Here is a 72,089-nt window from a genome sequence, read left to right on the forward strand (position 1 = left end):
CCTGGTCACTGCTTTCAGCCATTGGGGTTCAGAGTGATGAGAAAATCATCACAGCACAGAGATGGGAGGAAGGAACAGACCTTATGTTATGCCTAACATAGTGTTGGCCTTCAGGAAGATAACAGTGAGATGTGGGGATGCTATACTCATTGATTAGGAGCATTTTTTGTGCTGTACCTGTTTCTCTTGCACACTCACGCTAATACAGCTTTGGGGATTGGAATAATAGCAAGAAAAAAAAGCAAAAAAAAATCCAATGACTTTCCTATACTGAAAAGAGAACTTGTGGTGAAATTTTTTATCTGGTCTCTCCTAATTGTTTATATTGTGTATATCTCTTCACCTGACGCAATTACTTAACCCTAACCCCACCCCAATTACAATTAACTACAAGAATTTATTCTCTGAAAGAGTGGCCAGGCATTGGAATGGGCCACCCAAGGAGGCAGTTGAGCCACCATCCCTGGATGGGTTCAAGAACTGTGGAGATGTAGGGACACATTTCAGTGAGGAGATGTTAGGGACACATTTTAGTGGGCAGTTTGATGGTAGGTGGACGGCTGGACTAAACGGTCTTTGGGATCTTTTTCAACTTAATGATTACAACTGTAACTGCAGTTCTCAGCACTAACAGGTCATTGCTCAGACTGCCTAACCAGGACACCAGGAGGACTGGCTGTACCAGCCCCCCAACCGTGTGCTGTGCTTACAGGAGCCCACCTCTTACACAACAGCAAAGCACTGTTGCCAATTGCCTCAGCTTTGGGCCCAAGTCATTGTTGGAGAATCCTGAAATGCTCTACCACAAACCATCTGCCCCAGGAACAGATGTGACATATTGTGGCTTCTGTTGAAGCACTGCCATTGTAGCAGTCCCCTCTCCTGTGCCATACAGAGAGAATCTGCATGTCATCCTCCTAGCCTGAGACCAATGTGTTGCAACATCAAGAAAAACAGAACTAAGTCTAAGAAAGGAGAGATTCCAGATGTCATTCAGTCACAACCAATGCTCGCTATTACCGAAGTGTGTTTCTGCCAACAGAAAGTTCCCCCCAGCTCTGTCCCTGTTTAGTGAGGCCAAGGAAGAGGCATTGATGGCGCTCTGATCACAAGCAGCAGCAGTCAGGGTTCAGACGAAAAAAGGTTACTGCCTCCTCCTGTCATGGGCCTGGGCATGAGTGGGGTGTGGGAGGACAGTGCCAACGCGTGAGAACAACTTTGCAGTATTTTTTTTAGCAAGGGAAGGCTGTCGGGAAAAGCAACAATTCATTCCTCAGCCTCCCAACACAGGCAACTGAAAATAATACATATTATACAGCCATCAGTTTGCATGGCTTGGATTTATTGGGAACGTTTTCATAAACTGGAAATTAGCTGCTAATAAACCGTGCTGGAGGCTGAAATCCGTACGTATTTCTGCTGAGGCAATGCACAGAAAACAAGTGCAACTCTCTGGGTGGATGCACGAGCCATAAATCCCCACACCAGGGATTGTGGGCGGCACTGAATACAGGTCCAGAAAACACTTCCGAAGGTCATTTCTTCAGAATATTTTGGTGGCTTGCAGGAGTGATTCAGTCAGATGGTAACAATGCATCTGACTCCATTTCAGCTGTAACACACAGACACACAAAAAGAGTACCAAGTTTGCTCCCTTTCACCCAGCTCGGAGGAACTGTCAGTCACCACCATGAATCACACAGAATCAAACCTGCTGGTGCAAGGATTGTTCCCCAGGAGAGGAGGAACACCTGGCTACACAACACAGCACGGATATGCCACCTGCCTCAGTGCTACACCTGGCACAGCTCTGTGTGCACAGACCACACGCAGCCTTCCCAGCAGCTCTGCTTGGCACTGCCACTGTGCAGCCACGATCCTTTCCCAAACACGAGTTTGGATTCACAGCAAGCACCCAGGTGCCAGCTCTGAGCCGTAGCTACCGGAGATCGCCTCTCTGCAAGTCTGAGCATCGCTCTGTTCATCCCTACGAGCACACTGAGCTGGAGATAACCCCGGTAGGGCCAAAGCAGTACCCAAACAACAACAAAAATTGGGATAGACGGTACCTGTTGTAACTCCACCTGCTGTAAGACATGGTCCTGTTGCTGCCGACTCCATCCATCTCCGGCTCGCTACGGCACGCCCAGCATCCCCGGCCTCCCGCGGGCACCGGGCAGGGCTCCGCGCTGCTGGGAGGGAGGCAGGCCGGGTGCCGCCGGCCTTGCGCAGTGGGGCCAAAATCCAGCGCCTGCTTCGCGTTGAGTTGTGCGTGCACGGAGCAAACCACTGCCGCGCAGAGGAGGGACGCAGGTAGGAGCGGGGAGCTCCCGGGGACGGACCCCGTCCCACGATGCTCTCGGCCGCCTGCAGGCAGGAGGGCCCCAGGTAACGAACTGGAGCGGCGGTGCTAAGCGGCTTAAGAGATATTCGGCGGAGCTGCGCTTGCGAGCGGCGGCTTGCACGTCTCCTGCTCCGGCACACGCTTCTTTTTTTTCTTTTTTTTTATTTATTTATTCTGGTTGCCACAGCTACGGGCCCATCGCGCTGACATCAGCCATCTCCCAGCCCGCTGCCGTCCCTGGGTCTTTCCAGCAGGATCCTTCAGGCAGACAGCAATCAGCCTTTTCTCACTCGCCACAGCTCCCGCAGGAAGAAGCCCCCAACCCTGGGGCTGGCTGTGTGAGACGCAACGCGTGGCCCTCTCCTATGCTCATCCCCAGCTGCCTGGGTTGTCTTTTTTTTATGTGCGATTTTCTCAGAATCGGATCAAGTATTTCCATCCATTTTAACTACTCCGTGCTGATATCAGGGCAAACCGCTCTAGTGTCTGACCTATCACAGAATGGCCAGGGTTGGAAGGGACCTCAAGGATCATGAATCTCCAACCTCCCTGCCACATGCAGGGCCACCAACCTCCACATTTAATACTAGACCCGGCTGCCCAGGGCCCCATCTAATCTGGCCTTGAACATCTCCAGGGACGGACCTAGTGGGTGGCAACCCTGCCCACAGCATGGGGTTGGAACTAAATGATCGTTGAGGTCCCTTCCAACACAAGCCATTCTGTGATTGCATGTGGTCAGGATGCCATCATTTTGCATCCCACTATTATAGTTTTGCAGCACCAGAGATAAAGGGGAATGCTCCCCGAGTGTCCCAAACAGCCAGGTCCAGAATGCTTTTCCTTCAAAGCTGTGTGGAGGGCAGCAGACTGAAAGGAATGGCCACAGCACCATGGAACCTGTTTCAAGCTGAAAGGCATTCATAGACATAGGATACACACTTAGTCATTCACTGTTCAGTTCACTGAGTTCATGTTAAACCCTCTTTCTCCTTAAATTTGCCACAAGTATTTTTATTTCCAGTTTTTATTTTGAGAAGGTGGATGGGTTGAGCCCTTAGCTCTTTCCTGGCAGGCTAATAGAACCAGTCTAAGAGCATTTTCATGCTCCATATCAAACCTTCACTGAGTATTCTTTGACAGCCAACAGTGAGAGGCTTCTCATTTCATCAGCTCCCCACTGGGGCTCACTGCCACTGCACTCTCAGACAGAGCAAGTACTACACTGAGCAAGAACACTGCCTTGAGACACTGAAATTACCACAGGCATTAAACAGGCAACAGAGCTGAGGCAGACAGACTGTGTCCCTGACCTTCCGTGCCGGTGTATGCCATGCTGCAAAGGAGTGGAAAACTACCTGCTGAGTCACTGGATGATGCTGAACATCTTCAACAAGTCAAAAAACCCAGCAGAGAACAGCTTCAGGTTGGGTGTTCTTGAAGTAATATGAGGTGGAAGCACGTATTTGGGGCACAGAAAATTTCCCAGCAAAACACTGTGCCCATGACCAACCACCTCTCAGAGGAGATGCGTCTCCCTGCAGCTGCAGGTGGTGCTCTTTGTACTGCACAGCCAGCAGGTGAGCTCTGAAGGACAGACAGACCTCTGTGTCTGTCTAACAGGAAAGGGAGCTGAGACAAACCCAAAACTTGGGTTGGTGTGCCCAGTGGAGGGCTGGGGCTGTGCTCCCCAACACAGGGTTCCAGGCTCTGTCATTCCACACTGCTCTGACTGCTTTCCATCCACAGACAAAGCAGTTCCTCAATAAGATTATGACTCCCTCCACCGCTAATTCGTGGTGACGCAAAGGGATTTGTCTATGCCCTCAGGGCTGCTGTCTGGATGGGACAATGCTCAGCAGGTAGACAGTCTAGAGCTACTCAGTCTCCCTTCTGGCACATGTAGGAATTGAGAGCCTCAGTCATTTGTATGCACCATTTCTTGCTTCTGCAGCTAGCAGTGCTTGACCTCGAGCAACACAAGGTGCCGTGTGTCAGCAGTGACAGCCAAGAGGACACCTCTGTACCCATCTGCTATCTTAAAATGAGCGAGAGACACCTGAGAAGAAATGCTACACCGTTCTTGGGGGGCTGCAAGGTACACTGTATCCTTACCTAGCCATAAGGAGGCAACACACCACAGGGATGGGCAGAGGAGGCTCCAGAAACCTCACATCTACGTCAGGGGCGCCACAAAGCAGTGCCCTAGATAGTATAATACTTTCCATTGGGGAATTAAGGAAGGAGGGGTGCTGCTGTTTGGTTTTTCACATGCCAAAACAAAAGCTCATCAAATTGGGCTTAACGATTTTATCTGAAAAATTGAGCATTTAGAGTGTTAAGAGCCTCAAACCATTGTATCCAGCATATTTCTGTATTTAATCTTTCTTTCAAAGGCTAAAAGTGCTTCTAAAGATTCCTTATTATAATCATTACAATTTCAGTTTCTTTCCAATATAATAAACAACTTCATCCCACAGTCCCAAAGCACCTTACAGAGGAGTCAGCATCATTAAATCTTACAGAAAGGAAGTTGCAGTACTATGACTTTCCCAACAGCCACCAAGAAACAATGGGCAGATGTGTATATACACTGCCTGTCAGTGTCCCACAGAGGACTGCATGCTGCTTTTATCCATTTATACAGTCCTAATTGCTACAGCAGCCCTGTACTGGCTTGTTAGCTTTTTTCATCCCCTGCTCATCCTGACAGTATCTCAATGTGGGAAATGGCATACAAAAACTCGAGGCTGTGCTGATGGACTGCTATAGAGACCTTCAGCAATATGTGGAAAAAAAAAAGAAGGTTGATTCCAGTCTCCATCTGCTGGTTCTGTTTTTGTACTGCATTCTTTCCTCAGGACTGGTATCTCAGTTATCCAAAAAATTACACCACAAAGTGACCCCTCTGCTGCAACCAACCTCCAAAAGGGATGGCCAAGTGTCTGCAGCACCACACAGCAGCAGTGAGGTTCTACCCAAGGGATGTTCCCAGCCCTCAGCACCGCCTGGCTGAGCACTGTGAAATGCTGAAAGTTCAGACGCTCCTCCAATTCCAGTAGGAATGACGGCATCGGTCCCAGCACAGAGCTTACAGCCAGAAGGTATTTCAAATCTCCACCCTGTGTTATATGTGTCATTCCCTGTGCTGCTCCTCCAGGGCTCCTCCTGCCTTCATGATTCAGAAGCAAACAACTGCTAATACTTCCTTTGGCTGTGTTTTCGCATGCAACCACTGACACCCTTGCAGATTTATCTTATTACAGACAGCAAACAAATGAGACAGCAAGGCAGACCTGTCTGCAGAGCAGCGTGGTAACAAGAACCCTCTCTGGCTACCATGGCAAAACTAGGAAATGGTGGACTGCTCTCTGCTTGCCCTCCAAAGACATTAGAAGCAATAAGGTTACAACAGGGCAGCTCACTGCAGAACAAGAGATCAGCAGCGAGAGCCCAGCTCTCAGGACTTGACAGTGATGGATGTCTTGCCAGACATCTTACAAAACCAACCAAGTGTGGAATTAGATGTGGATAGCACTGTGCTGCTAGCTGTCATAATGGGGAATCTGATGATCTGAAGTTGGTTAAAATAAACAAGATAGGTCTATCTTCCTTTTCATTTTATAGAAGGAGAGCAAGCATAAAACGACTTCAGAGACAGCTGGTCTAGAGAGGTGAGCACCTTCAGCGTGCAACTTGCACACTAGCAATCTGCAAGAGAAAGATGTGCCAAAACAGACAGAACACAAGATATTCTCAATTCCCTTTCCCTTCCAGGAAATAAAAAGGAATTACAGGAGATTTCAAAAGTGGTGCTAGAAAAGAAGAGAAAGTTATATAAGGAAGTAGTGCTTTTGAAAACATAGTTCTCAAAATGACTCAAAGCTTTTCAAACGAGAGGGATGAGCTTGTAAGTAGAAGCTATCAGTTCACGTTGTCAACATACTACTCCCTAAGTGCATTACAGCACTTCATTATTTTGTAGATACAAAAAAATCATCTTGAGACACAGGCTCCCAAGAGAACAGAGAGGGATGAATACCCTTTACAATGAGACCAAAAACCAGCAGTTGAGGAACATGACATTCCGTGAAGCGATGAGAGATAGGCAGGCTGTACGAGATATTAAAGCACACACGTGGACTTGCTGTGAAAACACAAAGTCTGGAAGCAGGAAGGAAAGAAGCATTCAAATTTTGTTCCACTGTCAATGGTTGGTACTGCGTTCAGATTTCTCTATTCAAGAGAATGTCAGAACTGGCACCTAGACAATGTGACTGCATTTACTTCCCACTAACAGCAATCCTCCTTTAGATCCCTCACTTATGCACAGCCTCCCACTGCTCAGATAACTTTCTGGATGCAAACCACACGTGTGGCTGATGACAGTCAAACATTACCAGCTCTGTTTTGCTCCTGCATTCCCAACACAACCGAACTCTGGCAGACTATATAGAAATTAAGACATTGTACTTTAACGTGCATTTAGTGCTTTAGATTGCAAACATCCTACCTTCTTTTCATACACTTTTCTTCAGAACTATTTATAAACACTTCTTTCCCCTAGCCATTCAGACTTCACAGCGTTCACAGAACAAAAAACTCTGAGGTGGCACTGACACATGGCCCTCTTTCATTAGTGCTCTACCGCTTTGTTATGCTTCCTGTATTCCATTCCCATCTTGCCTGCAAACACAGTAACTCCACACAAAGGGCTCCATGAGGACATGGCCCCCTCAAGCCCCACGCGTGCCTACGGGTGACACCGTGTGGCTGCCAGAGGAAAGCTGCCCATGTGTTCTCACCTTGCCTTGTTTCAGTAGCAGGCTGGATGCAGTCCCACATAGGTCTTGAAGGCCAACTTTACCAAAGACTTTAAGGAACATAAGACATTCACATCACTGGTGTAAGTTGATTCATTTTCATTCGTCACAAGGAACGTGGGATGCATTCAGACCATTCACTCTTCAGCAGCCAGGTTCAACCGAAATTAAAACTTGCTGTAATATGGGTTAATTAATGTCTAGGACTCAGAGGTGAGGAGCCAAGAGGTTTTAATATGGCCTCTGCTAGAATTTTCGGTGCCTGGACTTTGCAGCGTTAACTTCTCCCTCTCTAAAAAACTTTGTAAGAAGCATTTTTAAAGAAAAATAATGAAGTACTGTCAAACACTGATTAATGAGCACCAAATCCTCTATGTACCCCACTTCAGTTCACCTGATCCAGTTTAAGAAGTAACTGTACAGATTAGAACTTGCATTCCAGCAATAAGAAGATGCATTCAGTTCTGCATGCTGCTTGCGGGCTGTCTCAGGAATACCACTAATTATATTACACACATTAATCCAGTCTAGCTGTGGTGTGGGACATCATCTACTCTTCAGTTCCATCCACAAAAACTCTCCAAAATAGCTGTGGTCTCACTGTAAAAGCCCAGCACAGCTACACAAAGTAAGCACAGCACACATTCGCGATGCCATCTCAAGGATTTATGCTCTCCTTGTAATTTAGTCTGCTGTCTTTTCAAAATCCGCTGCTTCTCATTTAAAGCACTTTGTCTTCCCAGCAAAAGGTCACTAAGGCAGTCCTACCTTCCCACACCTGCACCTGATGTGCTGCATGCCTGCACTCAGGCTAGAGCATGGGAAAGTAACAAGGCTACCAACATCTATGCCTAAATCAAGCGAACAAATACTGAGCAAGGAAGGAAATGCTTAGCAGATTCCTGAGCTTCTCCAGACACCAAACTTCTAAATAAGTCCGGGTAACTTCAGGCGGTGCTCAGCCTGTAGTGACTGACTTCAGAAATCTTCTGTTTGAAACGAGCTCATTACAGCATCAGGACAAGACAAGGGGGAAACCCCACTCAGCAATGGCTGCAGTCCTGGGGCTTTTATTTCAGCCTCCTGCTTGACAGTCTAACCATGGAGCACGGCTACACAGCCAACAGTAACAATCAGTGTCATCATGGAGAGGAACAGCAGTTTTCCCTTTTTTTTTTTTTTTTTTGTGCAGGAAGAGGGAGGGCATTGCCTATGTACTTTGCACTGCAGGACAGAGCAAATTTTTATCAATGAAAAAAGACAAAAAAGCAGAACAACTTCGTCCACTTCATATTCCTACACAGCTTTGCAATTTTGCTGTACTGGATTAGCTTTAACCTGCAACAGTGACAGGCTGGTTGCATGGAGACGGTCCATGCAGACACCCAGTGCAGTGAGCTGGAAACAGACTAAGCCAGTCATTATTTTTATTTTTCTCTTTCCTGTGCAATCAAGGTAATTTTCTAATTATAATCAGTACCAGCAGTTCTACTTCACCACAACAGGCTGTACCACAAAAAGCAGCAGATTTAAGAGGAGGTAATGCAGTACCTCTGGAAATCCACCTCTTCACTTGTGCACGTTAGCTAGTACAGGAGTACTGACGCAGAGCACTGAAGTCAGAGAAAGTAAATCCATTAATCAAAGCAGGGATACAGAACTAAAACTTTCTTACAGGGAAGTGCTCTTCCCCAGTTATGGCTGACCAACATATAAAACTTCACTAATCTTATAAAAAGGCTTTTACCTATAAGCAAGTCACTCCTAGCCCTCCAGGCAAGCAGCAGTCTCAGGAGTTGCAGATTCTGAAACAAGGCGAGTTATTTTGTGCTTTGAAAAACAAAGACCCAGACCTTCTTCCCTGTGCCCTAGCAGGAGTAGGTCATCCATGAATATATTTTAAGCACCCCGAACTCATCAAGCATGAACTTCCATGATTTATAGATGTGGAAACAACTACAAAAGAAAGCGACAACTTTAAGCATTTCTTCTGCCAGGTGAAGGCTGAAAAAGCTCTCCTTTATGTTGCCAGCTGAAATGCTATCCTACAGGTGGCAATGTCAATTCACAAATAATCAAGGCGCACAGGTTGGAGCTACTGCTGTCAGCTCTACTGTCAGAAGGCCAACAAGGTCCCCACTGTACTGTGCAAGTTCACACTGGGGACTGAAGCAGCATTTTCCTTCATCACCTTTGAATACAATGACCAGTCACAGCTAACTGCTACCAAGTAGGAATGGCAGGTAAGAAAAGCAGGATCAACTACCACATTGCCTCAAACTCTCAGAGCAAGTTTCCATTTCCACTTCTGATTAGCTTGTGGAAGTTTACCGTGTTTACAGGAGCAGGCTGCTTAGCATCAACCACCTCAAAGCAATTTTGTTTTACATACGAGGAAATGCAAGGGTGTGGTGCTCTCCACTTTCTCTGTGAATTAGTTACATACTGGAAGACTTATATATGCAGCAGGTTTAAGATCAATCTCTCATTGACTGATTGATTGAGCTGCCAAAAAAAAATGAAAGAGATGAAACTTAATAACCATACTCGCACCTCACAGCTTTAGCCTCAATGTGCAAGCTGCAATTTTTTGTCTTAACTCATTCTAACATATACAGTTAGTGACTTGACTCCAGAGAGCTTTTCATATTAGAGACGATAAAACACACAGCCTTTGCTACAGGCTGTAATTCCTTACATTTGACTTGAAAAATGTAATCCATCTCCCAAAAGTACTTTCACCATAACTCCTGCTTTGAATTTTTTACACATTATTCATAAGCAGACTTTCGCTGCCCAGGAACAACTCAAGGGAGGAAGGAAGAGCTGCTCACTTTCTCAGGCTCAGAATTACACAGCCTGACTGTCTCTGAATTCCTCTGCTCTGCATGGTTCTAGCGTTGCTTCGAGGTCTAATGCTTGGCTGCAGGAAAGGTAAGCAGACCTTGTTTCAACACTGCTTTCTCAGCAGACATTGCAGATTTATGGCAGAGCACCTGATAGCACAGCTGGAAGCACAGTGGAATTCTTGAGCAGACCACCGATCACACGTTTTAAGTCAAAATAAATACCAGCTTTTACCATCTATCACAGTTAAGATGACTTCACTTTCAAGCTTGAAGAAAGTCGTGTGGATGGGCATGCTGATCTCCTAATTAGATTCCATCACCTCCTTCGTTCCCCCACCCTCCAAAAAGAACCAGGCTTTAGAAGAGTCAGAAAGAGGCAATATGCTTACCCCCTGATAATGGTTAGATCATCTTTAATTCTAGCACCTGAAGTTATACAAGGGTTTGCTTAATAATCAAGTTTCAAAGAACTGTTGGACACATTCAGTAAGGTGACAACTGTGCAATACCACTCAGTATTTCAATATCAGGGAACATACTCTTGAATTGTTTAAACACAATCCACAGAACTGAAAATTAAACAACCATCCACGGTTTAACTAAACAATCAGTTAAAAGTCTTACAGTTTAATAGTTCACATAATGGTCAGTCTTTAGTAAAGGGTACTGAAATCGATTAAAACAACACTAGATTTTACTCTATGGGTGCGTTGGGCAGGCACATAATTGGCCATTCTTGGGTATAACCAGGAGAGTAAGGAGAAGTTTACCACAGTTTGGCAAATCCCACATTTTGTCAGTTAAAAGTGAACTGTGAGAATTAAATACTCATCTTTACATATACACAAGTTATGCTGTGAAAGCATATTTGCTTACAAACATATAAAAATACTTGTTAACTAGTTTGATAAGAAAATAATGTATAAAAGTATATAGCAAAAACATTTAATCATCTCTGACAATGGAAAGATCAAATTCATTTTTATATCACATGAAAAAAAAAAACAGCTACAATTTTAGTTTTCCTTAATCCCTTACCCAGAAATACAAAGGAAGACAATTTTCTTTTAATCCCCCCCCAAACAATGATGTGAAATTTCATAAGAAGCTGAAATGCCTCAATCCAGAATGAGCTCAGGTATTTGGCCATATTTTAATAGTAGCAGTAATCCTCCCGTAGCTGTTCTGGATTCAGAAAATAAATACAGTAGACTGTTTTGGCCACTGAAATAAAACTGCAGCATAAATAAGAGATGAAAAATTTTGCTGACAATGAAATTCAGTGTAGGTTTCTTAAGGCTAGCTGAATACTCAAGTCTAATTTAACTGAGGGCAAAAAAGCCAATCCACCCACATTTTTTAAAAGTATTCTCTGTAATTCAATATAGGTCTTTGTAATAGCTAACGAAACATCAGAAGTAAAAATAAATTAATTCACAAGAGACAACTTATGCGTGACTTCAACACCTTGTCCTACACGGTTTTGTTTCATCTCCTTTGCGAATAAAACTCCACAAGGTGCAAGCTCTTAAAGGGAGAGAAGGAAGGAACTGTGGTATTAAAGAAGCAGCCTTAGTGTTTTGTTGTGAAGTCTGCCCCAAGATGACCGAGTCTTCAAGAACTATTCTGCCAGCTTCTTGGACTAAGGCTATTCTGGTGACCACTTTTAGGACATGCACATATAAGGCTAGACCAATACCAGAAGTGATGTAAAATGATGGAAAGAAAAAAAATAATAATCTGGCAGTTGATAGCTTCGTTCTTGGGATTCTCAGAAAATTACACAATGGCAGCCTTTTTTGTCTTTCTCTTTCCGTGTTGGCTCTGGTGAAGGAGGGCACTCTTGTTCTTGAAATTTCCTAGAAAAAGACGTTTCAAAGTTAAACTCGCAGAACCATTTTCAGTTAAATAAACATAGAAACTGTATTTAAATTCTGTGATTTTACATTTGCGTAGGGGATGAACTTAAATAATTTTGAGCACCAGGAGTGAGTGATAGTACTTTGGTTTTGCTCTTTACAGAAGGCCAGTATTCACATTTATGTTACAGGTTGGCTTCCTGGGTACTCAGTAAAATCTGAAAGATTACAGTCCAGAATGCTTTCCTTCTCTTTCAAATACACATAATACTCACGTAGATATTTCTACCATTACACAGGAAAATTCTAGAACACAGAATACTGGCTTAAGTTCACAGCAGGCAGAATTTTTTCAGCCATCTCCTGCTACATTTCAATGCATTTGCTCAAGCTATCCATTAATGAAGGGACACTAATTATTTGGACTTAAGTTATCATACCTTATAACTCTGACAAGTTCATGAAAAGCTTGGTCTACATTCAATCTGATCTTTGCTGAGGCTTCCATGTATGTTACTTTAAGTTGTCGTGCTAGCTGCTGACCTTCCTCTTGTGTCACCTGTAAGAGAAATCGATCATTAAGTTAAACCTTGTGCTGGCACAGCTGTGTCAGTAGGCACTGCAAACACAGTTTAAGGGTCTACTTCCCTCAAACAATAATGCTTATCTGACCACAGATCTGATTTCTACATTGCCCATGTAATACAACTGGAAAACAAGTTCTTGTAATACATCTTTTCACATTCAAGTGAAGTCTTTTTATAAACAAAGACCAAACCTACAAGGAATTTCCTCCACTGCAGCTGCCTCCCATTCACTTCATTTCTGTGTAACAAGACCAAGTTTCCCTTCCTAAGCACACAAGAACCCACCAAAGCAACTGCCTGAGTCAAGATTTCTGGGGTTACTACAAGAGCTTGGAATGCTGAACTCAACTCTCCCTGGCCCACATAAATCTAGAGGAAAAAATAAAATTACAACTTAAAAAAAAAAAAGACGTGGGTTAGCTTCTGAATCATTATAAATCTATTTATGACTCATCAAAATATTAAGACAACCAGTTATAAGTGGCTTAAATCACAGGAGGTCTAGATATACATAAGTCTCCCCACTTAAGAGATATTAATGAAACTGTCTGCCCCTTGTCTTCTTGGGAGGAGGAAAGGGAGATCAAGAGGAAATGGTGAGCGTCATAAAGAGCTGGAATAACACTTGAAATGGTGGAGCAGAAGGCAGTAAGCAAGGAGACTTCAATACAGAAAGGAATAAGTTGGTCACAGTGCAAAAGCAACAGAGATGGCTACATGTTTTTGGATGAAGTCAAAAGCAGTGAGGACAGATGACAAAAATGACTGCAAGAAGTGCAAAACATTGAAAAAGCCTTCAACAGGAAGTTGCCCCCAGAACAGGGAGGAAAGGACAGCTTTCAGTGATAAAAGGAAGCACAACAGATCTTGCCAAGGCAGCAGCTAGTGGTAGAAGTGTCAAAGATTATATACTGCTTTCACAGAAATATGTCAAACCAGCACGCATAGGCCTGATATAATGAGAACAAAGACCCTGAAGGTTTATTTTTAGTTTGCTTCTGAAAAGACAGTCAGATGCATGCTGAGATCAAGGAACCACACACAAGCAGAAAGAGATGGAAACAGGAGAACATCATTGTGAGCACCCAGCACAGTGCAAGATGCAGGAGTGCTTTGTAACATGCAGAATACTTTCCTACAGCTACATGCAAGGCCTGAGAGCCCTCTCTCACAGCATCTCAGCACATCTGACTCCTCTGTCACTGACACCCCACTTGCGCTGCAACACAACCAACATCATCTATTGTACCTGCACTTTTAACAGCGGGGCACAAAGAATGAATGACTGGGATCTTTCCATTCTCCATTACTACCTGAAAACCAAATGATACTCAAGATTTTTGCTCCATTTTCCTCTCCTCCCACAGCCCCAAATTGTTGAAATGTCCTTATTTCAAAGCCGCATTTTGAGAAACTCTCTCAGCTATCTTCTGGCAGGTCAATGACATTGCAGAATCCCCCAAAATTTGTATGGAGACTTTCAGAAACTTTAATGCTTCTTTGTCTCATTCATCAGACAAAAATAAGCTCAAGTACCAACACAACAGTTGCAAAAACTGTTTACTTCTACTTCACTTTTCCTCATTCCTGCACAGCCTACTGTAGCCCCAGGAAGATTAAAATAAAATTAAACTCAATAGCTATAAAAGAAAGCAGGTCCTGAAGAGAAATTGAACCTTGTCTTTAAACCAATGTAATCACTATTCTCTTCGTTATTGTATCGAAAGCACATTAGAGATACTGAACAAACGTAGCTGTAAGAAACTAATCTAATAAAGTGAAACTACACTTTCCCAAAAGTCTGCATATACAACATTACAGATGCAACATAAGAGCCCTTGTTGTTTTTGCTAGAACATCTGTAACTGCTTAATTTCAAAATAATCTTATTGTCATTTCATCTAATTTTACCGGAATGCTGTGAAGCAGCTTGCAGTCAATGCAAGTGACCTCAACAAAATCAATTTAGATTTGCGTTTGTTTGCTTTGGGCACGCTATGGAAGCATTTGCAGTGCTCAAGCAGTAAATTAGAGGCCAGAGCATACAGGATCTGCTTTCAAAGCTGAGGAAATTGCTGGAAAAGCAAACATAGAAATTGTAGAAATCAAAAATATGAGTTTACACTCTCACGTTCTCCATACTCCCTGCTTAGACATAACAACCATGATAGACTTTTCAGTAAGGAAGATAAGAGAGATTAAAGGACACTAGGAAAATCAAAATTACTTTTTTTTTTTTTTTTTTTGTCAAGGAACACTCAAATTTATGTTCCCAGAACAGAATTTCTGATAGACTGGGTGTGTTGGTTCTGCATTGACAATCTTTGTGTCAATAAGCTTAATCGTGAATATGAATGGCATCCCCTGCAGTGCTTATCCTTTGTTTTAGGTATTTTACTATTTGCTTTCAGATACTGTTGGTAGAAGTTATTCAAATTAAATACTATAATAGATGTAAACAAGCAAGTCAGACATGGAAAAGCGTATCCCCCAACTCCCTACGTAACAGCATTCTTACTGAATCAGTTTCCATTTCAACACGTGCACGAGCCCTGTGAACGGATCTCAGGCTGCTCTCCCTCTACATTATTGTATCTGAGAACTGTTAGAAATAGAGTCCTTTCTGACATTTCTACTCTTTCCTCCACCTAAAGAACTTCTACGATGCTGCCTGACTTAGCACTGCCTGCATACCTTCTCCCTATACTTGCAAAGACTAAGGGCTACGTTGGACTGGTGCCAGAACATGACAGCGATTCCTCTCCCAAGAGAGACCCCAAGAAACCCTTTAGCACATACGATCTGGTTATAAAGCAATGACACCTAATCAAAGACCAGCTTGCTGTATTCAACTACTGCATCAGATGGCTGATTGCTTGGTATTTATAGAGGTCAAAAAGCAAGCAAGCCATGGCAAAATCTGAAGGTACAATCCTTCTGTGAGATCAGAGAAATCACTGCACCTAGCCACTGATAGATATCTCAGGCTAAGCTCATGCAACAGCAAAAGCAAGCTATGAACTACTGTTTGCTAGTATCCAGGCTCATGCAGAGAAAGGTCCAACCACAGGACTACCTGCCAGGCACCACTGGCTTTGCTGATCATCTGTCTAGGCACAGAATAAAGACAAGACAACCTCTCCTTAAAGTCTTGCTTTAAATGGACTCAGCAATATAGGTAAGCTAACACCAGCTCATTGTATTACAGCAGTAACAATGTAAAATCTGAAACAAGTATCGAATGAAACTCAAGCGTTTTCCTGTTGCAACTTGGATTTTCCTTGAAACCCTGCCATCTGGGCAATGAGCAGACTTGACCCAATTTAAGCCAGCAGTTATCTTCAAAAAGTCACACACACTGCACTGACAAGCCTGCTCCCCTGTTGGCAGCACTTATTGTTATATAGACGCTCTGCTGAACTGCCTTACCACAGGAGCATCCAGTGCTGTCTGTGGTGTGCAGAATTAACCCATTTAAGATAGAGTACTACATGGCATTGACTTCAAAGGGAAGAGCAGAGATGTGTCTCTAACCCATGACTGATGAGGGAATCTGGAAATACTGATGATTTTATTCTCATCGTACAAAGAAATTGTAAAGATTAATGCTTGCTCTTCCTCTAATAAATCAGCTTTCTTTGTCAGCCAAATGGGTGGATATCCAGGACTTCACCTCCTGTGCTACACAGGAGACAAAACAAGTCCTCTTAATTCCATTCAGTTACAGCTATTACTGTAGTAAACTATTGTTTCAAACTTCCTATTTCATTTATTATCTTACAAGAACACTTGAGTCAACCTACTTCTATTACAGCTGCTATCTTAAGCTACACCTTCAGCATGCCACGAAGGTTGCATCAAGATCATACTAGAGCTGTGCACTTCTGCAGTACCGTGCAATTCACATATTTCCTGAGCAGCAGTCAGCACTCCATCAGGATTGTTAGTTATTTGCTCCCTATATTATGGTATCATGATGATAGCACTCTGTCTGAACTACACAATTCACCTCCATGCATGGGGGTGTGGTCAGACCCTTGAGACATCCTAAACGTTTTCCATACACATTTAACTCTCTCCAGATGCAGAAAAATATTTGTTAATTGCAATAAGCACCAGGGGTTGACCAAAAAACAAGCTGAATGACTTCCTTTAACTTAGTTTTACATTCGCAGAGCGCACTTTGTTAGCTCACTACCTTGTCTTCTGTCTTCAAGAAAAAGGTAGATGATGATCACAAACAGTCTGATTCTAAAAATTCATCTTTCTGAATCTCTAAAAGCACTACTGGCAGAAGGCCAGCACTTCTCTGCATGCCCACAAGCTACAGCACAGAGCAACCTCCCACACCACAGGGCTCAAGAGTGGGGGGAGAACTCTGCCTTGGCTCCCACCTCTCCCTCATGCTGCCTGTGTAGCCAGCCTGCAGCAGGCTGGAGTTCTCCATACTTGGGAAGATGTAGTGGCAGGACTTGCTTTCAGCCAGGTCAGCAAGCTGAGCCAGTGCACTGAATAGATGCTGGCAGCCTGAGCTCACGTGATGGAGCAGAGGCTCTGGCTGCTGTTTAACATCCAGCTGATAACATCTCACTGCTAACTGCTGCCAAAAGGCGAGGTCTCACTTTCTTTCCCCCACCCCAACTCCTCCCTGCTCTGCTAAGAGCCGCAGTCCCACCCCTTCCCATGCTTCAAGCTCTGGCACTCACTCCATCTCTCCATGAGCTGATTTCACTTGCACACGTATCAGAGCCCTTCCAGCTTGTCTGTTTTTCTCCCTGTCTAAAGAGATGATTCAGCTTGCACAGTGCCTCGGGTGAGTGTTAACAACAACACAGGAAAGAGCACAAATGTCAAGTCAAGAAGGAGGGAAGCCTCTCCCTTCTGAGGAACTATTATGTCACCTCAGCATCCCCACATCATTCCTCTGGGCTGACCTAAGGGCAGAGCCCCATCACATGACAGAGAAAGGGGCATAGAAGAGTTAAAAACACCCCACTAGTTGTTTCAGCAAACCTGCAAGTGCTACAGATTAATGAAGATTAAGTCCTGACCTAGGACAAAAGTGACAAACCTACCAATTTGCATGTAAATGATGTGCATGGCAGTACCGGGAGTTATGCTTCCCAGCATCTAAGACCAGTTAATGAAGCCACGAAAACAACAATAAAAATGCTTCTGGTGATACATGCTTTTGTGTTCAGATGTAGGAAGAGAACTGCAAAGTTGGGCACTGTGGAAGCAGCTGCTTTGAACTGCTTTCTGTAAAAGAAACTAGTCATCAAGTATGGAGGGACCAGCAGGGGAAAAGAGAGGGCACCTTTTTTAAAGGAGAAGCTGATAAGTTACAGGCTGTGTAGTAACATTAGGAGGATAGAGGAGATCAAAGTATTTCTAGGAATGATCTCCAGGATTACTATTTACATTTGCAGGTATCCTCTGAAATTGTGGGTTGACAGATGATGTTATTTCCCTCTCAAATTATTTAGAAGTCTGTCATTCAGCTGTTACAGTTTTCAAAAGAGCTCAGTTCTACCTACACAGTTTAATGCACAGCTGTTGTCGTGAAGTATCTCATATTCCAGGACATGCAAGGTTAAATCCAATCCAGCAATTCTGATGGGGGTATGATGGTAATTGAAGTGGGAACACATTCCACTTCTGTCTCAGGGACAGGGGCTACACAGCTTTGTGCATGTGTGCACATGTGAAGTTACTCCTGATGAGTCTGCACAGAGCTTCTGTTAAAAGTTCTTTCACGACAGGACATCCCATTTTGGAAGGGATACACAAGGACCAGTGTCCAACTCCGACTTTTGAGACCCCATCTTTCAGCATCAGTCTTAACTTCTGTAATGACCTTCCTACACTCAGGTCCTGGATGGAGAGGGTGTGACAATCAAAGGAGGGTATTTAACAGGAACTTCTTTTTGAACTCCATGGCTTCAGGTGCTCTTCAAGAAAAATCTTTCAACAATTGTGTTTAATACACCTCTAAAATACTAACGTGTTTCAAGTCAAATGTTTCCATGCTCAAGCCACTGGTTCTTAACACAGGCAATATTTTATTTAGCAAAGAATAATATTTACGTAAACACTCACAGACAGACTAAAGACAGGTAAACAAATCTGAGAATCTTAGCATTTAAGTTGTTCTCTCCTTGTTAAGCTTTTAAAATAGGGAAATCTCAGTAGCTTTTAGTTTACTTTCAGGTAAAAATCAATCACGTTTGCTACCAAAGCTTTAGGAGTCATCTCACTGTCTCAGGAGAAAATACAACTTCTGAAATAAGTTGAATGACAGAAGTTTGACACCTGCTCCTTTCCTGCTGGTTTAGTACAATTATTTCCATTTCAGTTCAAACCATCAATTTGATTTATGAAAACCAAGAGTAAATAAAGAAAATCCATCTAATCCATTTAATCAAATCTTTTAGCAACTCTTACAACTAGAAGCGAGATTGAAATCCAAAATTTCAAGGTACTCAAATAGGAGGACACTGTATTACTATAGTTTTATCTTCTAAAGCTTTGAGTCAGTTGTGCAGAAGACAGGTGGTCAAATGGAAAGAGATGAATGGCTACTCATTCATACGAAGCACAGCAGTGAGCAATAACAGCAACGGCAGTGCTGGAATGTGCTCTGCTTGGCACAGTGCACAGTGGTGAGTAACAGATAGGAAGAATGACATACATTCATGCCTGAGCCATGACAGAGCTCTCAACCTCTGTATGTGAATAGATTTGGTCTAACATCACGCATGAGTCAGACAGATCTGCTGCATGTGGAACGCCATCCTACTTCAAAGATTCAAGTACAGTTCCTGAGTACAGTTGTTTCTTGCATTGCAGTTAGCTAATACGGTATCTTTTTTTTTTCCCCATTTGTTTCTTGTTCCCACTCTATTATCATGAGAGAAAATAGTGAAATTTCCCTAAGAGAGCTAGCAGTAACTAGTAAGAAATTAATTACCTGTCTTTGGTGGTCCAGATCTGCTTTGTTACCAACTAGAATCATAGGAAACTCATCACGATCTTTCACTCTAAGAATCTGTCGTTGAAACTTATAGATTTCTTCAAAACTGTAAAAGAAAAATAGAGCATCAGTGTACGAATTCACAGATTCTCAGGCTCTGTGCAAGTTCAGGAATGGTGAATCACCTACTGGGACTTGCCCTGCCATGCCACACGAGCACAGACAGCTGCAGGCGCTCCATCAAACAGTCCACTGTCACAGCATGACAGGTCAGAGAATCATGCAGTACTCAAACTAAAAAAATCCTGACTCAAGCTGGCAGCAGAGGGGAACGGACTTCATTTGGGCCACAGGTTAAGCAAAACACTTTCCCACTTTAGAGGGACCAGGATGCCACCCAGTTGAAGAGAATCAGCTCAATCTACAAATGCGGATTTTGGAGTCCAACTCTACCTATTCAAAACGCAGCCTGGAAACACCTGTGATCAATATTTCATCTAGCAACCTCCACAGCTACATCCAGGAATTTGGTAGGGAGACTGGGAGGGAAGGAAAAAATTATATCTTGAAGGGAAAAACGGGAAGGCTAAGTGAACACTTCCAAAGTCACTAAGTGTGTCTTATTTGGTAGTAATGCTTTTTAGATAGAAGTATTCCAGTGAAGCAATATATTAATGCAGCTAATTCTGGCCTAAACATTGATTTATGGAGAGAAAAAAAATACACCATTTTCAGTAAAAACAGTTAAAGCTTCATCATTTGCACACAGAGCTTCAGCACTGATGCTGGTAAACAGTCAAGTTTTCTTTAGCTCAGAGACATCCCAACCACTATAATTAGGTATATAGTCTGAAGCCATTTACAATTACATTTTGGTAGAAAATTTACATAGGCAGATATGACAGTACAGTACACCTCAGCCTTTTAAAGCCATTATGAGAGGAAACATGAAGCAGAAAGAATGCCACTAGGCATACTTGGACCACCATTGTTAATACTCCACTTAGATGCCTGTAGCAATTGGACGAAACTGGTGAAAGTTACCAACTAATTCACAGACTTCATGGTTCAGAATGTCTCATTCACACTAAACAGACACCTCTAGCAGATGCTTCACAGACTGGCAAGGCAAGTCTTGAATGAAATGGATATCAGAACAAAAACAAGAACTCTGTTCCTCATCAGTCTCACAAGGATTTTAGAGGGGAAAGTAATACGCAGGTTTAACATGACAAGATCTGCTTAAGATCAAGGCACATCCTTAGCCAAAAGAACAAACAAGAACTTAAGATTTCCAGACAAGCCAAGGAGTTCACATGGTGATTTTAGAAGTGCACAGTCCCCTGCTACAAAAATATTTATGTTAAGACAAGTGTTCAGTATGTCTTAAAACCAGACAAGTATCTCTGACAGGAGAGTAAAGTCTCTACTGACAGTACATCAAAATGAATCTGAACTTCTGCAGCACTCATAAGGGAAATGTGTACGTTCCAAAGAATACTTATTTTAATTCTTATTATAGAGAGATTTTTTCTGGTATAATCAGAAGTTATTAGGGTCCATATTGAATCTGTAAGGAAAATAATATTGCAAAGAATTTTTCCCCCTCATTTTATTACTCTTCTGTTACAACCCAAAGCAAAAGTTATAGCTCCCTGCCCACTTCTCCTTTACCTCTACAATATCTAGCTAGCTCCATGGAAGATTATCATAGTGAAAACAGAGACTGCTTATACACAGCAGTTTCCTACTCTTACAACTACAGGAAGCTACCTGACCAAGCTCTCAGCTGCCAAAAAACTTGTATTTCATCTCAGCTCTACAGGTGTGCAGGTTCCAGTCAATTCATGGGAGTAGGCAGTGAGCACCTGCCTGCAGAAGGACAGAGACACAGCCTCAGCTGGATTTCTCTGCCCAGAAACCCACAGAGCCAGCCACTGGATGTCAACAAGTACATAGCAAGGAGATATTTCCTAGGAACTGGGATGTAATAGCATGTTGCCCTTACTGCAAGTCAGTCACCTGCAAGAAACTAGTACACTGGGCTATAATGGAACATTTGAACAGAGCTGGCTGTGCTTCCTTATGCTCAAGTCACCTACTCTAAGGGACAGACCCTTTCAGTTCATCAATTTGCTTCAAAGGGTTTTCAGTGCAGAGAGCATTGTACACTGCAGAACATTAGAGGTTTGTTTGTTTGTTTTCCCAGTGAAGGATGAGGAGCAGCAATTTAAGACTAGTCACAGAGATAAAGATGGAACATTTTTTGTGGGTTTAACTTGATTGACATCAGGCTTACCTTCCTCTATCAGTGACTGAGAAAACCAGGAGAAAACCCTCTCCTGTCCTCATGTACTGTTCACGCATGGCTCCAAATTCTTCTTGTCCGGCTGTATCCAGAACTGAACATAAGCAACACATTAATTACTAGAGTTCAAGTTCTAAGAACATAAACCAAAAGTAAAAATCCTCCTTGACAGGATACTACAAGAGTCTCTCACAAATAGCTAAGCAGAAATTACTTCTACACAGGTTCTATCGGATTTTTACTAAGGTTCACAACACATCCTGGGACTTATTGAACAATTCAAGACCAAACTAAAAGACAGAGTCCAATGAACTTTCACTAATTTGGGTCCAGCTGATGCAGCTGTAAAACATACAGAGAGACAGGAGGGTGATGTTGGGAGGGGTGCTGTTTTGTCCTTGAAGAAATCACTGACAAGGGGGAACTGAAACTTTTGAAACAAAATAAATAGATGGCATGTGGAAGAGATAGCACATGACAGCCAAGTGTGATGCAGTTTTTATTCTACTACTTACTGTCCAAGCGCGCAGCTCTTTCATCTATCACACATTGTTTGGTGTAGGAGTCTTCGATTGTAGGGTCATAATCCGTAACAAAATAGGACTGTGAGGGGGAAAAAAGAAAAAAAAGTGTAAGAAATATATGGAGGACACTAAGATCTTGAAGCCCCATGGTTTAGTGAAGGAGAACAGATTAATATCCACATACAATAGTTTGTACTCAAAAACACAGCCTATTTTTCATGAATTATAGAAATTACTAGCAGAGTTATCAAATCTGATGGATTACTACAGGAATTCTGCCTTCTGGTAATAATGCCTTGTATTTCCCAGCAGGAATTCCTAGAAGTCAAAAGTCTCTCGGGACTTTTTGAGCCTCCAGGAACTGCCGTGTCTCTCTGAATGTGTGACAGCATTCAGACATTTCTGGCACCTCCTGTACATTTCCAGGATTCTGCCTCCCCAGTCTCTAAGCAATTTCTAGGAAGCACTAGGATTTTCCCAGTAATTTCTAGAATCCTTTACCGTTTTTGTAACTATTTCTAGCAGTGACTCCACGCAGAACAAGTGGCTGAACACCATCAAATTCCTCCCCCTCAATACCACCACTGGTGATGTGCACTGCCCCGACTGCTCAGACACCTGGATGAGCATTACAGCAACTGGAGAAGCACTGTTTACGCATGTTATTCACTTCTGTAAGCCAGGAAGGAAATAGAAGTGCTTTAAAGCCACACATTGGCTATTATGAGGAAGGGAAAAAAAGGTGGGGGGGGCTGTCCTTGCATGAATAAGGTATCACAAAAAATAAGGTATATGCCTTGTTTATTTCAACATCAGAAGTTTGCAGAAGCATCTTCCCCATCACATAAATTCAAGGATACCCACAAGAAACTATTGCACTCAGCATCCGTGCCCTAAACTTAATGAAGTTTGCAAATGGCACAGTCAGAAAATAGGAAAAAAAAAAAAACCAACTAAAATAACTGTACTTTACAGCACCAGCCCACCAACCTTCTTCAGACACATCTCCATCAGCACAGAATATGGTTAAAACTCTCCTGTGACACTGAGCTGCTGCTGCCCTACATGGGAGGGACACCTCATTTCTTGTGATGCGCTTTCCCAGCTGTGTATATTCTATGCACTGCAGCCTGGCCATCTTACACTTGGCTACAGGAAGAGTGCATACAGGCTACTGCAGAGCTATATTCATTTGCAGAGCATTCATTCATATTATGCTCTGGCACCATGCTGAAAGCTGCTGATCCCCAGACCGGAGACATTAAACAACTCCACGCATCTCCCTTGCATTTGATAAAGCATCAGTAATCTGTCCTCCATTTTTGCACCTTTCCCATTCCCTTCCTTCTTTTCAGCTTCCCTTTTTTTAATAAGAAAACCACAAAGTGCAAGTGTCAGACTAACCACGCCTACATGGAATGCTGCTCCACCTTCAGCTGGGGAATAAATTGTCCCAGTCCAATATCAGTCTCATCTCAAATTCAGATGGAGTCTGGCATGTGCTCACCCATTTAGCAAGCCTCATATGGGCAACTTCTTCCCACATTGGGAGATGCACTGCTAAGTCTGCTGTCACAGCCACTCTAGGTGAGGCTTGCAAAGCAGTGCCATGGTTTACCTGCAGGCAATGGACAAAGCTAACGTGCCTTAAATAGCTACTGGTTTTGAAGGAGTCTTCCTAAATTGCACTGGGAGTAGTTGCCACAGGGAACATTAATCACAGCTCACAGCCTTGTTCAGTCAGGACTGTTTTAAGAATGTTAGGCATAGCAGACACAGCATGCATCAACCTGAGCAGAAATGGACCTTACTGTTGCCACTCATCCAGCATTTAAAGAACTAAGAGATGGCACAGCACAGCCTGAAGTACTCCAAGAGGTGGCACCCTTACCTCTGAAGGCTGCTCTGCACTAGCATATCCAAAGAGCCCAAGACTTGAGTGTTTTTGTAGAAGTAGTCATAGAGTTTGCTATAGAAGTGCTTAAAGGACTAACAGCAGCACCAACAGATGTAAACAACCACCAGCCTATGGGTTTTGTACTAATGCTGAGTCCAGGTAGATTTACTCAGCAATGCTGTGCCATGCCAGGCTTACCTACTGAATGAAAGCTGTACATATAAGCCCTCATGCTCCACAACAGCTTCTCTGCTAAACTATAAGACACCAGAGCTAGAGTGTCCTGGATGCTTGCTGGTACAAACCATGCAGGATTATTCTCTTGTGGTACTGCAACTGGTCACCCTACAGGAACAAATTTGCCATATCTCCCCTCTCAAAAGTAATAGTTTTTCCATGATGAACTTGAGGAGCTGAGCCTCATTCAATTAATTTCACTCTGGTTGGTCACTGGCAGTAAATAATTAGAAGAAACTTTGTGAAGATAGTAAGCAAACACAGTCTTCTGTTACACCGCTCCTTTCATCACTAATGAAATCAAGGCTTCTTCCATCCGCTTCCTAGAAAGGAAATGAGAAGCCAAGCCCAGCTGTTTCATCAACCATACAGTTTACCCAAAATATTACACAAGAAATTTTCTAGATTTCCTCTTTCTAAGACTGCTGAGGCAATCCTACTCCAAGATGAGAAAACCTACCAAGTATACAAGCCTTTTTACAAAGAAAAAAAAAGTAATCTCTAGGACAGCTACAGGTTGGATATTAGGAGATACGTCTCCCAGAGCTGTCAGGAGCCGGAACAAGCTGCCCAGGGAGATGTCCCTGGAAGTGTTCAAGAAACATTTAGACATTGTACTGAGAGACATGTTTTAATGAGAAATATTAGTGGTAGGTGGACAGTTGGACTGAATGATCTTAAAAGTCTTTCCTAACTTAGTGATTCTATGATCCCTTGCAATGGGGCAACTCACCCCCACCTATACACACACTCACCATCACCATCCTAAAACGTGTTCCAAACACACAGAACTGTAGGGTTTGAAAGGGATCTCTGGAGATTATTGAGTACAATCCCCTGCTAAAGCAGGTTCCCTACAACAGGTCACATAGGAAAGCATCCTTCTCTGCAGAGCTCCTCTCCAGCAGGTCAGCCCCTAACCTGTACTGAATCATGCAGTTATTCCTCCCCTGGTGTGGGACTTGCTCTTGTTGAACCTCACCAGGTCACTCTGCTCAGCTCTCCAGTCTGTCCAGATCTTGCTGAATGGCAGCACAGCATTCTGGTGTGTCAGGCACTCCTTCCAGCTTTGCATCACCAGCAAACTTGCTGAGGGTTAACTTCACCCTTTCCATCCTGAACAAGACCAGACCCAGTACCAGTGCTTGGGGAACACGGCTATTTACAGGCCTCCAACTGGACTCTGTGCTGCTGGTTACAACCCCATGATTTCCTGACCTTCCCAGGAGTTTCTCCTTGTAGCATTCTGGCACAATGACATCACCAAGCTGACTGTGACCGTTCATTCCAACAGTTGTTCTCCTTTTAAAGATAAGAGTAACTCCTAACACATTGTCTCAGTCACCCAAGTTTTCTGGCAAGGAGGATGTGTGAAAATCTGCCTTCAGTTTATCTCTCCCCTCAGTTCATTATGCTGCCTTTAGTATACAAAGGGGAATTCCTCCATTAGCTGGACTCACTCATTCCCAGGACTCCCTCTCTATAAATTAATAATAACAATTATCAAAAAAAATAAAAATAAAAATCATTTTTACATGTAAAGGCACAGACCCATTGTCAAGTTGCTTTTTTTTTTTGTGAGGTTTTTTAATTAATCCTCATTGGGCCATCAACAGCCTGCAAGCTGAAAAGCCACTGGATTCCATCCTTTGGCACCACGAGGTAAGTTGTAAAACATAGAAAGGGCAAAGCACACTGCTGTGACTAAGCTGAAGGAGCAGTACATGCCAAAATACATTTTCATCCTCGCTGTGTCTATAATCTGTTGTATTTACTAAATATATGCTTAATGTTTCTAAAGAAATAAAGTTGCTTATTTAAATTTTTTCCACATGTTTAAATGTTTAGTTTCAATCCAGTGAAAGCAAGGAAATAGAAGGGTTTCCACCCTCCAGCTGAAGTTACAGGCCATCTCTAGATTTAAATAACATCCACAATTTCAGTATTGCAAATATCCCCCAAATCCTTCCCAGATGTAATTGCTAAGTCAGGACTGAAAACAAACATGCTGATGAATGCAATGCACTGAGCACTCAGCCTGAGCTTGGAACACGTCCCAGCAACCTGAAGCACAGCACTGCTTGGGCTCCCCAGCATCTGTCCTTCTTCTGCACTCCGGAAGCATCACCAACAGGTGAAGCATAGTGCAAGTCCTGACTTTAAGGCCAGAACTACAGCACGCTCCTATGGCCAGTCCATAGGAACACATTTTGAGGCCCTTGGCTATGCCAAAGCAGCTTTTTCAAGCTCTGCATAACTAAAGAAGCATTCTGCTGCTGCAGACTGGGGAGAACAAGTGACAAAAGGTCTAGAATGATGCTGATGAAAACTAAGCTGCAGAGACTACTATCAAAATACTGGATTATGCTACAGAAGGGCAGGTATGTCCTTCTAACTATCCCATACTCATATACTGCAAGTTATTTTCTTTTACTTCTAGAAACAATAAGAGCACCTGTTCCTTTCTTCATGAAAAATATCAACTGACATGCAGCCAGTGCTTCAAAGCCATCAGGGATGCTTCCCTCCATCTACAGCACTTCCCGCTGTTTTAATGCGTCCTGCCAGCACTGTTATGACTACCCAGGGAAACAGAGGCAATTTGTAACTGCAATTACCGCAATTATCAAGTGATGTGAAACACCTGATAATTTCAGCAATGAAAACTGAGAGGCAACAGCAGAAGGTTAAACTGAAGTGACAGTGAGAGGGCATGAGCCACACACAAAGCAACCCCTTTGCAGGGGGACTACTACAACCTAAGCACAGCTTTGCTTCTTGCTGCCCCCCCACCTTGGTATTTGGTAAAAAAACAAGGCTGCTTTTATCAAATAGAGAAGTTTTTATCTGCTCCTGAAGAACAAGCATTGCGTGTACATAAAATAGTGATATATATGATTAAGGTCACACCTGCAAAAGTCTCAGAGAAGGCAAAGTTCTCACATCGCCCACAAAGGTCTAAGAGCAGTCCCACCACACTACTCCCATCATTTGTAGTCTGTGAAGTACAAGTCTTAAATCCTAAACAAGACTTTGTGGGATACAAAACAAACATCTGGCTTAGTTAAGTATATACTAGAGAGAGGAGTGCGAGTTATATCTATGGATCTCTAATACATTGTCAAGAAACTGCTTTGCTTGGAAGCACCGAAGAATCAATCCCATTGCCCAGTCATACATTCTTGTGCCTCTCCCTTCTCCACGCCATATATAGGGAACAACCACATCAGAAAGAAATATTAAATAATTGTTTGGTACACAGGCATTTATTGTACATAGCCATATAATACAGCTCTCCTCCATGGGCTTTGCAGCAGTCCCTACCCAAAGTACTTAAAAGCAAAGCCAACTCAGCTTCTCCCAAAGGTGCTGGGAAACAGAGGTTGGGAGGGAACGAGGGGATACAGGAGGAAGCATCTCCATTTTGAAGACCAGCCCATATATCTGAATCCTTTCTAAGCACTTTTCATTTCTGCATTGAAGTGACTTGAACTTCCCCATTCACAAACACGTTCACTTCTGCTCCCATTTTTGCCCTGTAGCAACTATAAAGAATGGCTTGGGCTCAGCAGGAACTGGAGAGCTTCTGACTTCTGAGCAGATAAATACAGGATTCTGGGAAGAAAAAAAAAAAAAAACTTGAGGATCCGTGAAGAAGTGGCATATTGTCTCAGAGAAAAGGCATCTGACACATAACCAAGGCAGCCTGACAAATTGTGTGTGCTCCTATCACACAGGCTCACAGAATAAATATGGCAAATGCTTTATTGGAAAAGATGGCACGTCTTCTCGCTAACTTCCTGCCAGGCTTAAACAAACTGTCAGGAGAACTCTTGTGAAGTGTTAATGCAACCTCAGCATTTGAGTTATGGACAGAGCGGATAGTGCTTACATGCATGTAACATCAACACCAATGAAAGGGTTTTTAACTCATGTATTTTGTCACAGGAAGGAGCAGCCTTTGGCTCAGTTAAGAACTGTATGTGAACACCTTTAAAAAAAAAAAAAACTTGGAAAAATATTTTTAAAACAGTCTTCAGATTTAAATTCAATCCAAGCCAGTGCTGTGCTTACATTTCTCCCATTGCTAGCTGACAGCTCCCCATGCTGCACATAGCTCAGCAGTGGGAGCTATGCAGCCTGCAAGCGCTTGCTTCTGGTTTACAGCTATCCTACTGAGCGCCAAGTGCCCTCCCAGACATGCTGTAAGATACACGGACCTTAAACTCTGGACTCTGGCTGCTTATGGCAATACAGCCCTCAGCACTCAGGATCAGAGAAAAGTTCACGTTCCCTGTCTTTTAAGACTTCTCTGTACAGCCTTGAATTAATGCCCTTTAATGGCAGTAAGCGCCAGCAATGTTCTTTGAAGGAGGCAATGCAATTTCTCAAGTTTAAACATGTCTGATTAGAAAACACGCTCTATCCTGCAAGCACAGATGAATCTTGATTTCATTTTTGCTTCACAACAGATATATGCAAGAGCCATTTGCAACTCGAGAAACATTTAAGTATTCTGTACATCCTATCTTCTCATCTGTAAGACTTTATTAGGCTCAGACATATGCATACAAACTCCTTAGGATCATCTGAGTTCCCACCTCAAGAAGCCCACATCTTTTTACACTTATAATCTGACTTTAGGAAAGGTGTATAACCAGATAATAGGACTACAGCTGTAGGTGGAAAAAATTTTCCCAGTGAAGTCCCCCTGAGGGTAGGGGGCTGGAGCTTACTTGTTCTAATGATGTTATATATGATCCAGCTGCGTAACAAGAGGTTTTGATTCATAAATTTAAGTACTGTAATGAGGTACGGTTAGAATCAATTTATATAGCTCATCAGTTCATAGTTCTGAGACCTATTTAAAACAGTCAGCAAGAGACCTCAGGTTAGAGGCTACAAAGCTATGTTCAGGGCATTCACAACCTTATGAAGCCACTTTGCAGTCCCTTTAGATCCTTTAGATCCATCCTTTAGATGCACAGAAAGTGCTCAAGTACAGATTGAAAACTTTGACTCCACAGCAAAGATAAACCCTGGAGGAGAGTCTGAGCATTTACCTTAAATCACAACTGTTAGAATTTGCAGCGAGCAAATTGCTTGTTAACTAGACTTCTCAGATTGTCTGGCCCCAGCTATGGACATCTGGACCCATAGTATTACTTTAATGCACACCTTCTAGCCCAAATAAGTGAGTAAAACCTGCCAAACAGGCTGAACCAAAAGAGTGGGAGCTCCCAGCAGTTTTCGCTATATGCCATTTGATCCGTTAATGAAAGAAAAATGGCAAAGAATCATTAGCATGTAATTAAAAGTGAAGATGATTTTCCAAGCCCGCACCACACCTCACTTACTCTGTGAGGTCACTGCAGTCAGAGATAGCAATGCATTAGGTTCCACCCCTTTTTTTTCCCCCGTTACCACAGTAAGCCCCACGGAATTCTTGAACACCAGCTTGGACAACATCCAACACGAAAACGTTCCGCTTCATTAGCGAGGCACAGAGTACTTTATTTTCCAAAATTTATTAGCTGATCATTAGAAGCTAATTATTTAGGAAGAGCTATAAAATAGTACTTAAATCTACTAAGAACTATTGTGTTGGACAAGCATGATTCTGATGGCTTTATTTGTCCAAATCGTGTATTTATTTAACTCCAACCTTTTGGCCTTAGACAAGAATGTCTAGACTCATTTCATAGACTACAGACAATTACTGTAATCTTTAAGTTTTGAAAGTGTCATAACCAGAAGTGCCAAGAATGCTGAAGTGGCAGCCGAGTTATTTAGCCATCCATTTTCATTAGCAAGGCCAGTAATTAGCAGCTTTCCTCCCAAATCCTCGTCCAGCTAAAACCCACAAAGCAGTTAACCTCAAGTCCTGAAAAATCTTAAATGCCAATGATGGAAGTGGTTGTCTACCTATGAAGTCATCAGCTTCTTGGAAGTGTGTTAATCCTTTAGGTGTGCCAATATCCAAAGCTAAATAACGTATGTTACCACGGTAGTGCATGTAGCAAAATAATTTCAAATGAAAACATCTGAGACAGCTTTCCCTTATGAAAAGGGTATCTGAATCGCTGGCAGGTGGCAAGCTGGTAGACAAAAAGTTCATACTGAGAAGCTACTATAGTGATAACGTATTAAATGCACGCTTTTAACAAGGCACTTTAAGTTTCCTTCACACCACAGCAGACGCAGCTTGAAAGCAGCAGCAGATGAGATCCTATGCCTCAACACATACGAACCCCATGCTACAGCACTGCCAACATCCCCAGAACTGCTGTTCTGGCACATCCCTATCAGTTGTCGTTCTGCAGTCCAAGATGAAAATGTGCTTTTTTTTTTTTTTTTTTTTTTTTGCCTTATGAAACAGATTCTCTGAAGTCCATGGCCAAGTAAAACCTCAAATAGAAAGAAGATTTATCCTGGTCACCAAATATTATCTGGCAGGCTCCTAAAGCAAGCAGGAATGTGAAAAAAGCACAGCATCTACATGCCAATCACTCCAAAGTCCAGCACTAAGCTCCATAACCTTAGCATACTTTCCACAAGATGTTTTTTCAAGGGACTGACGCTACAATGCTGTTTTCTTAACCCAGATAGGAAAACAAGAAGTATTTATACCCTTAGCTTGGGATTTAGAGCCAAACAAGACTTAGGAGCATTTTCTACCTCATCCTTAAGGCAAGGTGTCAAGTTAACCTACCGACTGTGAAAAAGAGAGAACTTGGCCAGGTAGAAGAGGAGCAGAAAGCCTTTTAGCAGCAGCAACAGCACAGTTCTGGCTCCCAACACACAAGCGTCCCTTTGTTTGGTCTGTCAACCTGAACACAGCACTTGAGCAATCAGGGGAAAAGACTGAACCTGACCATTGTCAGCCAAACAGAGCAGAGCAATGTGATAGCCACCGCACCACTGAACATGCAACTCTGTACGACGGAGAAATTCTACCCCTGCTCACTAGAGAGATCTGGCATGGATTTCAGAGAGATTAACCTGAAATCACAATGAGGCACGATGCCTGTGGAAAAGCACAGGTCCATTAAACAGAGGCAGTTCCCACAGATGTCGACACTACTGCTTCAAAAGAAGCAGCTCCAGCTAACACCACTATTTTTGGAAGCACTAAGTTTCCATAAAACAAATGATTGTAAATCTAATATAAGGCGTTAAAGGAACCCACAGTTTGGACTTGAAAGAAAGCTTCAGCTGGACAAATGTCTTTGAAAAATAGCAAGCACTTTCCAGGCACCAGTGCAGTACAGCGCTTTTCTTTCCAGCCTAACCAGTGCTTGCACTGAAGTTAAAACTCTTTATGCCCCTGGAAAAACTCCTATAATGACTGTGAAGACTTATTCCACTTACTACAATCAGTAGCAGACTTCCAGATCAAAGGCAACTTCTTTACATCTGACAGCGTCATTCAGACTGCTTTTCTCATCAGTGTTAGGCTACAGGACAGAAGGAAGAGGTAATGTGGGAAATTTTATCCTCAATGCTCAGAAGGAAAAAGTAAAAATAAAAAACCAGACTGATAGTTGTGAAATATGGGAAGTTGCTGTTCCATGTCTGGTGTCATTCCCACAAGTCCAGATGAGCACAGGCTCCTGCAATAGCTCCAGCCCTTGCATTTATCTTCTTTTGATGTCACACACTTGTGCTACACTTCAGTCCATACCACAGTGACACAAGCTTGCTCAGAATCAGCAAATTCACTTTTATCAGCAAACGTGCAGAGTGACATTTACAGTTTATATACAAGTGTTTACTGTGCTTTCCCAGAGACAGTGCTCACTGCCCACTCACCACAGGCCCCACCAAACAGCACCACTCACACAGGGAAAGTACAACATGAACAAGGCTTACTTATGGGTAAGTGTGAACAGACCCCAATTCCAGGAACCAGAGCTATCAAGCAATTTTATAGTCGCTACTTCTGATGTGTGAGCAAGTTTTGGTGCTGCAGAACTGGTCACAGGTGCTGCCTTGCTCAGTGCAGCCTGGTTGCTGGTCTGGAGGGAAAAGGAAGAGATCCTGAAGCTCCAGTGAGCACCAGAGCTTTTAGCCACAGAAACTTCAGGTTTTAAAGAGTATTGAAGGGAAACACACTCATGTCCTCAAATTTTATGTTCAAAAAGCTTGTCTCCTGCATTCAGTCTATGCGTTTAAGCAGGCATTATTTCCATCTAAAAACAAGCCTATTTATGAGCAAAATATTTGCTTATACTAAAACTAACTATAGCATCTCTTCCCCTTAGTCTCTGCACCTGCAGGGTAGTGCCACTCTCAGTGCCACCCAAACCACAATGCAGGTTCAGGGGGAGCTCGCTTCTTGCTTGGTGTTAACACAGACACTGTGTGGAATGGGAACACAGATATTAAGTATTTCTGGCTCTAACAAGATGAATATTTTACATGACTCTTGAGCTAGAGGGCCTATGCAGTTGTGTGTTAATACCATCTTCAATGCCTTTGGAGAGCTCATGATCTCAACAGCAAGGGCTGCTTCGCCCAGCTACCTCCCAGCCAGCTGGTGTTATAACTGAGGCAGAGAAATAACCACCTCCTGCAACACACCATGAGCTGAGCATTAGCAGGCTCATTCTCATGCTCATGTCTGCTTCGCACCACGCAATGCCACAAAGTACAGCCTCGTGTGCAAATATCTATTTTCGCATTACAAAAAGCCACATCTATTATGAACCACATCAAGACACTGCAAGTAAACATTCAGCTGCAGTGCTGCATGCTCCGCCACCACAAGCAGTCAACAAGGTTTTTTATTTTTCTTTTAATTTTTTTTTTTTTTTTTTTTTTTTTTTAACAGTATGGCCATGTATGGTAGCAGCAAAGAAAGCACATGCATGGTGACAGCAGCCCCACACTGAGCAGCATCACCTCTGTGATGCAGCCAGCTGTAGCAAGCCAACGCATGCACTGAGTTCTGCATACAGGTCTCCCCTCACCACTCAGGGACTTGCTTCTCTTGGAGCCAGGAGCATGTGCTGGAGCCATGCAGACCTTAGATCACTGGGAAACAAGGCTTCGTGTTTTCTCCCCCAGCATTCAGATATACAGGATGTTAAAGCAGGTCCCAAAATAGTTCTTCACACACCACTACAGCAGCAGACAAACACCACTAAAAGGAAATAGCACTTTGTTCAGCCATTATTTCTCTGAAGGGCTGGATGCTGGGGCAAAACCCATTCTCCCCACTGAAGAGCCTTTCTCAGGAAACTACAGGTGCAGAATTTCATCTTTCAAAGTACAGCGCTTCAAACACGAGCCTAGCAAGAGATGCTGCGATAGTGCAGACCAAGACAGCTGTCCCCTTCTAGTACTACCATCTAAAGCTCATGGATGCAGTTCTGCTTCAGCAGTTAGCAAATTAATAATGCAAACAAGGCTTAAGATCAAAATGCATCCAATATAGTGGTGGACTCCCTGTAAACCAGCAGAACTTATGACCACCAAGAGAACTACAGATTCTACCATCCTCCTTTTTACATCCTTCCCCAGCGCACTGTTAAACCCTCACTAGCAACAGGATAAGAGGAAACAGCCTGAAGTTGTGCCAAGGAGGTTCAGGTTGGATATCGGAATCATTTAACGGCTTGGATTGGAAGAGACCATCATCAAGTTCCAACTCCCCTGCCTCAGGCAGGACCACAAACCTCCAGATCTTATGCTAGATCAGGCTGCCCAGGGCTGCATCCAACCTGATCTTGAACACCTCCAGGGACAGGACATCCACAGCCTCTCTAGGCAGCCTGTTCCAGCACCTCACCATTCTCTCAGTAAAGAGCTTCCCCCTGACATCCAATCAGGAATAATCTCATCTTAGAGAGAGTGGGGTAGCATTGGAGCAGGCTGCCCAGGGAAGTGGTGGAGTCATCATCCCTGCGCGTGTTTGATAAAAGGACTGATGTGGTACTTAGGGACACAGGTTTGTGGGCATGAGGAGGATGGGTTGGCAGTTGGACTAGGTGATCTTAGTGGTCTCTTTCAACCCTTAACAATTCTATGAACCTCAGGGGAAACATCAGCATGGCAGAGATGTGAAAATTTTCCAAGGAGGGCACTTCTAGTATTGCTTTCATAAAGGCTCTAAAGCCCACCCCCTACATAAAGGCCTTTTCTTTCTGCTGACTGCAAATTACTCTTCTGCATGCTTCATTTTAGTAATTGCCTCAGCCCAGACAGAACATGGGAAGGCACCACTAGTTTACCTAGGACAGACCTTAGATGAATTCTAGCATCATTAAGTACTTTTTCTATTCATCCCTCTGCAAAAATCAAAGCTTTGTGTACTTAGACACTCCTGAATCCTTTTTCCTAGTGGCTTTCCTTAATAAAAGGCAGGCAACAAATACTACAGAGTCACAGGCACATTTGCACCAAACTGCAAGGACAACTCTTTACCAGATATCCTTTGAATAGATTTTATTATTTTTCCTAGCACAACTTTGTATTTAAGCAGGCTAACTAGATTTCAAGTTCTACAGGAAAATAAGAGATGCACATCACCAAAAAAAGTTTAGCATTTAGCTTTCTCACACATTGTATTCATGTTGACAATTGCATTATCTGACATGTAAGATCGTGGGCTTTTGGATATTTAGGCTCATAAAAAGCATAGACGTTTAAAAATGAAGGATTCAAACACATATTCAGATACTTCAGTTTTACAGCACTACACGGTTAGTCAAAATTTGTTCTGGGGGGTTTCCAGCACGGTGGTTTCCCTTCTGTCCCCTCACACTCTCATTCTGACAAAAATTTACATAAGTTCTCAAATAAACTTGTTTTCTAAACTTACGAACTGCCCTCGGCCTGAGCAGAGCAGGCAGGGCACATGATTCACTCATTTGCATCGGAGGATACACACTGAGTTCTCTGTATCACATTCCTTTAGAGGCAGCAGTGAAGGAGAAAAGCTAAGTGGAAAACACAGGTGTGAGCACAGGTCACGAAAAGTTTTGGTAAACATATTAGCTAAGCCATGAAGACAATATTCACAACAAGAAAAGGAAGGCAGGACAAGTGCTTGTTAAAGATAAACTTGATCATGCTTGTCATATTTCTTTGCTTAAGACAAATCGCTTCTGCTACCTGCTGTTCTGAATTTTCTGTCTCTGATTTTATGTCTACTAACTCGTAATCAAACCTGAATAAAACAAAGTACCTTCTTCAGGATAGATTCTGTGAGCAGACACTGCCAAAAAGAAAACACAGTGATTTGTTCTTAACCAAGATATTTTTCCTTTAAGAAAATATTACTTAAACCTATACACCATAACTCAGTATCAGAGCAGACAGCAAGCTTGGGAAAAAAGATACTGGTATGAATCCAGCACAGAAAGATTTCTATAGAGGCTAGTAATGACTTACAAAGAAGATCCTTTTTGCTCATTATCTTAAGATGACAAACTTACACTGTTGTGTGCTGCAGTCAGCTCCATTACACTGGTTCAGCCTCCCAGCTCGGCAGGTCCCACTAGTTTTTCCAGGAGGGAAGCTCCTGCTTTTAAAGCATAACCTCTTTCGAGTTGCTTTTCAGCCCCCTTCAAAGCAATTCACACGTTCCCCACTCCACTTCTGCGTGCCACAGTCCAAGCAGCAGTTGGTGCTGCAGAAAGCACAGCAAGAGAATTTGCTACCCTAAGGTGTAAGACCACAATCCAGGACATTCTGTAGTAAAACCATTTGAAACAAAGCAAGTTCAGTCATCCATCTGGAGAATGTTCATATTCACAGAAACTAAGCTAAATTACTCCAGCTCCACTCCTACCATGTGCAGAAGGGAGGCACTCGTACTACACTGCTCAGATTTGCAGCCTGCTGCAGCCCCCCAATACTGTACCAGTTCAGCAGTGCTTGGAGAAGTACCTTTACTCTGCACCTTCTCAGAAAGGGCTCAGAACACCTCACTTTGAAGAAAAAGTTACCCATAAAAAGAAGAAAAAAAAAAGACTTCTCATTACAAAAATCATCTATACAAAAAACTCCAAACTCAAATAACACCACGCAATTCTCCTCCTGATCACACACTGCATGCACAAACAAACATATTGTTTATATAAATAAGTTGAAAGTGCCATTATTTCATCATCTTCTCAAGCAAACAAGAACTCACGCAAGCGCTCTGATTAAATGCATAGAGGCAGGAACACAGCAAAGGCCATCTTAAATGTGTGAGCGGTGTGCAGACCTTTAATTTCTTTGCTTACAGAGGGTTTTAGAATGCAGGAGGGCTGATCAGTTGTTTTTGTTGGTTCTCTTTGGTTTTTAGAAGAAAAAAGAAAAACCATACCCTACTGCTATTTCCGCTCCCATATTCTACCGAGTAGTGATCTTGTGGTAAAGGCATTCAGTGAAGAGAAAACAGCGTGGAATGCACAAGCAGCCAGCCCTCTGCACCCAAACCACAGGAAAGCACATTAGTTTCTCTCGTTTTTACAGATTAAAAACAGGTTCTTCAACTTCATCATACTTAGAATAATGGACTATTCAGTGCTATTCAGACTTTCAGTAACTACTGATGAAGTCTAAGGACAGCCAGACCATCAGTGTAACAAGAAAGGCTTCAGGTCACCTTATCTTCTTGTTGGTTAACTCTCCCTTAGCCAATTAGGATAGCACCTTATCTCTCAGCATAACATCACTGCACAGAGCTCTGCAGCCATCAGCTAATGGCAAAACCAACGTTAAGTTACTCGCACAGACAGAACAGATGCCATCAACTAAAGGCCTTCTTCCAGCATTAGAAAACTCTCTGATTTGAACCCTAAGCTCCTTTTCTGTGAACGTATAAAAAGAAACCTTCCACACAGAGCTCAGAAGCAATTAGATAGGCTGTGTCCATCACAAACTTGTTGAACAGAACCAAGACTGCACTACTACTATGCTGATACAATTCTAAGAGATGGAGTTACAACAGAGTCCTCTTTGGATGTGCTCTGGCCTTGACAGTCAGAGTGCATCAGGTTTAGGAAATAGCTGTCAGACCCCAAAGGCCGACGCAAGCGGTTGAAGCTGAAGCTGTTCATCTCCCACAGGCAGGCTGAGCTCATTCTCCCAGATCACCACCACTTTCCCTCGCATAGGAGATTCACTGCATGAGACGCAGAGCTTCTGGTTATTCTCCTATGAGTATTTGTAAATTGAAAACAAAAACAAGCAGAAAACCCAAGTGCAATTTTGTCTCAGGATACAAAAACCCTTAAACCATGAACAAAATCCCTGCCTTTGTACAAACTCAGCTGGATTTTAAGATCCTAAGTCACCACTACACTGAACTCACTCTGCACACAGTAGATTTGCAAATTCTGCTCCAAGCAGAATGATTTGATCTTCAGTTTCCTTTCCTGGAGAGGGTTCCTGGAGCACAAGTCTAAAAATTCACAGCGCCCCACGACACAAGGCAAAGCAGCTATGGAGGAGGGGAAGCCACTATTAAAAATGTGAGGAATGCAACCTACTTAGAGAAAGGCAGATAAAGTCAGGACAAAGGAGGCAACTGCTAAGGTTTAAAGCTCTTTCCCCATACAATCCCACCAACACAGATAGTGGGCAACATTCCCCCGGCAGGAGCAGACGACCACCACCTGTCCCTAAGAGATAGAGATAAGATGCATTTCCACTCTTCGGAGCTCCTCATTTTAGTGCTCTTACACTGCTTACACGCTAAGGATTACTTTGGCTTCATACAGGCTCACCTTCCAACTTGAGGGCCTGGGAATCATTCATTTCAGCACACAGCCTACAGACTACTCTGCCGGGCACGAGGATGCTCCCCCACACCCCGAATACCCAAGCTGAGAGCTCCCAGCGAGGCGAGAAGCCAGTTCACAAAGATGAGGGACATCAGGTGAAGGAAAAGCAGCGTATGGGAAATCTAAATGGCACAGCATATGTTTGTGATTTGGAAATCCCAATCAGGGTACGCAGTCTTGATAACTTGGTCAGGGCCCAGTGGGCAGGCAGCAGAACAACATGCAAAGTGCAAAGTTCCAGGGAACTCTGAAGACCAACAGCTAGAAACAATCCCAAGCAGCAACTGAAAATGCAGGGCAAGTATGAAAAACAGCCTGATAGTTTCTTTGTTGTGTAACATCTAAATACATCACCACTGCTTATTTTGCTAATGCAGACGTACTGGGGGAAGCTAGCAAAAAAACCTTACACGCATTTCTAACAGTATGTCCTCCTTCAGCATAGCACAGGCACAAGTCCATTATCAGCACTTTTTTTTTTGCATGATTACAAAGAACCTTCTTAGAAGGAAAGACAAACACTGAAATACTACGAGGAATGGAGAATGTAGAAACACCCTGCTGCATGCAGTTTGTGCCATCATAATCCCATTTGCTTCCCTTACACAGAGGGAGTCTAATGGCAGAAGATGTTTAACGGATCTCTTTTCCATCCAAAGACACCAGATTCTTCACACTGACTTATCACTGGCATCCTACCATTTTCATGGTCCACTTGCCACATAAACAGCAAAAACATTCAAGATTTGCTTGTAGGCTCACAGATTTCTATCATCATAAGTTAGGAATACTCTAGATGTTCTGTGGTATGATGTGAGGAAGTGTGTTTTGCCAGAAAAAAATGCTAAAGGAACTACAATTACTTTAAAGTTTCATCTTTTTCTAGCAAATACAACTAGAGACTCAACATGTTCAATAACTACAGTCACTCGGACCAGCACTAGATAATTTCCTCAGAAGTTTCAGGGAAGGCTTTTTGGCTTGATTTGAGGAAGCTGACAGGCATTTATAGTCCCAAACACGGATGCCTAAGGTTTATCTGCTGAGAAATAAAGCTCTGCATATACCTTCTGCATAAAGATCTTTTTCTCTTGAACTACAGCACTCAGATGCGTCAGAGTGAATACCAAGTTAATGATTAACGCACACTGGTGTCAGCAGCTAATGCTTTCTCTCTCCCATGCTGAAAGGGATCCTGCTGCATTCTACTCCCTTCCCACCCAGGTGGGAGAACCCTCCTGCATCCACCCCCACAGATGACAACCCCTGCCCTGATGGAGCCAACAAGATGCTGGGGGTCTGGCTATGCTCACACCGCTGCCAGCTAGAGCTGTGTGCAGGCAGCGTAACTGATCCCTGCCAGAAACATTCCCTGGTTATTTTTAACTCTGAGGGTTTCAGGAATTGCAGAGAACTTGAGGAGTTCCTTTTCTTCTCAAGTTTTGGCTGCTGCTCCCACCACCACCAAGGTAAGGCTCCGTGCCCCTGCCACCTTCCCTGCTCCACACACATCACCCAACACACTCCTGGGGCAGTTGTGCCACACGTCAGCACATTGTAAATTACACAGATTCTACCAACAACCTGCCCTCATCCGGGATCTCAGCCCGTAACCAGAGCTCACAGCACCGCCCCATGTAATGAGAGAAGCGTGGTACAACCCTCCCACCGCCACCCAGCTCAGCACAGCCCCACAGCTTTTCCTGCACCTGCGGCAGATCAGAAGCTGTGAGCTCACCTCACTGCCAGGCAGCGTTGCAGAGCACTCAGTTGGTCACTAGATAAACACACGAATGTGACCTTCCCTCACCCAGAGGTGAGAAGCCCTTGTGCTGCGCTCCACCCCAACCCTCCTGCAGGCAACCCACCTGTTCCAACAGTGCTTTCACCCTTATGGCAGCTCCACCTAGAAGGAGCCCTGCTCACCACAGAGCACACAGCAACTTTGGCAGTGACACTAGTATGTGCCCAGCTTAAAGCATACACACAGCACGTCATAAGACAAGGCAAAGAAAGAGCTGAAGTAAATATCCTTTCTGCCTGCTTCCTACTTGAAGTGATTAAGTTAGGAGAGAAAGTATATTACTTTCTCTTTATATTACCTGTTCCCCCCTGAGGGACTTAGAGGCTATTTCGGACGCAAGCAGCAACAGCACCAAAGCTGAGAGACGGAACAACAACGGCAAAGAACATGAGGAAAAAAAAAAAAAGTGAGAAAAAAATTCTTCAAGATGATAGGGCACGGATCACTTTGGAAAGAAAAACACAGCTCAAGGCCAGCGGGGAGGGCCCCACTCACTGCTCATACAGAAACAGCTCACCTAGAAGGCAGCTCCCCACACCTGCAGTAACAGCTTACCACTTCCGTCCATCACCATTTTAAAGCAAAGCTCCAGCAACTGCACATGGCAAACAGCACCTTATGGGTGTTTGTTATAACTAAGTTACCTGATCTGGATCCCATCCACTCTGCCTCTTCCATTAAAGGTTTGTCTAGGGTGAACACAGTCACATCCAGACATCTGGGGATGTGTTATACTCAAAGTATGAGGGGAAGTCAAGAGACAAGGAGCAATTACAAACAGGATTTCAGCTGGGGTTGGTTTTACATTCTTCTCGAAACAGAAGACATTCATAATACACGCTGCATTTACCTGGATATTACATTTCCATAGTAGTTATGGCCATAAGAGAGCGCAAGATTACCAAGCCAGCAGGATAAGCAGCGTGAGCGATGAGGACTGACTCAGTAGCATCACACAGGTCTAGACCAGAGAACAGACTAATTCAGGAAGATCTGTACAACTCCAGCTTCCTACCAGCTAGTCACTTACCAAAGCTGGTCGTTATCTTGCAGCACTTCAAGGGGCTGGTAATGTTATCGGTAAATGCCAACAAGTTACGTAAACGTAAGGTATCCTGAAGCAGAACACCTCCGCCCTTCACACACCCCAAAAGGGCCGTGCTTGCAGCAGCCACCCCCTGCAGCCTGCAGCACAGTCTGGAGCTCCAGCTGAGGCCGGGAGCCTCTCAGATAGCTGGGGCACAGGGCTCTGTGCCAGCGCTGCTATTCACCCTGCGAGCACAAAGGGCACCCAGCCTGGGATGCTCTGCCAGCACTCCTTGTGCAAGTGGCACTGGAAGCAACCAACAGCACAGCAGTACCAACTTACTGTGCAAGTGACTGCTGCACAACAGAGTGCTTTCTGACTGCGAAGAGTTGCAAGTTATCTCAAAGGAATTTCAGTTTGGGAAGGAAGCGTGCCCAGTTCTGAACACGGCTCACTTATTAACGAGCTGCTTTCATCGTGTCCCTTCTAAGTACATCAATGCATGGCATCCCTGCTGGCTAAGTTATGATGCATTGTACCACTGCAGAGCCCCAGTGTCTGCCTTGCAGACACCCCTGTGGTGAGGGACTGCACCACTTAGCCCCACCAAGGAGCAACACCGGGGTATCGCACCAAGTTCTCAGCAGCTCTCGGCGCGCTTTCAACCCATCTTTGCCAGGAAGTTAGGCCAGCAGTTAACTACTTCAGTTGCCAGGCTGCAGATCTACAACTGAGCAATACAAACCTTTTTCTGGTGGCAGCACTCTGGAAAGCGTGTAGCCAAGGCTTCAGGTTTCACAAGAGAAAAACAGGCCCTTATTTTTCCAGGTGACTGCATCACAAGAGTTTTGTTTGGATTAGGATTTTCATTTCCCACCTTCTGCAACACACACACACGCCACCTTTAACCTCAGTGGATGCCAACACAAAGACACTCATTCCCTGAATCATGTTTTGCCACCTTGCATCACACCACACTGCTCACTGTAATACGACCCTGCTGTTTACCACAATGTAAGCATACAGTTATAGCATAGCCTCATATGAATCCACAGCCTGGAATTTGTGACATTTTATTCCTTGATTTTTTTTTTTTTTTTTCATGGGCTCACTCGAGGAACACGTTCTGACTGACAGCAGCAGTTCATCAGAATACCCAGGAATGAGAGGGGCTTAAACCCTCAAGCACAGCACATACAAGTGGCACAGGACAGTCAGACAACGGAGTCTGTCCAACTCCCAGAGTGGACACCAGCTGCATTTCAGTTGTTGCTTTTCCATCTGCTTTACTGTGCTGTTTTAGAGCCTCACCTTAAAATTGAGAACAATGCCATTTTTTCACCCAACAACTCCATCAAATAAAAGATAATGCTCAGTCAACTCACCCCTAGTTGTATTTGTAGTACTGAGAACTAATGTTCTGGTGAAAACTATAGTTTGGATATGCTTTTCTTTCTCTTTTCCAAACAGCTGCTCACCACCCATCTGTAAGCCATACACGCTTGCTTTCAGAGCAATGCCTAGTATTAGCTATCTACCTCCAACTTGCTCTGCTTGCTTGTTGAATAAAGTGACCAGCTCAGCTCCAATCAGAATTGGTTACTGACAGCTGGAAGAGCAGTAGGAAGCTTACTATTGTTACTGCAAATTTTCACATGCAAATACAGCACGAGGTCAGTACACACACACACAAAACACAATCATTAGATCCCCACATACACTTTTACATTGCACAGATTGTCCCAGCAGCCTAAAACACATTCATGCATTACCACATTTAGCATGAAGCTGACTGACAAGCTGAGCTCAGCCACACTGAAGGAACTGCATCCAGTCAACATCACCTCAAGGTTTTCAAACCAATACATTCTCTGGCGATATTCACCCTTGGGAGACAGTGGATGCTGATCAGCATGCAAACACAACAAAACCTTCAGTATCACTAAAAAGAAGAAGAACATAACCAATTATTTTAAAAATTCTGACCAAAGGCAGCCATAGCTTTGCGGAACAGATACTTGGACACATAAAACATCAGTGGCATTCCTGCTGCGTGCTGCTGAAACTAGCGGCGCGGCAATCCAGCTAACCAAAAAAAGCATGAAGTAAATGGCAACTGCAGGCTAAGAAGTATGCAGAGGGTGATTAAGTACTTGCAAGGCTGCACTCCCTTTGAGCGAGGAAACCTGAATATTACAAAGGGCTGAGTTAGAAGGGAATGTGGGGTATTTTGTGACAGACCTCTGCATGACAGCTGGAGAGCAGCTATTGCGGCAACAGCTGTGCGCCCCGCACGGCTCGTGCTCCCAAATGCCTCGGCTGCCTGCAAAAAAAGGCTTCTGCCTCTTCTGGGATCTCAGTGTGATGGATTATTTGTTTATTGTTTAGCTAAGAGTAGGAATGCTTAGCTCCAGCACTTAGTTTTAAAAGGCCGTGGCATGAAGTTGAACTACCACTAACCGGGGCTTTCCTAAGGTTTATGGCTGTGGCAGGGGCCATCTACTCCACAATTACAACTTCTCCACTTCCTGTCCTAACAGCATGCAGACTGGACAGCAGAAAGTTCATATATCACATCCTGATTTAGAGGAAATGATTGTGAATTTCCAGGATGGAATCCTGTCCCACCAGCCCTAATACCCAGCTCTGTTTATCTCCCTGGAGGAAGGGCCAAGAGGAGCCTGACAGTCACCACACATTGACAGCCCTCATCTGCAAATGTGCACCCCACAACTTCTCCAAGCATAAGAGGAACTTCTGAACAGCTCACATGCAGTTGAAGAGCTTTGGCTGCAGGACCAAAACAGTGTTGTTTCATCCCAAATTTGAGCACAAAACACCACTGACGCTCTCAAGCCAGATGCTGCACCCAGGCCAGGAGGCTCCAGTGCCAATACGAGGCCCGGCCTCAGCATGCCACCACCACAGGCACTGAGCAAGGCAGGAGGGATGCACCGGGCAGGCAGATCCCAGGGCTGGTGACAGAGAGCTGCCCAACTGGTTCTGCCTGCAGCCTCAGTTCCTCTTTGCTTATTTCACCGCACAAGAGGGAACCATTTCCTATTTTCAGATATAGATCCCCCTTTAGTCCTCTAAAGGAAGCAATGTACACTAGGACACGTGCTTTCCCACCACGGCTGAGCACAACAGCCCTGTTTACCTGGAAGCAACCAGCAGCCCTGAAGCACTTCCATTTAAGTACAGGGAAACAAACCTAAGTGGGAAGTATTCACCAACAAGAAACGTTCCTCCTGAAGAGCTTCAGAACTGAGATGGTGACGACCACACTTTATCACGAGCAATAGCAAAGCAAAACAGAGCTGAAATCCCTCACTGACATCAAGTCCTGTCGTGTGGCCAAACCTAGCACCGAGCCATGCTGCAGTGAGGCAATGACGAGTCGGCCACTTAATCCTGAGAAATTCCAGCAATGAGGCATGTGACTCGCTTGTAATCAATTTTAAAACAATTTGGAGAAGTTTCTACACAGTCCTAAAAGGAAAACAACATGTTTAGCAATACAGTCACCACGCAGGAAGGACAGCAGTGGCTGCATGGCATCAGGCACACTTGACACCATCACAAGGATTAAGAGCTCAAGAAAATACCCTAGCCAAGAAACAACACATCAAGCTTCATTTCCTATTGTCCATAGCAATGCAGCAAGTACAGAAAACACACAACACCAGTCCCTAAGGCCCCTGAGGCTCCACACAGAGGGTCTTTATTTCCCAGTTACTTCTCAGGTTGTTCAGAGGCCAAGTCTTCTGCTAAAGATCACTTTGCAGTGGCAAGATTTCACATCAAGATAAAGCAGCTGAGAGGGCAAAACAACGCAGATAATGTAATACAAGCTGACAATAAGTTGTTTTGGAAAATTCACTCTGAACACATCAGCTCAGCCCCACAGTGCTGCTCCGACACCACTCTTTTAAAGCGAAACAGTTCTTTTTCAGCTAATAATTCGACGAGTTTCTCACACAGGAAGACGCCAGATTCCTCTTTCACAGATCTCCTCTGGAAAAGGGGCACCAACAGCAGCTCTTGAGACAAAAGTTTTTCTTCCATACACGTGCATCTTGAGCTTTGTTTTAAGAAAGTTTCAATGCGATTGCCCACAGAAACCAATACAGCACTCTGCAGAATCCTTCCCTCCTCCGACGCTTCTAGCCATGACTATCCAAAAGCCATGCTACAGCCAGAGACTCCACAAACTCATTCAGCAGCATTTTCCAAGACTTCAGCACCGGAGAACCGACCTCCAGCCACACACGCTGCTCTCACACCAGCCCGGATGCCCTCAGGAACACACAGGCAATGCCATCCAAAGCGACCACACCGCGTTGCGTTAGCAGCGCTGAGCCAGCTGCAGCAGGCCAATGAAGCGAGCAGCCCCCAGAGCAGCAGGCATGGACGCGCTCTGCCACACGCGGTACCTGCTGCCGCACAAAGCTGCGAAGACGGCAACCGGTCCCATCTCAGCGTTCCGTTTGCAACTGCTTCCCAGGAAGCCAAGCTCTTGAAGCGCCAGCTACCTGCGTGCCCAAGCTCAGCCTAAAGGCGCGCCGCAGCGGTACGGCAGAGGGGCAGACCGAGGGCCCTCCCTCGCGCGACAGGACGCACCTTTCCTCATATTTTTCCGTAAGCCGCACACCGGCACCGAGGCAGCCGCGCCGCCCGGCTCGCCCTGCCCTGCCCTGCCCTGCCCCGCCGCCGCCCGCAGGGACGCGCTTCGCACCCCGTCGCCGCCCCACCCGCTCGCCGCAGGCAGCGCCAGGCCGGAGGCTGCTGCCGCCCCTTCCCTCCCGCAGCGCCTTCCCGGGGGGCCCTCGAGGTCACGTCGCCGCCTCCCACCGGCAACGCGGGGCGCCTCCTGGCCTTCCTCCCTCCCGGCTCCGCGCGTCGGGCAGCGCCCAGGCCCCGGCGCCGCGGCCGGGCGGAGCGGAACCTCCCCGGCGCCGCGAGAGGGGCTACCCCGGCGCCGCGCCTCACCTGGATGAACTGGATGGTGAGCGCCGACTTGCCCACGCCGCCGCCGCCCACCACCACCAGCCGGTACTTCTCCTGCCCCGGGCCGTCCCTGCAGCCCGCGGCCATGGGGGAGCCGGGGGGAGCCGAGCGCGGCAGCGCCGCCAGGTCCGGCGCCTCCCTGCCCGCCGCCGCCGCCGCCGCCGCCGCCTTCCCTCCCTGCCGTCCGCCGCCCGCTCGGCCCCGAGCCCCGCCGCTCACAGAGCGCGCCGCTGGCACAGCGCGGGTAACGGAGCGCCCGGCAGCGCCGAGCCGAGAGGAGCAGCGCCGAGCGGAGCGAAGGGAGCGCCGCCCGCCCCCGCAGCCAGGGCGCCGCGGCTACAAATGGCCGCCGGGGGGCGGGGCCGCATCATCAGCCATGCTAATGAGCGTGAATATACACATGAGGGGGGCGTGGCCTCGGCCGCCGGCGTGTTCCTCCCGGTCCCGTAGGGCCGCGCTCTCCCCTCTGCGGCGCGGCTCAGGGCCGCGTTCCCCCCTCGCCGCGTTAGGGCTGGCGGCTGCGCGCCCCGCCGTTCCCCGCTCCTCGGAGCCGCGTGTCTGGGAGCTGCCATCACCTCCCCGTCACCACCACGGTGTCACGGCCGCCTCCGAGCGCTTCGGCACAGCGGAACAGCTCCGCTCTCCTCCTTCCTAAGCTTGGTTTGTTTGGGGTCTGTTTGTCCGCTTTTAATAGAAATGCAGCGAGGAGCTGTCGGCGCTGCGACCGTACGGCCCCGCTCAGGGCATCCCCGAGTTCCGGGAGCTCAGCAGCCTCTCTATGAGAACAATTGCTATAGGGTATTGGGTTCCCTTGGTCTGAAGATACAGAGAAGCAAACGTTTTATTCTTCCCTTATCTTTTAAGCTTTCGGTTTCAACATACATTGTTTCAAAAAGCTGTTGGAGCCGCTGAGGCCATCCAGTCTGCGAATTGCACTTCAGGTTTTCCGAGTGGGCAGATACACTGAAGGCTTAAGACAAATAACACCGGCATCCATTGCTTTAAGAAAGACTCCACTGTGAAAACCTGTTACTGTTAAATTCTTTGTGTCGGTCATTACCCGGTTTGACACACAAAGCAGTAGATGACGGAAGAGATGGGCAGCGGCTGTTGAGCAGTTTGTGCTACTGATAGCTGTATCCAAACAGTGCTCGGGAGAGACCCAGCAACTCTTGCAGCGAGACCTGGGGTTGGGAAAACATAGAATTACAGCATGGCTTGTGTTGGAAGGAACTGTCAACCAACCCAGTTCCAACTCCCGGCCATAAGAAGGGCTGCCCCCAACCAGCTTATGTTGCCCAGGGCCCCATCCAGCCTAGCACAGTGTACCTCCAAGGATGGGGCACCCACAGCTTTCTGGGCAGCTGTGCCAGTGCCTCACTGCCCTCCCTGTGATAGAGAGGGGTAACTTAAAACATCAAGATGTGAGATGGTGAAAAAGTGGCCAAAGTTTTTTGGTGCAGCAATTCAGAAGTACAACTTCTAGAGCTGTTACAAGAGGCTGCACCGTTTCAGATCCAGCCTCAATATACATGCTTGAAGACAGACAAAATCAAGAGCAGCATCCAGATGGCAAGCTTAAAAGAGAGAGCACCCCAGCACCTTATGTAATGATGGAAAAAAAGGTTTCAGGAAGTGCCTGGGGGGAAGATCCAGAACTTTGTTTTGCACTGGCAGCCTGGGAAAGATGTCAGCATGGAGGGTTAGAAGACATCTATGCAGTAAGTAACATATTGAAGCTACAAGCACTCTGTGAGAACACGATTGCTTAATTAGAAAGGAGCCTGATCACAGGCTTATCACAGCAACAAGTTACAAAAATCTCAGGGTCATGAGTCAGCATAGTAGATTTCTGCAGGAACAGTAAGTTTTTCCATGAATGTGGCATTATGCACGTTCCCAAAGGCAGCACTTGTGTACTGACCTTGCACAAATGCACAGAGCATCACTGTATAGATGCTGTGACCTACAGGAACCCACATGTTGCAGTTCCCACCAAGAACCCCACAATGAGTGCCCAAGCGGAGGAGATGGGCTTCTCACAGTTGTGAAACAAGAAGCTGGAGGAGAAAAACATAACAAATAGCTTTTCCTCAGGATGAGAATGGAAGACCTAATCCAGAATGAAATGCACAATCATTTTTCCAGAGTATTAAAAAAACTTGTTATGATTATGATGACTTTAGAGATTGAGGTGTACCATACTCAATAGCAATTAAAAATCCATGAAATGACAAGGAAAAAAAAAATCAACATCTTTCCATCAAACACACCTCTAAATAAGTCATCTCAATACCTTCATCCTGTTGGGAAGGAGCTTGCACCTTTTCTGGTCTCTTCCCAGATAAGCTGAGCAATTGCATTTGTAGCCATTGGTGTGCAGGCAGTGGGAAACACGCTTTGGGCTGATGGCAGAGACTGCCTCTGCAATGTGGGCGACTTCACTTGAGAATGGACCACTTCCTCCTGGATCCCCTCTGGTATCATGGCACCAATGCCCAGTGTCCTGGGACATCTCAGGGGCAACAAAACACAAACCACAAGCCACATCTGGATTTTCTTGACCAGAAAATGAGCTATCAGTGCACATAAGTACATCGTGTATCACCATACAACTGGACCCTCTTCCCTGCACATGAGACAAAATTAGCTTTTTTTCATTGCCACCAAAGGGCAAAACTTCGCTGGTTTCCTTTTCCTTTGTACAAGATACATGAAACTTCTCACATCCCCCCGAATGCTCGTAAGCTCATTGGATTCCTTCTATTTATGATATCTTCACAGGACAATGAGAGGCAGGATAACAAAAAGGTGTAGGAAATGCCTGGATATTCAAAACAGCATCTGATTCTTAAGCTTGGGAGCAGCCAAATTTTCACATGCCTTTTGGTCACACTACCCGTGGTTCTCCCACGTGCTACAAGGACAGAAGAGTTTCAGCTGGAAAGGACCGACCAACATCACCAAGTCCATAAAGATCCATGAGAATTATGGATCAATCACCTTCATCTCATTTTCTGGAAAAAGTCCTAAAATAACTAATTCTATTACTTGTAAATACCTGGAAGAAAAGAAGGAGGTAATTGACAACCGAGGTGTTTTTCTCCAAGGAGAAACTGTGCCAAACCAAAATATTTTTCTCCTGTGACTCAGTAGTGGGCCTTCGAGTAGGAGGAGACAGTAACCATTCTATATCTTGGTTTTAGCAAAGCTTTATATATGGCCTAACCTGATGTTCTGATGAACAGGCTGGCCATTAGCTGGCAGCGTAAAGGGGAGGCAGAGCAGGTGGGAACATCAACACAGCAATTTTCAGTGGTTCATTTGTTTGTTACTTCATTGCAGTTAACTATAGTAGCAAAGAATCATAGAATCATAGAATCACCAAGGTTGGAAAAGACCTAAAAGATCATCCAGTCCAACCGTTCACCTATTCCCAATAGCTCCCACTAAACCATGTCCTTCAACACAACATCCAGCCTTTCCTTGAACACCCCCAGGCTTGGTGACTCCACCACCTCCCTGGGCAGTCCATTCCAGTGCCTGACCACCCTTTCTGAAAAGTAATACTTCCTCATGTCCAGCCTGAATCTCCCCTGCCGTAGCTTGAAGCCATTCCCTCTGGTCCTATGAATGAAGCAAAAATAGCAACAAAAATTATTTCCCCCTCCCCTGTGCTGATGATTGCTTTTCCTCTCTTGTTGGTGTTGCACAACATCTGAGCCTGAACTCCCTCCTTTTACCAATACACCTTCAGAGATCCCCTCTGTTGCATTTTTTTTCTTTCTAGCTTACAGTGTAATTTACGCCAAAAATGCTTATGCTATCATTTTTGTATAAATTCTTAGTATGATGACCTACATTTCATTTTCTGCATGCTTCCTTCTTATGCAGAGATCAAAGAAGAGCTACTGATTGAGGCTCTCTGCTCTTTCTAAAATTCCTCTCCTTATTTTTGCACTAAGGTGCTGCGTGCTCATAGCATTTCTTATGTAAACTGCCAACTCAGCTTTTTCCTATAAATTCACTTTTCTTAAGGCTGCTCACTTGCAGCCTTGTTGCTATTTTCTTTTACCCTTTCATGACCCATTCCTGGATTAATTTTCTGATACGATTTTTCTAGAATTTATCATCACAGTCTTTCAGTCCCTTGGTTGGATGCATTCTGGTTAATGCTAAGGACTCCACATCCACATAGGAACAAAACACACTAGGAATCATTTACTGAAATGCGTGACCTTGAAATAGCACAGTTCCGTAGCACAGATGGAGTTTGCCAGATGTCTGAGGCTATGAAATGATGAGATTTAAAAGATTCAGTACTTCACAGTGGTTTAAATAACTGAGATTGCATTGCGGAGTAGAGATAGTGAAGTAAATCTAAATGGGCACATTTATACAGGGATGCATGCTTTCAGAGCCCAGACGTACTTATCCATCGTCCCTACACAGTGTGCTTACCTCCACAAGATATGTATGTCCTGAGGGCTGCTTAAATGAAGTGTAGGGTTCTTTCTTGAACCCTCACAGTGGCAAAAAATCCCCCTTGGTTCATGCTGATTTGTGCTTGGTTCTTTAGCAGATAATCACAGAATGGTTTAGGCTGTAGAGGACATAAAAGCCCACCCAGTTCCAACCCCTGTCATGGGTAGGGCTGCCTCCCACCAGTTCAGGCTGCCCAGGGCCCCATCCAACCTGACCTTGAGCACTCCCAGGGATGGGGCATGGGGCATCCACAGCTTTTCTGGACAACCAGCATGTTGTGTTCCTCTTGGTGGCAACTGAAATAATCAAAAATCATTATTTATTATGGGCTGACTAGCTATCCCATTGCACCAAAAAAGCTGCCTTCAAAACACTCCCATCATCTTTGCAATCTCCAGTGCTAAAAATAGAGTAGTAAAAGGTTTTTCCACCTAGTTGGTGCCTTAAAACAGCACTGTTCTTAGCAAAGGGGTATTGTACAGTGATATCCTGTCCATACTGAGTTTCACAGATACAGAAACATCATTCTTTCTCTGGCTGAAAACTGCTCAGGGACATGAATTTCTCCTAAGCAGACATTTTTCCAGTCCCCAGCCTTTTTTTTTTTTTTTTCCTCTACAAGTGCTATTGCCAAAATGCAATGTTTCTTCATACTTCCAAGATCTACAATGACAGTTTCCCAAACTGTTGAAGCATTTCTTACTATTTTTGTAAACTTTGACTATTGGCCATTGTTTCTTATTAGACATAGGAGGGCATTTCCCTGCTAGTAAATAAAGGACAGGCTGGTCTGCCTGTGCTTTCAAATGTCACAGCTTGCTGAAATTGCTGCTATTGCTCACTAAAACTGTTTTCTCAGCCTACAACAATTTGCCTCAGCGCTGTCATTTTGTCATGTAAAGGTTAGTGGCGGGTGAAGAAGAGAGAGTTCAGCAGTTCATTTTCTTTTGACATGAGGTGCCGATGGAAAAATCTTTTAAAGCATCCTTTTCTCCCATTTACCATTCTTGCTGTTTTAATTCCCATCCAGTAGGCAGTTCCTCCTTGTTAACCTCCCTATCTACTGCTTTCCCCTGCAGATGTTGTCCTCAGATTCTCCCAGTAAGTCCTGCAGCTCTCCACAAGCAATCCCATCACTGCCTGTTCACATCAACACATGATGGACATCACAGTCACCTCCCCTTCCACCCTCCTCCCATCACTGACGGGCCAAGGAGCCCCCTGAATGCAGGCTGTTCTCAGGTACTGCTGAACACCAGCTTAAAAAGCCAGAAAGGTGTTTTTACAAAAAATCAATGCAGACACTACCTACATGAAATCATCCTCTCCCAATTTAGGTGTTTGGCTGTAGGTGAAAAAACAGGCAGTTTCAGCAATTTCCTCTGCAATTCCTCTTCCACTTCTCTTCCCCCTCTCCTGATCTGCATACCTTAAGGAAATGCTATACGCATCGTAGAATACTCTATATTCAGAATATCTTAGACTTGGCTCCGGAGGCACTTGAAACACTTTTGGTTCAAAGGTGATGTTGGCAGACTTCTCCAAATCCATCACGTTTTGACCAGCGAGGCCTACTGCCAAGAAGAAGGAAAGCACTTGTTTAAATATGTAAAACTAGTTCATACTGAAATTTCAGCTGAGGAATTAACATCCAATCTTTTTTGTATTTGGCCTTTTTTTTTTTTGCCACCAATTAACAGGAGTGGTATTGGTGGACCGCAGTGGTAGTGATGGGTTGGTGGCTGAGCTAGATGATCTTGGTGGTCCTTTCCAACTGTAATGATTCAATGATTCTGTACAAACGTTGTAAGATCCAGTTGCTGTCACACGGAAGTTATAGTCTAAATAGATAGGAGAAGAATTATTATCCCATTCACAGACGAAGCACTCATGCATGGACGTGCTAAGGAATATGCCTGAGGATATGCAGAACGCCTCTATCAGTCAAGTGAGCTGTACTGGGGAATAAACAACACAAACCCTCTACTTTTTCTGCAGATGTATTTTCCTTCAAAATCAGACCATTAATTCTTACCAGCAGCACTGTAGCTGAGGAAGTTTTTCTTTTCATTGCCATTTTTATGCACAAGGGCCTGAACTCAATACGGATCAAGGAGATTGCTATATCTGCTGTAGGAGTGTATTCATTCAGACATGATATGATTTTAAAACAAAAATTAAAAATTGAAACACTGTAATATGCTCATTTCTGTTTTTAAATCACTGAAAATCAGAATCTCTCCGAAAAGGGAAAGTGAACCTAGCAACTGAAGAATGGGGAAATTAAGGTAAAAACAAACAGGACAGCTTGATAACAAGTGCATGATAAACAGACATTTTACTGAAAAGGAGACTTTTCAGATATTTCCATGACGTGCTGTTGCCACTTGAAATGTGGTGCCTTCTGGTGCTGTCTCAGAATATCTGGCAGAACATGTTGTATGTAATCAGATGCTATTTTTTCAATGTATGATTTTTTTTAAACCCTGTCTTCTCTGATAAGCATAGTGCAAGACGAATGTTCTACTTGCTAAATAATCTCCTTCAGAAAAATTGAAGAAACCCATCGCATGGATTTTCCAGAAGCTCCAACTCCCAGTTTTAAAAGTAACAACATAGCAAAAATTTTAAGAGTCTTCAGTTCATTATCAAATTCTCTATTGAGGGAATATTTATTAAAAGAAATCATGACAAGTAGTAATCACATAAAATAACCAAGCAACAAATGATAACAGTCAATCATTTAACCTACTGTTAAATATTGATCTGTCTTGTTACTAGTTGAACATGTCATGAACAGCCACAATGAGGAGCTTTACATGGTGAAAATGAAGCATTCACCAATCACTGACTTCACCATGGTGGAATTACTCTTGAGGTTGAAATGGCGCTTTCCTTTGCGACCTTGCTGAGTAGGGATGCTGCTCAACAATATTTCAGCAAGCTCTTACCCAGCTAAATAGTTTCTTGGTGCCCTGGGTAGAACATGGTTGTGGACATTTTCCAAAAGCATTTGCAAGATGATGGCCTGATTTTAATCTGCAGTGTTTTCAAAAAGAAAGAATGAAAAGGGATGGAACACCTCCCCTATGAGGAACAGGCTGAGACAGTTGGGCTCTTCCACCTGGAGAAGAGAAGGTTGTGGGGAGACCTGAGGGCAGCCTTCCAGCACCTTAAGCAAGACTACAAGAGGGAAAAGGACAGACTCTTTAGCAGGGCCTGCTGTGACAGGACAAGGGGAAATGGTTTCAAACTAAAAGAAGGGAAATTTAGGTTGGGTGTAAGGAAGAAGTTTTTTTCAATAACAATGGTAAAGCCATGGCACAGGTTACCCACAGAGGTGATGGATGCCCTGTCCCTGGAGACAGTCAAAGTCATGTTGGAGGCTCTCTGAGCACCTCTACTAGTTGCAGATGTCTCTGCTCATTGCAGGGAAGATGGAGTAAATGGCCTTTAAGGGATCCTTCTGACTCAAACAATTCTATGATTCTCTGATACTATGAAAAGGAAACTGGTGAAAAAGGAAATCTGCAGAGAGAATGCAGACCTGATACCTGTTGTGTCCCTACACAGCTTCTGCAAGGAATTAAATGAGGCTGTACAACTGGACCAAGAGAGCCGAGACTGTTTTTTTCAGTAGCCTTAAGCCCATTTTCTGGGGTATGTGAGTAGCTGGAGCAGCTAGGTAAGCCCAAAAGCCTGACCATGGTGCCTTCATTAATGGTGTGAACTGAACAACTCAGGGTGGAGGAAGGAGTTCAATTAACCACAAATGGCTTTTCTATCCACCTCTGTTTCCTAAAAGAAGGATTTTGGTTTGCCTGCTTTATGCATACACTTCCCAGGGGACCTCAATCCACATCACTTCTGGGCAAGCATACTCACTTAGACTCTGTCTGCCCTGGCCAGCACTCTATGTCTTTTTTGACCTTTTGAGCATTCTGGCATGCAGTTGTGACTGCTGCCTCCACAACCCTCAGGAAACATCACAGACTGAGGACTACATGTTTTGCTGGAGAAAAACACAGCTGACAAGTGGCTGTGCCATGCAGATCAAGGGAGGGCGAGGGTGAAGAGGGCGTTTGCTTGCTGTCTGCTTCTTGGGAGACGGTGGAGGGATTGGGAGAAGGAAGATGTAATGAGGCCATGTGCGTAGCTCCCATGGATGGGGGGTGAGACCTTGTAAGGGCAAGGGGTAGACAAGCTGGTTAAATCCTGCAGAGCAAAAAGACACTCTTTCACCAAAAATTGCCTTCTCTGTCTGCAGAAAAAGACGTTCTGTTTTGTCCTGTCTCTTTGTTATCTTGTGAGAAGTTGGCCATTTACGCTAGGCTTCTGGCTAAAACACATCATTTATTGAGCCATGATGCTTCTGAACCTCACAAAAGGCCATCTGCACTTCATTAACTGGCCTACCTGGCACTTCTTGTGAGCATAACTCTGCAGTTCCAGAGAGGCACAGAAAGACTTCTACTAGATGACACAATTCTTCTCTGCCAATTGCACCTAAAAAACACAGAAAAACAATTCACCTACTTGTGCTGGAGTGAGAAGTCCTGGCCCCAGGACATCACTGTTGGAGGCTAGGGGACAGAGGGGGATAGAAATGGGACCCAAAGGACATCTTGTGACTCTTCTGCATGATCCAGAGCATGTCCAAACAAGTGTCCAAATGAGTAGCTGATTTATAAAGAGACTTTGGCTCCCAAATGATTTCATCAAGCCAGGCCTCCAATTTGCTGAAAATTCTTCTCAGTTTGTTGCAAGCAAATTTCACAATACATGTTTGACCAAACTTCTCTATAAATTCCTGCCCTCAGAAAAGTAAAGTCATTTCTCTTTCCCTATTGCAGGAAGTCATAAAACCAAGCCTATCATTCATTCATGCCCTACAGGCTCAATAAACTTTTTTTTTTGGTATTTGCCTTGTTACTAGAGAACATTTTTCTAGATAATTGGGCAATGCAGTATTCATATTTTCCAGGGCAGGGGCTGAGGGACAGACATTTTTCCAGAAGGAAACAGAGTAATGTCTAATGAAGCCCCCAATTTTATTTTTGTACTTTGAATGCAGTCTGCATCTGAGCAAGGGTGCATCCTCCCCACTTCTTTCTTTCACATCAGTCAGGATTTAATAACATCAGATCCTTAGTGCAAAGACCACCATTTCTCAACATTTGGGAATGAATCAGGAGTGGTTATAGCAGTTACATCAACAAGCAGCATGAAGGTATTATGCTTCAATGTGTTAAAAAGGTGCTCTAGGGATAGCAAGTAGTTCTAAATATTGTACACATAACATAGGTGCTGTCTATTTCTGACACTCCTGAACAGTTGGAATGAATATCTATGGCTTTCAAGAGATAACAAGACTGTCTACAGTGACTACCTGCAGCTTTCCTGATGTCCAGCTGGTCTCTGATCAAACACAGCAGTTTGGGTGAGAATTACTAAATATGAACAACAATAGGAGAGATTGAAGTGCAGCATATATAGGAACAGGCATTATCTACTGCAGCAGACGAAGCCGGAGCCAACACTTGTCTCCAATTTCATTCAGTGATAAAGGGCCTTGCTTTCGTTAGGGGCACGGACAAGAACTACCAACAGCAGCTCATAGCTATGCAAAGAGGTAATCTCCGGTGGAAAAAAACCCAACCGTCACCAAATAATTAATCTTGCATTCCATTGGAGATCTCTCCCACACAAATGGGGGAAGGTGTGTCATGATTCAGTTCGTTGCCAAAAAAGGACAACGTGGCATTTCTTGGTTTAATTGTTTCAACAGAAGGTTTGTTTTTTTTCTCTAAGAATGAGTTTGATTTGAGCTCTCATCCTTGAAATACCACAGTGAGCTTCATTAAGTGCAGTTTACCTTCAGTGAGTGACTAACAAGATCCCAGTGCTTCGGGAAGTACAGCAGACATCTGTAAGGCAGCTAAGCCAACACATTGCCACCCATAGCTGTACTCTTCCTCTTCCTCCAGCTCACGTCAAATATAAGACAGCAATGGTCATTGGCACGTGGTAAGGAAAAAAGATAGACAGTGAGACCCTAGAGAAAGACAGACTACGTGGTAAAAAAGCCCAGGGGAAACGGGGTGACCTCAGGTCAGAACCTGCCAGGGATCTTAATTAGACTTCTAGCTTTTTAATAAGACCCTTCCGAAGATGTTCTGGGAGTCTCCTGAGAATATCCACCACGAGGCTTTGCATAAAACCCTTATGTTCTGCCACACACCTTACTCACATGTATAATTTAACAGTTTTTTTTTGTTCAATAATATTTTTCCCTTAGACACGTCAGAAGCAGCTTCCCACATTAGTAGTTGCCACTTAGCACTAATATATCAAGGATGTAGGAAGCATTTTAAAATAGGTTCATAAAGCCTTTGTAAAATCTTACTGCATTCAGCATGTGCTCATCTTTTACCTGTCAGCCTGGGTTTCTCAACAGTAAAAATGAAGACAATGAATCCCTAGCTGGACAATTACCTGCTTAAAAATACTGGCTACACAGCTGCCACTGAAATGCTTTAGAGAAATACACAAGTGCACATGTGATTACTAACAGGCTGTTGAGCTTTGTGTCATGTAATTGCCACATTAGAAGGATAATGTATGGTAATGCAAAGATGGTTGCAGAAACAAATCAGAGTAATGGGATAAAGTTTCCCAGATTTTTTCCTATGGAATGATAACCATCTGTTAGTATCACTTACAGATGCAGTGCATTGAGATTTAGATGAACTGGGATTGATCTCAACACTAGTTTCCTGAGCACAGCTAACACAGAAGTTGGAAATCAGTGCAAGGTAAGCAATGTACTCAGCAAATCACCCACAGAGAGCCATTTTATCTGCCCCTTGTTAAAGGAATTAATGCAACACTGATTGGAATTGGTGAGGATGTTACTGCAGATTTAATAAGAAATGTGAGCTGTAAATCATGACAGAAAAAAAAGGCTCCTGCAGCCTCTGTGAAGTGCACATGAAGAAAAAGAGCATACACTTACTTCATAAATAACGGTGTTTACCTGGAAGCCATCTGTAAGTTCAACAAAGTTCATTACTTCTTCCCCACAACTGATAAATTGATAAACAGAGGCAATTCTCTTCCACCTTTACACTGTGCAGTCTTCCCTTACACTGCAGCAAGGTGAGCCACAGGTCACATGCAAAAGATTTCCCAAGGCAAAATGGTGCCACTCACCTTAACATCAAAGTGGAACTTGAGCTGTTGGAGACTCCCCAGGACCTTCCTTTGAAACTGCCATAGAAATAGTCATGCTCCACTGTTGTAATGAGATATTTGATTTTATTTCCAAACATTATTTCCAAAGTTATTCACTAATAATAACAGCAATAATTGAAAGTACCCAAGACAGGAGGTGGTCTATGATTCAGCAGCCAATATCTACATTCATTAAACATTTCTAAAGGTCAAGCCTAGGAGAATTGAAATGCAAGGACTGAGGTTGAACCTCCATATCCTTTTAGGGCAAAGCCATCCGAGTCCTTCTATTCCATTCAGCACCTGCCAGAAGGGACTGTTTGCAGTAGTTACTATTGATCTTGGACTTTGCCCTTCCTCAAGTAACTTGTATAAACATCAACAATACAAACAATAACCCCCAGCAGCAGCTGAAACAGGAATCAGTAGAATGAGAAATGCAAAGAATAAGCCCACATGTATATGATGGCACTAGACAAATACAAAAACTTTTGGTCAGCAATAGCCCTTCATATCCACTTGGAGTCCTGGCTGAGCCAGCCAGGACTTAGCCATACACACATCAGGGAAAAAGAATGTACTCACTTGCACAGCATTTGCAGTGACAGTAATTTATTCCACAAAAAGAAGCTCTTGCTCACCCTGTCACAAATTTCTAGTAAATAGCTTCTGTATTTCTCTCCCCACCTACTTCTTATTTCTGTCTTCCTTGCTGCTCATTAATCTCTCCACAGTCAAGAGCCACATCATCTGATGCATCACTTCTCTAGCACGCATTTTTCCACTTAGACTCTCATCAAAGACATCTCTCATTAGAAAAGCTCAATCACCTCTCAGTAGGGTTATTGCTGGGTTCCCCTTCAGGCCTCTCAAGCTCCGCACAGTTCTTCTTACCTTAGCCCTAGGTCACAGTGGAGTTTTAAGAGCAAGCCATCTTCCTGTTCACATTTCCTTGGAGTCTGCTTCTTTCAAAAAATCCTTTTCTGGTCTCTTGTCTTTCTGTCTTTGTTTCCCAGCTTCAGTCACATCAATTCCATCATTGCTGCCATTTCTGCCTTTTATTCCTTGAAGCTTTTCTAATCACCTCTTCTTGCTGAACCCACATCCTCAGCATCATCTTCCATCTCCAGTTATAATACACTAAAAATGAAACTTTTTTCAACTGTATTGGGGAAAGAATGACATTTAATGGAAGCTTTTAGTTGGTTTGGTTTTTTTTGTTGTTGTTGTTGTTGTTGTTGTTGTTTGTAATATCATGATCGTCTAAGATCAGAGACCATATCATAGTCCAGTACAGTCTTTACTAAAATGTATCCTTAAGCTAAGTTTCATGGAGCTGTAAAACTGGAAATAGCAATAGCAGTAAATGCTGAGCATTTCCAAGAACTGTAGCACATGCCAAGGATAAGAGATGAAGTGGAGATGACAGTAATCAAGGTTAGATTGTGTATTCATTTGCTTGCACATCAGTAAGATTTTGCATTGAGCTCTCCTGATACTCACCATAAGGAAGTACCATTATCTTGCATGTTAAGGTAAATAGCTACTAGCTTGATGAAAACATATTTCAAAATTTGTAGTAGCTCATTTTCCCTAAATAAACAGAAGAAAAATAAATACTGTGCATTAGGAAAGTTTGAGAATGTCTTAGGGATCCTCTCTACTATTCAGGCACAATCTGTAGCCTACAGTCTGCACTGTTATACACTAACAGTTATGCACTGTTAAACCTAGGGAGAACAAGATTTCGAAGTTTGGGATGTCCGTAGGAACATGGATAAGGGCCCAGTGCAGGACGAAAGCTCTGGAAGATGAAAATAAAAGAATTGAAATGTAAAAACATGAAGATCAAAGTATTCCAATATGTAGCCATTCCCATCATACATATATGGAGAATAAAGAGAAGGCACCAGAAGAAAAGAAATAGAAGAATCTACAGGAAACAAGAAAGTCTAAATCATATGTCTGTTTCAATATTGAACATTTCACAATTTTCCCTGTTTTGTTAGTGCAGATTATTGAAAGCAAGTATCATTTTTTTTCCTGGAGGAAGAAATATGAAGCATTATCAGCCCTTGCTACAAATGATTCTCATTTACGTGCCCAGTTGTTCTGTTTCTGGGATCCAAGTACATTTTATCTTGTCATCTGCTGTTCTTGGAGGTATTTTAAGAATATACCTTCATGGTTCCTCCCCATGGTTCCAGCGAAGAACTTGGTATAACCTGAGGCTACAGATGGATTGTGAGAAATTTCACAGGAAAGGATTTGCCTCTTGAAAGTTAGCTTTCAGGTTATCTGAAGAGGTCCCATTTGGCTGGAGGCTGGCAAATGTTGTTTCAGTTTTCAGAAAGAATCTGGTGATTCCAGGCCTGTCAGTCTCACTTCAGTGCCTGCCAAAACTATGGGGAAGATTCTTCTGGGAGTTACTGAAAATCACCAGAAAACAGTGCCATCACTGGTCACAGCTAACCTGGCTTCATGAGGGGAAAGTCCTATTTGATGATTTCAATCTCATTTTATGATGAGTTTATCCATCCAGTTGACCAAAAGAAGTCAGATGATGTAATTTTTAAAAATTTTAGCAAAGATTTTGATACTGTTTCTCACAAGATCCTTCTGGACATAATGTCCAGCACACATCTAGGCAAAAACATAATGCAATGGGTGAAAAACTGGCTGTTGAATTGGGCTCATGCAATGGGTGAAAAACTGGTTGTTGAGTTGGGCTCAAAGGGCTATAGTAAATGAGGTTACACCAGGCTAGAAGCCAGCCAATAGTGAGGTTCCCCAGGGCTCCATTTTAGAGCCAGTTCTCGTCAAAGTTTTCATCAATTACTTGGATAAAGGGCTTGAAGGTATACTAAGTCAGTTTGCAGATGATGCTAAACTGGGAGGAGCTGTTGACTCCTTTGAGGGTAGAAAGGCCTTGCAAAAAGAATGCCAGCCACGTGTAGTTTAACAAGAACAAATGCCAGATTCTGCATCTGGGTGGGAGTAATCCTGGATGTGTGTAGAGATTTGGGGATGAGAGGCTGGAGAGCAGCTCCATGGAAGAGATCTGGGGGTTCTGATTGACAGCGAGATGAATCCGAGTCAGCGGTGTGGCCTTGGCAGCCAAAAGTGTCAACCATATCAGAGGAATTTTTTTATTCAGGGGGAGTCAATAAGAGTTAAGTAATGGAAAACAATATTAGAGATTAAGAATGAAAGCATGATAGAGTTAAATTTTTAAACAGGCATGGAAATGAGCCTTGCTCTTACCTCTTCTCTGGAAGAGAGAGGTAGGAATTTGTGTAATACCCAGATGATAAATGTATTAAGACATAATAAGACCCACACTATATAAACACTAAAGTTAATCACATTTTAAAAGTTCACTGGTATTTTCTGCTTTTCTGTTGAAGAGTCTTCTATCTAAATCCTGTAGCTCATTCAGCGTGAGGTTCTATAGATCTGCAGGCAATATATGATCTTCCCTAATTACTATTAACCATTACTTCTTTATTGTTCATCATTTTTTTCATACTCTGGTAGATTGCTTGTCCTCATTTTAATCAGTTAACTCATCCCATGAGTCAGAATCCATATAAATGTCAAGTCAATAGTTAATTCTGTTAAGACTGAAATTGAAAACCTTACCTCATAAACCAAACTACATTTTGCAGTCTGGGCACTGAGTGGAAGTCAGGTGACATGAGGGAAAGCTCAGAGAATGGGAAGAAATTCCTGGAACATTTTGAGAAACTGACAATAAATTGCATATCCCACCAAATCCCACCTTAGGTAGATCCCAGCCATCCTACACTAGACTGCACTGTCGAAGTCTTACTGCTTCCAGTAAAGATTATTGTATTTTAGTAGGGATTTAAACGATATTCTGCATCCATTATTGGCCTGTTCAGTGCTAGAAGGCTTAATGAATTGCTTGAGATATCTAGAATAGTATATTAGCACTCATTTATTGGAAAGACACCAGGCAGATCATCAAATGATTCTCCCTTCTTTCTTTTTTTTTTTTTTTTAATTAGTAAAAAAAAGACATTGCTTTTAACTGCAGGAGGTTTCAGTAACCATTAAACACAGATCACAAGCCACAGAGACATTAAAAGGGAACACGTAAAGCTGCCTTCAGACAAGTCGGATCTGAATCTGCAATGACTTTCTGATTTCAAAGCATCAAGAGGACACCATTTTTTGTGATCAAACATGAAGAGTCGAGAGGCCTTGTTGAGATGCTTGCTGGGAAATGATTCTCCCTGCATGGTGACTTTTGTTTCTTGGTGGTTTAGATAGATGTAAGATTGAATTTACAGCTAAATTATCTTCATAATAGCAGTAAATGAGGCTGCACTGCTCTATATATAGTCTTCTTGGAAATACGAGATTCATTTGCCCTTTCCAAGACAGACATCAATGAACAGACTCTGAACTCCAAGCCATACTTTTTCCAGATTTGGGGTTTTTTTAGGTTTATAGAATTTATTTTACTTATTTTAGACGTAATTAAATGGAGGCAGTAAAAGTATGTTTTTCTGAACTGCTGAGCACACTGCTTTTTCTCTGAAAGACGTGCTTAAATAAATAATGTAGGCAGCAACTGTGGATAGGACCTGTTATGCCCCCAAGAAACAAAAGCATTTTGATTTCTCTCTACCCCCCTAGGACTGCTTTACAAGCACTGGTAAGGAAAATGCATATAAAATGCAGAGAAGCCATGGATGTCCCATTCCTGGAGGGGCTCAAAGTCAGGTTAGATGGGGCCTTGGGCAGCCTGAGCCATTGGGGGAAGCCTTGCCCATGGTTTGGGGATTGGAACAGGATGGGCTTTAAATTCCTTCCAACCCAAGCAATGCTGTGATTTTATGACAGAAGGGAAAAGGAGAGGGGACGGGGAAGGGGACAGGGACGAGAAGGGAGGGGAGGGGAGGGGAAGGGAGGGGAGGGGAGGGGAGGGGAGGGGAGGGGAGGGGAGGGGAGGGGAGGGGAGGGGAGGGAGGGGAGGGAGGGGAGGGGAGGGGAGGGGAGGGAGGGGAGGGGAGGGGAGGGGAGGGAAGGGAAGGGAAGGGAAGGGAAGGGAAGGGAAGGGAAGGGAAGGGAAGGGAAGGGAAGGGAAGGGAAGGGAAGGAGGGAAGGGAAGGGAAGGGAAGGGAAGGGAAGGGAAGGGAAGGGAAGGGAAGGAAGGGAAGGGAAGGGAAGGGAAGAGGAAGGGAAGGGAAGGGAAGGGAAGGGGAAGGGAAGGGAAGGGAAGCTGACATGGGAAGAAGCATAGTGATTTCTTACTTGACCAGATCCTGCAGCAGAACAAATGCAGCTTTTAGAAGTATTATAGAGTAGAGCTGGTCATTCACTTTCCTGGAAATTGTCACCTCTTTCTTCCTTTCCTGTGACTGCTGAATCCTGTGGCTACTGATTTGGGTCACCAATACCTGGATGAAGATTGCAGTTTTAGAAGATTTCTTGCTTTTAAACCAAAACCTGAAGTGTTAAGATGGATAAACATACTTTAAAACTGTTACTTGGACTTTTCTGATACAGCTTTTTAGCTTTTGACGTGGACACTGATAACTGAATTCCCAAGCAGGCTTGAGGCATGACTGGAATAACTTTGGCATGATCTCCCCTCCTGAGCAATAAGGAATGAATTTTTACTCCTTCAAACACTAAAAAATGCTATTGACTAAAAACAAAACCAACACCTCCCTCACTTTACACATCACTAACTCAGAGAAATAGGGTGGGGTTAAAGCATTCTCACAGCTAGGAAATGAGAAGCTGCACCAGAAAAGGCACCAAAAATTGCTATTCTGCTGCAATCATAGAGAAGGTTAAGGTTGGAAAGGCCTCTGAGATCATCTAGTCCAACCACCCACCTACCTCCAGTGTTGCCCACTAAAACCATGCCCCTGACTACCACATCTACACATTTCTTGAACACCTCCAGGGATGGTGACTCCATCACCTCCTTGGGCAGCCCCTTCCAATGCCCAACCACTCATTAAGAGAATAAATTCTTTTTAATCTCCAACCTGAATCTCTCCTGGTGCAACTTGAGGCATCAGCTCTCATCCTATCTCTGTTACCTGGGAGAAGTGACTGATCCCCACCTCTCTGCAAACTCCTTTCAGGGAGTTGTAGAGAGCAATAAGGTCTCCCCTGAGCCTCCTCTTCTCCAGAGGAAACAATCCCAGAATCCACATTGACAAGCTCATCCCAGTTGCCCACCGCTCTGCTTTCAAACCCACATCCAACAAGGTTGCTGCAGTTTGCCCAAACTAACTTCTGCTAGGGAAACTACAAGCAGTGCCATAGAATCATTAAGGTTGGAAAAGACCCCTGAAATCATCTAGTCTACCAGCCTACTCATCGCTACCATCACGTGCCATTGGGCTACATTTTGTGTTTGGGAGAGAATACAGACCATTTGAAATCAGAGCTGCGTTTCCAGAGTAGCAGATTAAGTATGACACAAGTCCTTTGAGATGATTTATAAGGCCTGTTCAGCAAAAAAAATGAGAAAGAGTCTTTATCATCTTCCTCCATCCTGCTATGCATCAGCTGGTCTCTGCTCTGGTAGTTCTACTGTGTACTGGGAAGGACAACTCCAAATAAACAAGGTGTGCTCTTGCAGTTCCTCTTTCACCAGTTTCCCCTGTGTGAAATAATTAACAAGTTGTTGGTGTATATATATATCTAAAAATTTTTTTTTCTAGATATGCACAGAAGCATCAGTATCAGCAATGCTTATTAATGCAGCAGGAAAAGAACACAATAAGCCAGGAAAGATACACACACTGTGTTTGTCACAGCAAAGAGCATGTGTCACAGGCTCTAAAATTCCACTGATTTTCTCCTTCAATTTTCTGCGGTGCTGTGCCTTTTTTTCTGCCTTTGCTGCATCCACTCATGCATGAGAGCAGTCAGAAAGAAGCAATATTGATCCTGAATAACTAAGTATTGAAAACTCTCCCCAAACACAGAAGAAGGACCCACTCTGCAATCCAGACCTGCAGAGAAACAGTGCAACTGCTTCCTTTTCTTCTTCCAGGCAGAGCAAAAATGACTTACATCTCCAAATGAACACCCACCATCACCTTGCTGAGTGTCCAATGGGGCTTTCACATCTCCAGGGCCTGATTCAGTGCATGGAATGCAGAGCTGTGACTCACGGCACTGAGCTGAATAAGCAGCGATGGGCTGGGGCCACATTTCCCTGTGCCCAGTGCTGTGCTGCAAGCACATAGTGGGAACACAAAGCAGGAGGCTGCCTGCCAGCCCAATCTTTGGGCTAAAGCTTATGTGGGCAGCGACTGGAAAGGAACTGCAAATTTGGTACGGCGCAGGTAGGTGGGGGAACTGATTCACATCACAGTCATTTGTAACACCTCGAGGGCGTGAGGCCAAATACTTTCATCTCCTCTCACAAGCCGAGCAGCCTTAGCTGGGTCAATATTTGCAGTGGAAGGTCTCCAAGCTGCAGCAGCAGGATACGATTCAGGCTAAGGTTGCTAAGCTTGCTCTGAATTTGCAGACCAATTTCAACAAAAAAAAACTAAGGATACGCTTAAGGAATGTGTTGGTTTTCTTGAGCAGTAACCTCTGGTTAAAAGTAATGAACTGATAGATAACGCTAAGTTTGAAATAAGGATCCTTGCATATGCTTCAGCTCGTTTTGTCTGTCATTGGAATGGCCAAAGAGCTCAAGACTCAAAAATAAATACAAGCAAAACACAGTTGTCCCCTTGTCACTGAAACAAATCCTAACTCATATATTGTCATTGACATAAAAAAGACTTCATCAGGACAAAGAGACTCAATGCTACAGCCTGCAGCAAAGATACCATTAATGAAATAAATCACATCATTCACAACCACAAGTGCTTCAATTTAAATGCAAAAAGTGAGGAGAATGGGACTGTGTGTACTTGGATGAAACAGTACAATCTGTATCAGTGCACTGCACATGTCAACACGGCTCACACAATGAATAAAGAGGAAATGCAGCGCAGTCCAATAATTTTTACCAGTCTTTTGCACAATGAATTTTTTCTTATCTCAATACAAGGTCCACATGCCATCTATTCTATCAGATTGATCCCCTCGTGAATAAATAAAATTCCATAGGCAAAGTAAGAACGGGAGCTCATCTATATTGCTATCTCTAAAGGTTACTAGGCAGATATATTATTAAATATTTGATGATCTGGGGCTATGTAAGAGTACAGAGGTGTTTTTCAGTGTAACAATTGGTTTCTCCAGCTCATATTAATTTTCAACAAATTTGTTTTATATCTGAGGTGGATGTTTTGAACAGGAGAAGTTCTGAGTTGGAGAGATGCGATATTCTCTCTCCTATAGTCCTGAGTTAGCTGTGGACTGGGTCTCACCCAACATGAATTTGGCTATTTATGCATTCATGCTGTGAACACGGACTATGTCAACAAATAATGAAGTCTTGAAGATCTAAGTGAAAGCTGAGGGCACAACACACTCAGGAAAAGATGCCATCGATGAATTTCCTGATGTAGGAAGACTCCTAACACGTTTTAGATGAGGAGAGAGAATAGGAAAAACACAATCAATTCTCACTGCCTTGTCACCAGAAGGGATCTGCTTTTCACCTGATGGCATTGTTCCAGTAGACATTCTCCACGAGCATGCTAAAAGCCTCCACCCCTGAGTAACAGAGCAGCAAGGAGCATTGGTATGGCCACCCCTCCTGCCATCTCCAAGGCAGGATTAACGTTTTACCTGTGTTGGCTCTGGATTACTTGGAAAAATCAGTAATAATAGAACTTTGTTCAAAATTAATGAAGAGCTATGATTAAATGAGTATATATGAACAAGAGGTCTGCTGCAAAAGAGCCCGATTCAAAGTCTGTAAGAAACAACATTTTAAATTGGTGTGATATCACAATAGGCTGCCTAGGGATGTGGTGGAGTCAAAATCCCTGGAAGTGTTCAAGAAAAGAGTAGATGTCACACTGAGGAGTATGGTCTAGAGTGGTCAAGGCATTGGATGATGGTAGGACTGGATGATCTCAGTAGTCTTTCCAACCTTAACGATTCTACAATTCTGTGAAATAGTCATTCTGTACATCAGTTCCCATCTGTAGCACAGAAGATATGTACAGTTGTACAGAATATCCAAGCAGAAAACCCAGAAGCAGAGTAAGAACCAAAGAGCTTTTATGTCAACGGAAAAGTAGACTTTCTTCTTTTTATGTCAATGGAAAAGTACTTTCTTCTCCTTCCCTTTCTTCTCCTTTGCACAGACACATTATGCAGTGCCAAAAAAAAAAAAAAAAAAGGAGGAAATAAAAGAAAATGGATCAGTTGAAGCCTCCAGGAAAGATAACCTTCAAAGGAAATTTAGCGGAAAATTGAAGAAAATAGAAGCTGAGATTTCTCTTGTACCTCATGGCTACAGAAACAGATAAGTAGGAGAAAGGGCTGCGAGCAGCATTGCTCCTTTTTGTGATGAGAGAGAAAGCCCCAGATACATGCAATCAATTCCAAAGGGAGAAAGATAATGAGAAATTAGAAATGCCCATGAATAGGTTTGAAGTCTGCTGCTTCTGGACACGCAGAGCTGACATGAACATGTGATTTCAAGAGAGAAGGAATCCAACGATCCATGTGCAACATGCTTAAAGCCCACAGGAACGTTCAAGAAAACTTTAAAAAAGTGACCAAAGTTATCAAACCACCACTATGCTTTCAGAAACTTTTGCTGTGAATGAGTAGAAAATTACTTTTTCATGTAGAACCCAATGAGGCTGTGGTGCCCAAGCACTGCTATACTGCAGACCAGCAATTCATATGCCCTTCCACCAAGCTTTTGCTGCTTGCAAAGGAGAGGGAGAATCTGGAAAACAAACAAAAAGAATCATAGGAAAAATCCAAGGCAGAGACACTGAACATTGCTATTTCATTTTGTAATTATCAGCAATTGTGGGTATTTTTCTTTTAAAGCAGAATTCAGGCTGACCACCGAGCTTACACAGGGGTTGGTGAAGAACTCCAGCATGCCTTGGGCTACACCAACCTGATTTGGCAGCAATGAGAAAGATCCACATTTTCCTTGCAGTTTCTGTGTTTAATGAATTTCCTTGTTACTGCAGTGTGTCCCCAGAGTGGGAAAAGCCTGCTGGAGGGGAAGAAGGCATAGAACAAAGCACAGGATTGCCTTTTTCAGGGCAAGGGAGGAGCAGGAGGCAGGCACTGCTGGCAGTGCAGGCATTGTGCAATACCCTCATCCCCCCCCCCGCCTGAGACCACAGCATCCTACCTCTGGGGACCCCCTGCCACTCGTGGAATTAACACGGATCCCAGCAGCAGGGATCTTCACAAAGGGTAGCCATGGAAACACGGCACTTCTACCAAAATAATAATTTTTTTAAAAAGTGCTTCTTCCCCAGCATTCTGCAACATCGAGGGACTTGCTGGCTGCACCTCGTTTTTCCTCTCATTTGTTTCCATTGTAAAACGAGGAAAATGAAGCGTTTACCAGCTCTAAGAGATGACATTTGTGGATGACTTGAATCTTTCCAATCAGTCTCTTTGCAGATGAGGCGCCCGCTGGGAGGAGTGGACACACTTCCCATTTCCCAGCATCTTTCCACAGATGCCGGCCTGCGACCGGCGCAGGCAGCAGCCTCACGAAACAAATAAATCTTTAAACAATCAGCTATAGATTAAAAGCCTGCGAGGCTCCCCAGCGACCCAGGCAGAAATAAGGCCATTACAGAGCATGCTGCAGACTGGTGGTGCAGAAAGTTGGGCCGCTGGAGACACCCGCTCATATTTGATGCATGGGTAGAGGTGAAATGGGCTTCACCACCCTCAGACTCTTCAGGGATTTGCTCCTGCTGTAGGGCTTACGCAGCCACGGTTTGCTGATGGCCAAAGTGTAAGGACCGGAATAACGGATGTGCAGCAGGCAGAAGGCACTGAGGTTCAGCAGCAGTGCTAGGTAGAAAACTGCGCTCAGAGCTCGCTGTGCCTGCTCTCAGAAGCACTGCAGGGCACCTCCATCGCTGGGTTCAGACTCCAGTGCCACCAGTGAGAGGATGCTTGCTCTCAACTCTTCTCTCTGCCCAGCACAGCCCTCAGGGGAACTGCCATCACTTCCATGCCTCCAGAGAGCTGTCGCTGCTCAGGATCCCAGATGCATTTGTCTTGCAAAAGAAGAACAATTGCATTTAAAAGTGCGCCAATATCTCAAAGCCAACTGTCTGTGGGAAGGAACTCTGCCACAGGACTTCTACTTTGCACAAGCATCAGCAAAGACCAGGCCCTTTTTTATTAAAAACAAAGCAAAATCATAAAACCAACAATGTGGGTACATAAATGGATTTTCCCCTACAGCTGACGCTGAATCTAAACGAAGCTAAATTGTTTCCATAATTTGCAGCCTCTGGTTTCTCCACAATTACCATGTTGTGAAATGAACAGGAACAGCGAGTATATATACCCATGGGGAAGAATTACATTTAGTGACCCTATAATGATCCAGGATGAAGAAGATGCAATAAAGGAACCGTAGTATTCGTTAATGAATAAAATCAGTAAGAAAGGAAGAAGTTAGAGATAATGAGTGGATATAAAATTCAAATGTAGAAGCTGCAGGCAGAAGTAGCCAGTGGTTTTATTCCAGCAATGGTCTCAGCTATAAAACACTTCATTAGAGACAACTGTCTTCTGAAAAAATCCCCAAATTCTCCATTTGCACAGTGTTGGACAACAATACTTTGCCTTCAAACTACTATGTAAATATATGTTATTAGCCATTATATTCTGCTAAGTACTAGTATCAACCTCATTTGATTTTTGAGCTGCTGCTTCCATCTGTTTTCCCTTGTGCTGCTGAACTGCCTTTCTGTTGACCATCAAAACAAAAATAATTCTCTCAGTAATGCTGCTTTCTCCTTTTTTCCATCTGTTATTCATCCGGGTCTGTTGAGTGCCTACAGAGGAGAAGTGTAGCACTTGCAGGCCACCTCACCCCAAGTCCCACCCCCAAGCAGAGGTGACGTCAGGGAGATCAGGGTGTTGAAGGCCGTGTCTGGCTGAGGTTCGACCATCTCCAAAGACAGCGACTTCAGAGTCCCCAAGAACAACTTGTAGTGCTTAACCACTTTTCCTTATAGTAGGAATTTCCCTTCCAACACACAACCCTCCATTGTTTCACTCTTGCAACCCTCGCTTCTCAGAGAATGACACAATGTATAATATCGGGTAAAGGGAAGACAAAAATCATGTGAAGCTCATATCATCATTCAGACAACCAAGCCATTACTAATGGCACAGCACACCATGGTCCAAACACGCCTAGAACATGTTTATATGCATACCGCTCCTGTCTCCAAAAAACTTATCTAAGATTCAAAACACAATCTTAAGGTGGGAAGAGCTCATTTAGCTAAGGCATTCTGGCTGAAGTACAGTTTGAGGAGTACCGTTTGGGAAAGGCGAGCTTCCTTCGCTGACATAGCTTGCAATAATTAAATTGTGGTCGCATATTTCCACCTGTGACTGAACCGTACCCACAAAGACTTTGAGTCGTGTTCACACTTTGACATGCAGATACAAAACCAGGGAATGAGCTTCAGCCTGCTTCAGCATCGTTAAAGGATGCGATATTCCTTACGTGCGAACTCTATCCTGCCTACTTCACACTCCTACCCTTCAGGATTAAATATACACTTGCTTCTAGTGAATAATTACATCTGGCATCAAAACTTGATTGTTTTCTTAAACGATCAGATATAAAACTATCGGATAAAGCTGAGAGGAGAAGGAGAAGTGTTTCAGTGGCCATTTCCTTCAGCATCCATCCAACTGCCTGAGGAACGCATCTCCATGCTCTTATGGACTAAGCAAACATCCATCAGTGTTATGAACTGTTAGTAAAGTTAACACCAACATTATCGTCATGCCTTACAAACTCCTTAAAGAGCACAACCTTCATTTAGCTAAATTTAAAGCACATCCCTTTCTTACATTCAGAGCTACCAGTTACTAAATATCTCAGCGATCCATTTAATCTCTCAGCAATCTGCTGGATGAAGGATTGCTAAGACATTTATTCTTCAAAATCCCATTAGTATCTGATAAACTCTTTCAGATGAATGGTAATTTTGAAAGATTCACCTGAGCAAAACAATGAACCCACACTTCCAAAATGCCGTTGGGGTGAGGTCAGGCAGAGAATGAGTCTGCCAGTGGAAATGAGTGCATTTGTCTCCTGTCACTCCCTGACTTAGAGCACAAAAAGTATTCCCTTAAGATTACTGGAGAAAATGGATTGATTTTTAATTTTCAAGAAGTTTTCAAGGATTTTAGAAGAACAGATGCTTTTAAAATCCTTTGAGAGCATTGCAGGTCTGTACGTGCATGGGAAACTACACCTCCAGGTGCATTTTCCTGGTGAAGGAGAACCCAAGACCACCCTTGTCTGGTGTGTTACCACATCACGTACAGCTGCCAACATCTGTGTAAGCAAGCATAAAGTACCTGACTCTCAAAATATACCACAGATTTCTGCAGAGGCTCTTAATCCCCCTCGGATGAGGGCTGCAGTACTTCTGTACAGAAACAGGCTTTCCAGACCAAATCAATTGCAATACCTTCTGGACTTGCGCTCCTAAAACAAATCAAATGCGTTCATTTAAAATTCGACCCTGCATTAATCCTCTTTAGCAAATTTGGTACTGAAGGTTGGTTTCAAAGTCATTGGCTAAGGCCCTGGCAACAATACAGCCAACAATAAATGCTACTTGCAAGTGGGGTAATTGATATTATAAAGAATGCATTAGAGGACAAATTGTTTTCAGCAGTCTTGCCTGGCTATGGCTTGCCTGTTGCCTTCCTCACCTTGCCTGTGCCCCTCTAAGCAGCAGATAATTCTGCTCAAGATCCTCCACTTGGTCTCAGAACCACTCATCCTCATTCTTCTCTTGTGGGGACCACAAGCCCAGCCTGTCACTAGTCTCACGTCCTCCAGGCTTCAGGAGAAGGAGAAAATCCTGCTTTTCCCTCTAGGAATATTTGAGCTCTTGGGCCACGTCTGCAAGCTCCCATGCCACTTCAAGACCAATTTCCAGCAAACAACAACCTTCCCCGCCTGCTGTATCAACAATTTGACAGACTAGTCCCATATCCAACACAGAATAAGCTTGAATTAACACTATGTTATGGCACCACTGACATTACGGCTGCACAGCCGCTGCGCAGGATGTCATACTTCCTTGGATCCAAGCTGCACAGCATAGATAATCATCAGGCAGTTGCTATCAAACTTAGATCCTGTTTTCATCCATACTTAAATTCTGCATATAAAGAAC

The 72,089-nt window shown here is 43.9% G+C and overlaps 1 protein-coding gene across 1 annotated transcript; it reads right to left on the bottom strand.

Moving 5' to 3' along the window:
- Nucleotides 1–11,787: 11,787 nt before the first annotated feature.
- RRAS2 (RAS related 2) lies at nt 11,788–46,110 on the bottom strand (the record flags this gene model as incomplete). Its single annotated transcript, XM_079537730.1, has 6 exons — nt 11,788–11,875; nt 12,316–12,434; nt 19,433–19,541; nt 21,735–21,837; nt 22,259–22,346; nt 46,006–46,110. 6 exons carry the CDS (start codon nt 46,108–46,110, stop codon nt 11,788–11,790), a joined length of 612 nt encoding a protein of 203 aa, XP_079393856.1.
- Nucleotides 46,111–72,089: the final 25,979 nt, after the last annotated feature.

This window comes from Tetrao urogallus (assembly GCF_951394365.1).
Source record: "Tetrao urogallus genome assembly, chromosome: 6".
NCBI classification, from domain to species: Eukaryota; Metazoa; Chordata; class Aves; order Galliformes; family Phasianidae; genus Tetrao; species Tetrao urogallus.